This window comes from Amblyomma americanum, chromosome 10 (assembly GCF_052857255.1).
Source record: "Amblyomma americanum isolate KBUSLIRL-KWMA chromosome 10, ASM5285725v1, whole genome shotgun sequence".
NCBI lineage: Eukaryota > Metazoa > Arthropoda > Arachnida > Ixodida > Ixodidae > Amblyomma > Amblyomma americanum.
This window is the reverse complement of record NC_135506.1, coordinates 56,652,573-56,713,520: the sequence shown is the minus strand read 5'-3', so window position 1 is coordinate 56,713,520 and position 60,948 is coordinate 56,652,573. Positions and strand designations below refer to the sequence as shown.

The following is a 60,948-nucleotide window of genomic DNA, read 5'->3' as shown; positions in this document are numbered from 1 at the left end:
CTTGTGGGTAAGTCGTTCCGGAAGCTCAGGTTGCCTTACTCTTTCTTCAAGAAACGGGCGTTTGTTGAAGCTTTGTACAAAAATGGCTATATCGATGTAGTACAGATCGATTTGCTCACGAAGCCGTGCCGCTTCATTCGCAGCACCGGCTTTAAGAACGAATGGAGACTCGAAAGACTTGCTTCCTAACACCCGCAGAGGGACACCATTTTCGAGAGAGAGCGAGTTCCTAGTTTTCACACCTGTGTCGCCGAAACAGCCACTGCTGAAATCATCCAGCGCCAGAGGTCGCTGACAGCCGCGTTGCTTCTGAGCTCTGCCGTGATGCACGACAAGCCTGTTGGATCAGACTTCGTCCGTATTAGCTTACCAACAAATCTCACCTTCTCGGTTTTATTGGTGCACTCCATGTCTCGTTTGGTCACCGTGAGGGTTGACAGGTCATGGAACATGCGTACCTGCAAAAAAACGGTGGATTATTTCAGCAGTGGCTGTTACGGCGACACAGGGGTAAACACTACGTACTCGCTCTCCCTCCAAAATGGCGCCCCGCAGCAGGAGATAGAAAGCAAGTCTTTCGAGTCACCATTATTTGCTAAATCCGGTTTCGCGAATGAAGCACTGCGGCTGCTGCACCTCTTCGATGGAGCCTCTTTTTTTTTTCAAACGTTCAACAAACACCCGTTTCTTGAAGAAAGTGAAAGGCAACCTGAGCTGCCCGAGCGTCGTCAGTCTACGCACAATGTGAAGAAAGGGCTGCACAGAAATATTTATTTATTTATTTATTTATTTATTCAAAATACCCCCAAAGGCCCTCATTTGAGGGTATTACATGGGGGGGGGGGGGAGTAAGTACAAAGCATTGTTATAAGGTTAAAGATATTGCACTAAAATAAAACAGAAATCACAAAATATTAATCATAAATAGGCATACACAGAAAGGGTCGCAACAATGCACATAACAGCAAAATTTGAGCATAAATAACAGCACCGCTAGAAAAAGAAAAAGACAACACGGGAAAAGGTGCGCTGAAGTACAAAAAAAATATAAAATAAAAAGAAGACAAGGCGGAAGAAAAGAACGCTCAAAAAATACCTTTTTTAGTTGTTGAAACATGAGTGCATAAGATGTTGGAATTTATTAAGATCAGATTCAGTCGCAATTTCTGATGGCAAAGCGTTCCATTCGGTTATTGTGCGTGGTAAAAAAGAATAGGCATAATGGAATGACTGGCAGTTAATGCGTTTAACTTTGTAAGGATGATCGCGACGTGGAAAGATAACTGGCGGTGGCTGAAAGAATTCATCATGAAGGGAAGGATGGTGATAAAGCTTGTGGAAAAGTGACAGACGGGAAATTTTTCGGCGCAGTGCTAAGTTATCTAACTCGGCTTTAGTCTTCAATGAGGTGACGCTGGTGTAACATGAATAATCAGAAAAGATGAATCGCGCAGCACGGTTTTGCAGGGCTTCGATGTTACTGATGATATAATTCTGATGAGGATCCCAAATGGCAGACGCGTATTCGAGTTTCGGACGGATTAATGTGGTGTACGCTAGTTTTTTTACATGTGTCGCGGCCTCTTTTAAATTATGTTTGAGAAGTCCGAAAGTACGGTTAGCGGAGGCAAGAGTGAGATTAATATGATGATTCCATGATAAGTCGGATTGTAGGTTAATACCAAGATACTTGTAACTTGTGGTGAATTCTACACTATTGTTATCAAGAAAGTAGGCGGTAGGAATACGTGGCTTGTTAGTGAAAGACATGAGCTTAGTTTTGGAAAGATTTAAAAGCATTAACCAATTAGAACACCATGTGCTTATCGCTTCAAGATCAGACTGCAGTGGCTGGCTGTCAGTGTTACAGGTTATACGTCGATAAAGCACACAATCGTCAGCAAATAGTCTGATTCTGGACGTCACGCAATTGGGTAAGTCATTAATATAGATAAGGAAAAGTAAAGGTCCCAGTACACTGCCTTGTGGAACTCCAGACGTAACATTAGCGTAACATGAGTTAGAGTTGTTAACTGATGTGAACTGAATTCTAGATGAGAGAAAATCTGCTATCCATGCAATAATATTAGGGTGAATGTTCAGTTGGGAAAGTTTAAGCAACAACCTTTGGTGTGGAACGCGATCAAATGCTTTAGAAAAATCTAAAAATATTGCGTCAACTTGGAAACCAGCGTCAATCAGTGCATGAATATCGTTAATAAAACCGGCAAGTTGGGTGTCGCATGAGTAGCCCTTGCGAAAACCGTGCTGATGATCGAAGATAATGTTATGATCTTCAAGGTAGTTGATGACCTGAGTATGTATAATATGCTCGAGTAATTTACAAACTGTACTTGTTAAGGAGATGGGACGATAGTTAAGCGGCGAAGCACGATCACCTGATTTGAAAATGGGTATTATCTTAGCTATGCGCCAGTCGTTAGGAATGGTGCCAGTTGATAGCGACTGGGAAAATAATGCGGTTAACATGGAACAAATGCTATGTGATGTATTCCTTAAAATTTTATTATTGAAGCCCATATGATCAGCGCTAGAAGATGTTTTGAGATTGTTTAGTAGAGGTAAAACACCAGGCTCACTGATGACTATCTCGTCCATAGTTAGTTCCACTAGTGCGCTTAATGTAGGCAAGGATGTAATGTCTTCATCTGTGAACACAGTTACAAACACATCGTTAAGAAGTTGAGCGCACTCTGAATCAGGGATGGGAACACCAACAGAATCTGTAAGAGTGATGTCAGGTCGAATTACTGGGTTTACCACACGCCAAAAACGGCGAATATTATTTTTCAGCATGGAAGACAAGTCATGAGAAAAAAAGTTGCGCCGAGTAGATTTTAATAGTGCCTTATAATCCTTTTCACATGCTCTGTATTTGTCATGTGAACTCACAAGATCATTCAGTTTTGCCTGTCTGTATAGTTTTTTCTTATTGTTATTCAGCCGCCGAAGACGGTTGGTAAACCAAGGAGAACTGCTATCACAGGTAATGGTTAACATGGGAATGAACTGGTCGATGAGATCATTGAGGGCAGTTTTAAAAAGGATCCAGTTCTGCTCTATAAAGCGAGAGCAGAAATCATGCAAAAATTTATCAGAGAACATTAATAATTCTGCATTAATTGCATCAACATTTGCTTTGCCGTAACATATTATGTTCTTTTTAGTAGTTATCTTTTTACTAGTGCGAAATTTAATGTACCCAGTGATAACATCGTGGTCAGAGATGCGTTCCTCATGAGTTATGCCTGAAAATATATCAGGTTTGTTTGTGAGAACTAAGTCAAGTACATTGGAAGAGGCTTTAGTTGATCGTGTTGGTTGGTTAATGAGTTGTGTTAGTGAAAAATCAAGGCAAGTGCTGAGAAAAGAATGTGCTTCTGCATCTGTGTCCACTACGGAAAGTGTTGACCAATTAATTCTTGGAAAATTGGAATCTCCAAATATAATAACAGCGGAATTGGGAAAACGCGCATACATTTCACTGAGCACCCGATGATATTCATCTGAAAACGCACCAGACATGTCGGGAGGACGGTAGAAAACGCCGATGATGACACGAAATGCACCATCATTCAAAGAAACCCAAACACATTCAAGGAAAGAATCGATAACGATAGGTGTGGCAATGAAATCCTCCTTTATCGCGATGAGAACACCGCCCCCCCTTCGCAATTGTCTATCGCAGCGAAAAAATTTTGAAATTGCATGCACTGGTAAAGATGTTGACATCATGAATAGTGTCGTTCAGCCACGTCTCAGTTAGTACCACTAAAGAAGCTTGACATGAATCGATGAAAGATGATAGTGCAATACCGTTAGCTACAACACTTCTAATGTTGGTGTACAAAAACAGCCATTCGTTATCATTACCACAATGTAATTTGGCAGGTGAGGTGGTCGATGAACGCAGGTCGATGAACACTACGAGTCACTTGGTGTCTTGATCCTGAGCACAACACACTTGACCGGTTTGAGATGTAGAAAGAGCAGGAAACGAACGCCAGCTGTTGCACTATCCCGAAGTACTCGGGTACATCAGACCAGGAAAAAAGATATTACGTCAACGATCGCGTTAAATCAGGAATCGAAACCGTAAGCTCAAAGGTAACCGGGAAAACACGACCAAGTGCATTTCAGGCTGCCTCACATGAAAGGCGGGAGAACGTTTATCAGCTAGGGGTGTACCACGTAAACGTTTCGCTTCCTGGTGTACTTCGCAATACTGGACCGTTTCAAAATATTCCCTTTTCATTCTTTACAGGAGTTCACAGTGCCTCACCTTAGACAAGGAACGACTGCCGAATTTCATCATACGCACTTGTGGTGTGCTTAACCAGCCGCCCTTAGTCCGGAATAATTATCCCCACGTGACCTAATCGGCGATGCCATGGACTTTCAGTCGGAATACTACCACCAATGGACAAAAGGTGAGGAGGAGGAATGTGGCTCTCGCCGTTTCAGCCCAGAGAGTGGGTCGCAGGCATACAAAGGTTCACTGAACCACACCTTCATGCCAGGGACGCGATTCAGAGATATTACAAACCGCCTCCACGTTCAGCTTAAGTTAAGGACAACGCTGCGAGCCATGGAAAGGAAAATGATAGGTGTAACGTTAAGAGACCATAAGCGGGCAGAGTGGGTGAGGGAACAAACGCGGGTTAATGACATCCTAATCGAAATCAAAAGGAAGAAATGGGTCTGGGCAGGGCATGAAATGCGAAGGCAAGATAACCGCTGGTCCCTAAGGGTAACGGAGTGGATTCCAAGGGAACGCAAGCAGTATCAGGGGGGGACAGAATGCTAGGTGGATGGATAGGATTAAGAAATTTTCATGCATAGGGTGGGCGCAGCAGACAAAATGCAGGGTGACAAAAGACATGGGAGAGGCGTTTGCCTTCCAGCGGGTGTAGTCAGGCTGAGGATTATCGTAATGATGACAAATTGCCAATAATTACGCAAACCTGAGCGACGCACGCAATGCAGTACTCGTCAATAGCTACAGCACAAAGAGATATTGAACCAGTGAGGCGAAGAAAAAAAAATTTCCGAAGGGTCTAAGCCTCCTCTCTAAACTCTTCTAAACCCAGTTATACAATACGAAAGCGGGCGCTATCCGCGGGGTGGGCAGATATCGCTTGCGGACCTCGTTTTAAGGTCCCCTGCGTGACGGACACTTCGCGGGGCGCTTTCCTCTCTCGTCTATGCTGACTGCTGCTGTTTTCGTTGTTTTTGTTGTTACTGAAGGAAGAAAGAAAAGGGAAGTGCACGGGCCGGCCCGCTGGTTCAAGCTAAGCCACAATCGCTGCCACTTGCAGACAGTATGAGAGTTAAGAGATGTGAGAATATTCAAAGACACGATGCGCGTCGCAACAACCACGTCATTCGAAGTGACGACGACGGTATAAAAACTTCGTTTACGTTCTTAACAAAGGTGAGGTCTTGGGACGTATCTGACGTGACACTGTTGCCTGTTCTTGTTGGAGTATGGGGGTCAGTCACTATGGTGAAACCCTCCCGCAGAGCGTCCAGCCGGAGTTTTCTGCCTTTGGCTAGGTCTTTCTTGCATCCACATGCTGTGCGCTAAGCGTTAGTCTCCCATCACTATGAATGCATGTCCCTTTGCGATTTTTAGTGTTCAGGAGAAGGCGTCCGAAAGGGACTTTCATCTGAGTGGGCCTGCTATACATATTGAGTATAAGTAGGCTATGCTTGTGTTTCTTTGTTGGAATGAGTTCGACCAGGACGTGGTCTATGTAGTCGATCTCTGTCGTGCTCGATGACTGCTATGCTTCTAGCCAGCGTAGTTACTACGATTGGTTTGTCTGTGCGGTGCCTAACGTGCGAGGCGTAGCCTGATAATTTAGCTTCACCTCCTGTTTATTGCAGTTCGCTAATGTCCGGATTGTCTTTGCCTAGAAGGAGCTACTACTGGGCCGATTTTTTGCGACGGAGCCCGCAGCAATTTCACTGCCAAGCCGTATGTCTGTTGCTGCTGGCCATGGTTCTTTGTTTGTATGTCCTCGGTGACTGGGGTCGGTAGCTGTAATACTGTGCTGAGATTAAGGAATCTGCTTTCCATATCCATCATTTGCCAGTTATGTGTGCTTATGAATTACGTTCTGTCTCTGAATTTTGTTTGTGTTTCTCTTAACCGTTTCTATGAGGTTGTTCACTTTGCCCTTTAGTTCTACTGTGGCCTCCACCTTGTCTACTCTGGCTTCTGGGACACATCTTCGCCTATCCTTCTTTTCATAGGGAGTGAGCGTGATTCTTCTACGTTAATCTCCACTCAGTTGTCTACCAAAGGGTTGGGTTTAACTATATGGGTCACTTTGTTAACAAAAGATCTGTTCTTTTCTTTCTTGAGCGCGGCGCTTTCTTGCTAGAGGTCATAGACTCTCTTGCTATGTTGCTCGACCATTTTCTTTAGTTGGCAACGTCCTCAGACTCCTTATTTTTCTAAGGGGAGACCTTATCTACCCAGTTCACCTGTTAAGGCTTGTCTTGCTTCCGCCCAGAAGATGACGACCTTCCCCTGGAGCTCGAGCGGATTCTGGAGCTCGAGCGACCTCTGAAGCCCGAGCGGGTTCTGGAGCTGGAGAGTAACCGCGAGCTGAGCCAGCTGCTGGAGCCGGCCCTTCTTAGGGGCTGGAAGGAGCCAGATCTTCCCTATCGCTGGTCGTTCCTGGTTCTCGATGTGCTCTGGCTCCCGGCCGAAGACTGTTTCTGCCGTGCTTCTTCTTGTCGAAGCTTGATATCCCACTGTCTCTTCTAAAGTATGTACGGAGTTCAGTAGGCTTCCCGGCATGTCTTGTTACCCAGCTCGTGTTCTCTGCCACAGAGCATGCACTTTGTTGTGCAGGTGTGGCCGTCTGGCGGCCTGTCCATGCCGCAGCTGCGGCACCTGACGTCGGTCGGGTCCGGGGAAATGTCTGATCTGTGTCAGAGCCTTCCGCATGCTTCGCAAACTTCGTATTTCTTCTTGTAGAGCAGACATCTCTTGATGTATCGCGGGCACGGCGGACCGCGAGCGACCATGTGGCCTAACAGACCATTCTTCTGCCTTGTACAGGTCCTTGCTTTTGGTCTCGTCGGAACAACAAAGCAAATCAACCAAGTTGACGGGCAGATCGACCTTCCAAACCTGCCAGATGCAGTTGCTGATCCCCGATCTGCGGCTGCGTCAAGGTTATCAAGGGACCGAAGCTCTCTTCTTCCTTTGGCGATATCTTTACTGTTCCGTGATGCACCGACAGCGCCACCATCACGACACGTGACCTCATCGCTTTGGAATATAAAAGAGCAACTTCAAGCCTTCGACTTCAGTGGGCACGGCGGACCGCGAGCGACCATGTGGCCTAACAGACCATTCTTCTGCCTTGTACAGGTTAGTGCTTACTACAGCTCTGTTAAAAGCGACAACCGTTGTCTTTTGGTCTTGCCGTGCCCACAGCAAGCTGTATTAATGGTGTATGACGTGTACTGCGTATGCTTGCTCCTCTTGAGCGGAGATATCGAGTTGAATCCCGGATCTGACACGGAAGGTTCCAGCACAAATGAACTGCTTGAAAAACTGCTTTTGGGACAGAATAAATTAATTGAGGATGTTGCAGCACTTCGTATACAACAAACTAGCATGGAAACACGTCTGACGGACTGGGAGACTCGATTTACAGAAATGGAGAAACAAGCCGCGCGCGTGGAAGCACTTGAAAGCACGGTTAAAGCCTTAGAAGCGAAAATTACGGATTTGGAGGATAAAAGTAGACGCTCGAATTTACTGGTTTTTGGGGTATCAGAGGAACCAGAAGAGACAGAGGCTGTACTGCGTCGTAAAATTCTAACTGATATATTTTCTACCAAGTTACAAATCACGTGCAAGTCTGTAGCCCGAATACATCGGATCGGCAAGAGCGATAAAACGCGGCCAGTAATTTTATATTTTCAAGATTACGAAGAAAAGAAAAGTGTCATGCAAAATGCTTTCAAACTCAAAGGTTCTAATACTTCTGTTCAAAACGATTACTCACGAAACACGCTCAGGAAGCGTAAACATTTGTGGGACAGTACTTCAGAGGAAAGGGAGCACAAAAAAAAAGTTCAACTAATCAACGAGAAACTTCGAGTCGACAACGACCTTTACATTTGGGATGACGCTAAAAACTGTAGGAAAAAAATTGGTAAATATAACAGTGCTAAACAAGACTGACTTCTCCGGACTGATACGAAAGATATGCGCATATTAAATATAAATGCACGCAGCATTGTTAACAAAAGTGATCAGTTAGAGGCTATTATCTTAGGTTACAACCCGCACATCGTTGTTTTGACCGAAACTTGGCTACACAGTGGCATAGATGATGAAGACGCCTTTCCACCATCTTACAGTGTTTTCCGTCGTGACAGATCAACGAGGGGAGGCGGGGTGGGTGTGCTGGTAAAGCAAAACTTGTCAGCAACTCTCTTGTGTCAGGCTGATAGCATTGAAACTATTAGCCTAAAGATTTCTTACTACGAACATTCATTCTTGCTATTTGCCGTTTATCGAGCGCCTGGCTCACCACCTCAATTCCTGTGTGATTTGCGTGAGCATGTCAGTTCATTCGTACATAAAAAAATTTTTTTAGTGGGGGACTTTAATCTTCCAGGAGTTAACTGGGAACATTGTTCTTCTAGTGGCGAATTTAGCACTCATGTTAATTATATGCGTGAAATAATCTTATGCCACAATTTGCACCAAGTTGTCAACTTACCAACGCGAGTGCATGGTTCTTCATCATCAATGCTTGATCTTGTCTTCGTGAGCAAAACAATCGAGAATTTTTCAGTATCAATTGAACATGGAATGTCTGATCATAGGATGGTGTACTATTCGTGTCATTTAAAAAAATGTACCGCTAAGAAGGCAAAAACTGTACAAGTGAAGGACTTAGATTACCTCGATTTACACCTAAGCAACTTTCACGGAAGCAATGTAGTAGAACTTTGGGACAAGTTCAAAAAAATCTGCACTTATTGCATCGAAAATTTCGTTCCAACGAAAACAAAGAAAACAGGAAATGAAAACCCTTGGATAACGCGTGAAGTCATTCACTTGAAAAGAAAAATAAAACGCTTAAGACGACGGAATGCCTCACCAACTACAGTACAGAACTTACAAGCTACGCTGAGCTCGTCAATTGGGCATGCCTAACGGCATTATTTCAATAACACTTTGCCGCACTTTATTCGTACGGCTCAAGAAAAATTCTGGAAATTTCTGAGCAAAAAGAACAAGGCAGTGGATCAAATAATTAAAGATGGCATTCCCGTTGTCGAAAAGCAAAGTATCGCCGAACACTTTAATGCATTCTTCCACAGTGTGTTTATTAACTCAGAAGAGCTTGCACTTCCCTTTTCACCTTTATCAAATGTATCTCCTGAATTTGTATCCGCTCAAGGTGTGCTTTCTATGATCCTTAATCTAAAAACAAAATCTACCCCAGGACCGGATAACATACCGAATGTTTTTCTGCGCCGATACGCAGAAATGCTGTCACACTTTCTGGTAATAATTTTCGGTGCGTCACTGTCCACTGCAGCCCTTCCCCCTGACTGGCGAACGGCACGTGTAGTACCAGTGCCTAAGAAGGGAGACCCCACAATGATTACTAACTACCGACCAATTTCGTTAACATCATCTTGTTGTAAGATGCTTGAACACGTCATAGCCAACTTCATCAGAGATTTTCTGGAGGATAACAATATACTTTCACCTGCGCAGCATGGTTTTCGTAAAGGATTTTCTACGGTGACACAATTAACAACGGTAATCCATTCCCTTGCTAGAATTTTAGACAAATCCGGCCAGGTGGACGTTATTTTTTTAGACTTCAGGAAAGCCTTTGACCTTGTTTCACACTCTAAGCTTATTGAAAAACTTAAAATGATTAACCTTCCTCCTTTCATTATTAACTGGGTTGCTGCGTATGTCACTGATCGTAGACAGTTTGTTAATATTGATACTTACTACTCCCATGAACTTCCAGTTACTTCCGGCGTCCCTCAGGGCAGCGTGCTAGGACCATTGTTGTTTTTAATATATATTAATGACATTGTGAGCGTTATTACTGAACCCGTCCAAATACGATTGTTTGCAGACGACTGCGTGCTGTTCAGGGAAGTGTCAAGCGAGGATGACCAGATAACTCTTAATACTAATCTACAAAATATTCTTTCCTGGTGTCATTGTTGGGATATGCAATTGAACGCTGACAAAACAGTGTATATGAAAATAACCAAGAAACTTAATAACCTTTCTTTTCCCTATGCCCTCGGGACAGAACCACTAACCGAAGTCAGCGAGTATAAATATCTTGGCGTCACACTAACAAACAGCCTAAACTGGAACACTCACATAACTAACGTATGTGACACAGCTTTTCGGAAACTTTGCCTTCTCCGTAATAAATTGAAGCATGTCCCCGCCGAAACTAAACTTTTAGCTTATACATCATTAATAAGACCAAAACTTGAATATGCATGCGTAGTGTGGGACCCTTATACCAAAACTAACATTGACGCTCTCGAAAGAATACAGCGTAAGGCAGTCAGGTTTATTTTTTCGAAGTACCGTACAACTGATTCCCCGACAGCACTAATGAAACAACATGGAATACCGACACTGGAACTGAGAAGAAAAATTCAGCGCTTAAAATTTATGTTCCTTCTTAAAAAATAACCTTCTTGCTCTGACTCCTGATCCGTACATAACACTACTTACGGCACGCCGAACACGACATCGACACGATGACTCTCTAACGCCATACAGCACCAGAACTAATGTTTTTAAATATTCTTTTTTTCCTCGCACGATAACAGATTGGAACAACTTACCTCTGCCTCTTCTAACCAGCGTTGATTCAATTGAAACCTTGAATTGCTCTTGAATATTTTTCTTGTCTGCTTTTTGGTTGCCCAAACTGATCGTGTTTTTGCCTTGCTGCAAGTTTGACATTTCATTTTTGCATATTTCATTCATTGGCTTACTTCTGTTTGTTTCTGTTTGACTTCCCCAAATGAAGAGCTCGGTTTGCATTTCGTTTAGTCCTTGTTTTGCTCATGTTCTATTGCCCATAGAACAAGTGTTTTGAAATTATTATTTGCTATCTTCGTTCTATACGCTGATGCCAAGTGTATGCCCCTCCTGCTTGGGCCGTAAAGGCCTGCAGTATTGAATAAATAAAATAAATAAATAAATAGTAGGTGTGGAACTGTACCTTGTCGTCCTGGAAGAGAATTAGCACCATTATCGCTGTATTTCCTAATCTTCTGACCCCTATGATCTCAGGGTTCTTTTACCAGTCCAGATGATCTAGGGTCATAGGTTCCGCATGATCGATCCATGTATCACTCCTTTGCTACATTCTTCCTGGGCCGCCAGACACGCAGTAGCTCCGTTGTCCTTAAGGAGCAGCGGTTATTTTTCCTTCGCATTGCATGCCCTCCAGAAAGCCATTTCTTCCCCTCGCATATTCGTCGCATTTCATACGAATTTCGGACGTTCCAGATACAAATCTGATTGATTGGCCCAGATACAATACTAATTTATTAATTGATATAGAAAGTGGTGATAAGAATTATCAGGAGTTTCAGCAGAATAAACCGCAAGTGCCTTTGTTTTAAGTGTGACCTCATTTCTATGGATCGGGAATGCTGCGGACCCTTGAACTGCGCGATCACTGCGCGTCCGGAGCCCTCCACTGCGGCCTCCTTCATAACGCGAGTCGCTTCGGAACGTAAGCCACATAAAACAAAACTAAACTTATGTGCTTCGAAACGATGTTACCAGCGTACGGTATAAATGTAAAAGGTGATCATAAAATAGCGTTAGCACGTTGTGATGGGCATATATTCAGCCTAGAGCTTCATAGAGTGTGCAGGCGTCAGACCCCGTCGTAGATGTCGTAGTTGATTTATGGAAAATGCGGAGGCAATAGTTCGCCACTTCGGAGTTCTATAACAATTGCATTTGCAAACCCGCCCGCAAAAACTGCATCAACGACTGTGCGCGCACTACTACACAATTACCAATGTCCACGCTTGAAAATTCTACTTACAGTTTCATTACTCGTCGATGTGTATTTTCTGAGTGTTTCCATATACTTTGAGTTGTTTAGCAATAATTTGATTTACTGCAATGTGCCAAATGATATAGAATTTTTGTAGCATTGCATGAAAACGTTGCCGAACGCGGAAGTAAGAAAATAACCGATAAATTTGCGTAACGTACACTTTTTATCAACTTTGATTGCAGATGCTGTATCCAGTCCCGAGTACATTCATCCGAATTCTGTTACGCAATCGCCGTCAACCTCTAGGCTCGGATGTGTGATCCCTAGAAATTTAGAGCACCAGTGGTTTTCGCTGGTTACGAATGAAGAAGCTTCTGTTCCGTATGAGCACCTTGACCTAACAGGAGAGCCGTTGAGATGCAACCTCTGTCCGTACACTTCTGCCCAACATGCCGATGTTCTGGGACACATGGAATCGCGCGCGGCAGGAGTGCAATTTAACTGCTCCTCGCGCCCAAACGTGTTTGCGGCGTCCTACAACCTTAAAATGCATGTAACCTCCCACACGAGGGAAAAACCATACAAATGCAACCTGTGCAGTTTTGCAGCTGTTTCATCTCGCGATCTACTTCGCCACACACGAACGCACACGGGGGGAAACCCTACAAGTGCGAAAACTGCCCTTTTGCATCGGCCGCAAGTAACGGTCTAGTTGTGCACAAGCGTACGCACGCAGGCGAGAAACCCTACAAGTGCAACAAGTGCCTTTATGCAGGGGCTTCAAGTAGCAAGCTTGTTCAGCACAAGCGTACGCACACAGCCGAAAAACCTCACAAATGTGAAGTTTGTTCTTATTCGGCGACTCAGAAAGTGCACTTACAGCGTCACATGCTTAAGCATACAAGTGTTGAGGGCATTCACTGTACTCCATGTTCATTCGTGTGTTCAAGCACTCATGTTCTCAAACAGCACATCTCCGGGCACTGGAAGTGAATTCTTCATAAATACGCGCACCCGCCGCGGTGGCTGAGTGGTTAGGGCGCTCGACTACTGATCCGGAGTTCCCGGGTTCGAACCCGACCGCGGCGGCTGCGTTTTTATGGAGGAAAAACGCTAAGGCGCCCGTGTGCTGTGCGATGTCAGTGCACGTTAAAGATCCCCAGGTGGTCGAAATTATTCCGGATCACTCCACTACGGCACCTCTTTATTCCGTTCTTCTTTCACTCCCTCTCTTATCCCTTCCCTTACGGCGCGGTTCAGGTGTCCAACGATATATGAGACAGATACTGCGCCATTTCCTTTCCCCAAAAAACCAATTATTATTATTATTATTATTAAATACGCGCGTGCGATGATGCGCATTTGGGAAGATTAAAAAAAAAGATAAATAAAGAGGCAACGTACATGGAAACAAGGCGCATCGAGTCAGTTTGCGTTGGTGCGTAGATAGATAAGCGAAAAAGCTGAGGTGATAAATACCTTATAGGACTATAGGCACCAAATTTTTGCTTGCTTGTTTTCTTTCTCCGAACAATGCGTTAGACAGATGCGGATTGAATTTCTTCTTGTCACTGTTTCGATTTCATCAGCCGAACGCACGGAGGAAGGAAATAATTCAGGAGAGGTCGTTACGTCACATTTTTTGAAGCCGGACGTGAAGGCTCCCCCTTCTCCCTCACCTCCCCGCCCCCTTGGTAGTAGTAGCTCTATGACCCACCCTATACATGGCCGCCGTCTCAGTGCGCTTGCGCAGCAAGCAGCAGACGACGCCACTGCATCCAACTATAGTGCCTAGAAGGTATCTCAGAAACCTCCTAGGCACTGTAACTTAACGTTACTACTATTGGCTGCGCCGACGGCCATCGGCCCAGTGGTCCTGGCGAAATCACTTCCAGCACTTTTTGGCGTGCAGCTCGGATAGCAAGGGCCTCACCTGAGCTTTCCATCGTCCATGACCGAACGATATGTAATGTCTCAACATGAGACCCTACTGGAATCAAATAAACAGAAAACCGTGACGTGTAGGTGAACTTCAAGTCACGTGAGGCACAAAAAAAAAACTGCAACATATTTGCTGGTACGTTGTTTCTCTTGGAGCAGTCTGGTATAACTGTAGAGAGTAAAAACTACGCATCATCGTTTGTATTGGCGTTTTTCTGTGATTTACGCGACCCTAATGTTCAACGAAACGCCACAGTCATCGTTTGTTGACGAAACCCAAACCAAAACAGTATTTCAGAAGAAATTCAATTATCATTATTTAGCGGCCGTGGATGAATACCACGCGCTGATGCTTGCATACTAGGGACTAAGACATCATTTTAAAGAAGAAAACACGCAGTAAAGTTACGTGTTTCTGCTCCTATTTTGTACTTACAGCGAGGTGAACAAAAAAAAGCTGTGTGTTGACCGTATAGTGAACTAGATCCAGTTAACCGTAGTTGACTGTGTTGACAGCGGATATCGGTCAGCGTTCTAGCAAACCAGTCAACTATGCTTGCCGCATTTTTTTTTTTTTTTGCCAGCTGTGGAAGAGGGGTAACAGGGGTGTGGAAGCGGGCACTGTTGCACGCTTCAAACATACACGTCTTGTTTTGCTGCGTTTTCCCTCTAGTGCTCATTGTAACTGCCATGTTTAATGGCGGCGCCCATTGTACTCGCGTATAGTTCCATGAATAGTTCAGCCTGTGACCTACTGAAACTTTGGAGCCCGAATGTCGCCACCGTAATCTCTACGTGACCTCCATGCGTCCTGCCTGCTGATTAAAGTAGGGACATGTATGGATGTGCAGTGGTGCCGTCGCATTCTTGTGAGCAGTGTTAGTTTCACCCGGTGTTGAGGAGTTCATCACATCACCGGTCGCCTGACTGTTTCCATGCGCTTTGTGCTCTACAGCGTCTCGCGCTGCAAAGTCAGATATATATTCTTGGTGGGTTGACGAGCTCGGCGCTGTTAGCAGTGCAGGTGCTTGTAAGGTAAGTATAGGAAAGTTACCGAAGCGCCTTGCAACAAAGATCGCTCGTCCCGAGTTGTGGGCAGCACGCAAGCAACGTTCTCGGTGTGGTGACAAGTGCGCCGACGGTTCTTACTTTCATTGAGGAACAATTGGTGGGCGTTCTGTGTCGGCCTGTGCCGTCTGCGGCATTCGGCTTGGCTATGTGTCCACAGCCTGAAATGACATTTGGGTGCACCTAACCGCATAGGCAGGCTTTCGTTAGGCGTATCCGTTGCCTCACCATTGTCGGAAAGCGTCATGAAGAATGCGGAGACGTTGAGCAACGTTTGATACCTCTAAAATTTGGTAGAGTTGGTGACACCACACATTAATAAAGACTTGTGCTAGCAATTGGAATTCGGCAATTAACGTGCTGCGTGTCTTCAAGCAGAGTAAATTTTGTTAATTAAAAATGGTGGAATATGGAAAAGTGCCGCTTGTTGTACTCTTTCGTTTGCTTCTTTTATTGGCATCAGCTCATTTACTAAGGCATGAACTTTTTGTGGTCCTGCAGATAGCCATTCTGTAACAAAAGGGTACAGTGAAAATAACACATTTCAAGTAATTGCACATGCTAAAACACAAATTCGAGACTACTGCAAGACAACTGTGACTTGTTTTCCGAAAGCCTCCATTATCACTTAAAGGGAGAAGCTGCTGGTAGTAAAAGGCCCTCTGAATTAAATTACTCAATGATTTTATGTGATCGGACAAAACAGCATTGATGTTTTTCTGTGTAGTTCAAGTATATTTCATGTGCCTGACTTTTAATTAACTTCGCCTATGTTTGTCAGCTTATTGTGCAATATCTTTTGTATGATTGATCATTCCAGTCCTCATCAGTTTCAACCTTGCCCAGCATGTAGTGTCAACAGGGCTCCTATCACAACCTCACGTGATATGCCTAAAATTAAGTTTGTCGAGTTGCAGAGCAAGCAACATGGCCCTGTAAAGAACATTGCCAAAATGGCAGTAGTGCTTTTGTATCTGGCCCACACTAGTACACGTTTGAGTGGAGTGTTCGACTGAGTGAAAAACCAAACATTGGAACTGTTTTGGATGTTATCCACTGCAGTCATTGTGCAGTCTTTGTTGGTCACCATCTTCGGGGGGTATACAATTTCGCAGGCTATTGTGAAAGCAACAGTACACTGGGGTTGTCATGACTGCTTTGAGATCACAAGTGCCTGAAGCAGAAAAGCCCAGCAGTTCAGGTATAGTCAACACGAATGTGGCTTAGAGGTTTGTTGCTGTAGAAACTTTCAGTACATTTTCTATATTTCATTATTTGGACAGGAAAGAATCAATCGCTATTATCCTTATAATCATAATCATCCCGACTACGCCCGCTGCGGGTCGAAAGCCTCTCCCATGTACAGGGTCGTCCACTCTTAGAATATCGCTCCGTGCTGACGGCGCTCCGCGTGTGCCAAAGAAACTAATGCTACAGTGCATCTGCTACAGTGCACTGTGTTGTGGTGAAGTGGGCTTCAATTTTTCACTTCGTCCGCATAACGCCGACCACAGAAACATTCCAGACTAAACAAAAGACCGCTGAGAAGCCTATCAGCCGCTTTTATCCCATTGCAGTAACAGTAGCAAAGGTTTGACTTATGTGGCATGCATTTTCTCCCCAGAGTCCTTATTTGTAGGTTTTAACTTAACCAGGCAAGCAGAACATATTGGTACTGTTTCTGCAGCGGGATAAATGCAGCTGATAGACTTCTCACCAGCATTTTGTTTAGCCAGAAACATTTCTGTGATCGGCGTTATGCGGACGCAGTGCAAAATTAAAGCCCGCTTCACCGCAATACAGAGCGCACTGTAGGAGACAATGCGCGAAGCCCCGCCTGCGATTCTCACTGCTCTTGCGCATTAGTTTCTACGGCACCCGCCAGAGGCGTCTCGCAGAGCGCCAGCAGCACAGAGCGACATTCTAACTAAGAGTGGACGACCCTGTGCCTCCAATTAACCGTGTGGCCACCTTAAATTAACCCCGCAGACTTCTAAATCTCATTTGCTCGCCTGACTCTTCGCCGCCCCGTGCTATGCTTGCCTTCGCATTGCATGACCTGCCGAAGAGCATTCATTTTTCCTTGATTTCGACTAGGATGTCATGAACCCATTTTTGTTCCTTGACCCACTCAGTCATCTTCCTGTCTCTTAAAGGAGTATAGACACCTAATTTTGGTGGCATGTTTTCTTCTCTACAATGTTGTGGAGGACATTATTATGCATGAATCACCATGTGGTATTCACCTACAACCACTGAATAGTTTACAATAGAAATTTTTTTTCGTGCTGTTTCGGTTTCGTTTTGAACAGCCAAACGATGGCTGTGACATCAAAGTGAAGTGTGGTTATATTCACGTGAGGCATGAAAAAACTGCAATATAATTGCTGCTTCATTGTTTTAATTCACTACAGTCCTGAAGCCAGCCTTTCCTCAAGAGCCAGAATGATAACGAATGTGAAAGCACTGATTATGTTGCAGTTTTTCATGCTTCACATTGCCTATAACCTCTCTTTGACGTCACAGTCATCGTTCAGCTGTTGAAACCGAAACCAAAAAGCATGAGTAAGAAATTCGATTTTAAATTATTTAGAGGTCGCTGGAGAATACCGTGTGGTAATTCATGTATAACAATGCCTTATGCCTTATTACAAAGAAGAAAACATGCACCCAAAAGTGAGGTGTCTATAACTCCTTTAATTTTCCACCATCATTGTACTTTCCATAGCTCACTGCGTTGTCACTTAAGATGAACCCTTTTGGTTAGCCTCCACATTTCTGCCCCCCAAGGGGGGAATAGGTAAGATACAGCTGTTATGTACTTTCCTCTTGAGGGATACTGGTAACGTGCCATTCATGATCTGAGAGTGCCTGCTAAATGCACTCCACCCCATTCTTATTCTCCTATCACTGTCGTGGTCGATGCAGTGGTTACTACCTGCCCTGAGAAGATGTATTCCCTGACAACAAACAAACAATTTATATAGAACAGTTTCAAGCAGAGGTTTGTGAAAGGGACTGGATAAGTGTGGTTGGAATGTGCGTGCATTTCCAGATTGAATGCTATGAAGGTTTCTCCTGCGCTATTTGCAACAGGGATGGTCAGGGTTGTGTTAGATGTAGTGCATGTGATGGTTAGCGAGAAGGTCTGTGTTTCCCAGCTGTGTGTAATGGGAAATATGATTAGATTCACAAAAACATTCCAAAATAGCAGACCTCTGCTTACTTTGTGTTGACTGCTATGTTTAGAGAGCTCTTAATGTGTTTTTTTCAGAAGTGTTTACCGTAAGGGTGGAGTTCTCAAAGATTATCATATTACTTAATTGCATCATTTTGCATGCAGCTACCCTGTTTGGAAATGCTCTGAAGCATTTGCAACTGTCTAATTGCGTTTTGACTTTCCTGCTAGAGTGTGGTGTAGCTGATACACCAGGAGATGCAAGCCCGAGCTGTTGCATTACAAATGAGAAATAAATTTTGAAACCTAGAGGGTCTGTTTTATTGTTGCATAGTGTGACGTGTTAAGGAGCTTGCTGAGAGGTTCGGACTGGGCAGTGTTAAACGGTCTGTTTTTGTAGGAGCAGAACTAAGAAAGTGGTGTTCTGTGATGTAGGAGCTGTCGAGGAGCTGTATAATAAATATATCATCATCAACCTTACTACACCCACTGCAGGACAAAGGCCTCTCCCATGTCTCTCCAATTAACCCTGTCCTTTGCCAGCTGCATCCACCCTTTACATCAAGTGCTTTGCTTTTGTGGTATGGTTGCTTGTGTCAGTTGAAATTTTCTTGTAGTAGTACCACTTAGCATTTGTAATATACTTTCTGAATGCATGACAGGTAGCTGACAGGTGTTGATGACTGCTGCTTATTAATATCACTAGCTGCTTCATCAACCCATCCACAAACGTGCGATGGTACACATGTTTAATTAGTTCACCTGTTCTCATAGTTTGAAACACGCAGTTTGCTTGCTAAAGACTGGGTGATAATCCTTGAGGTTTTAAACTGCAGAGAGTTATACAGTCATCGACATTCATTTTGAGAATTTTTTTCAAGCAGTCTTGCCGTAAATCAATAAGTTATCCTTGCTGTACCTCTCAAGTTACCTTGCTTCTTTCTCATATTGTTTGCTTTTGAGTTTGTATACATCATACCACATTACATGTCTGCTCTCTACCTTTATTTACATGCTTTGTTTTGCCACATGCAGAATTACAGAATTCCGTTTAGAGAGACCCTAAAACAGAGACCACATGAAAGCATTTGTGTGGTCTGTCACCCTCTTTAATATTGTTTATAAAGTTCTGGAAAGAAAGATTTCAGAAAGGCAAAATATTACTGTGATCTTTGGTACTACTTGAGACAAGCTCTTGTGCACAGTGAATATTGTGATATTTAGACAGTGCATTTATGTGCAGTTCTCATCGAAATCCAAGCAGTGTTAGTTGCGACCAGTTTTCTCGACACTTGATTCACACTGGGAGAACACACATTATGAGTGGCTTGCAGCAGTGACTTGACTGTCCTTGTTGTCCTCTTTGGGATGAAACATCACATCGTCAGATAATGTGTTTCTTTTAAAGAGCGTTTGCCTCCTGCTCAGTGCTTTAATCATTTTTGCTGGCACAGCTTACCTGTCTGTGAACTTGCTTCCCATGCTAGACCACAGTTAATGACAGGTACACCTCTCATCGACGCATTACATTTGGTCCAAAAATTGCACATAGTCGCTTGTTAATAACGTCATCTAGTATGACTTGTACTGTTTCTTTTTGTCGTTTTTTTTCTAACGCTTGCCAGATTTGCAGATATGTGTTTGGGGTAGTGGTCCTCGCACTGTGAAGCTCAGCACTCATGGTGGTACCTTAGAAAACACTAATCCGGGTGCAAGTTAAGGTGTATTTTTAGAAACAGCAGCACTATTCCTATCTACATGCTTGTCCATGTGTTCTGCACTTTCTGCAAATATGGCACACCAACTTGCTAAACTTTCCGTTTTACTAAATTTATAGAAGATGGGAAAAGGCTTTGCTCTGTTCCTGGCATCGAAAACACCTAGCTTCTAGACATTATGTGCAGGCCTGTAGTTTTGAACTTGCCAATGCCTGCATGTTGATTTGGTGTCAGTGGCTACATCTCAGAAGTAACATGCAGTTTGTTGTTAGTGCTGCCAGGAACCATTGCCAGATTTTGCTGAAGCTTTCAACATGCCATGGTGCAATTGCTTGTGGTTTAGTAGTAACTATTACATATCCAGCTGCGGCAACTGAGTGTATCCTGTAAACTGAAAGTTAATGCACCTGTGGTGCACATTGTTGGAAAACTGGAATTGTACTGTTGCAAAAAAATAACAATGTTAGACTCTTAGACTCTCTGTTCTTTGTGTGAAATCACTGGTAAAAAATTGCTGCTAGTTTGGCCTAGATTTTTATTTTCTGGCCTTCTTTCTCCGCATTGTGGTGCCATACAGTACTTTATCTCATGGTTTATGTACAAGAAGTAGAAAATAGAAATCACTTACATTGTCTGATTCTCTACCTAGCTTGGATTTGTGCGTGACGCATCCATTTTGACATTGGTAATAGCAAAAGAGCTCTAATTGGTGTTTCCGTGTTATTATTTAGAGGCACGCAAACAAGCTCTGACAGTGGACTGTTACAGATCACTTTACTGTTCCTTTCATAGATTCTTGGTTCTGACTGCTGATTGCATGGTTCTTTGGCTTCGATGATTAGAAGTCGTTTTTGAAGGTGTTACTTTGTAGGCTGCATGAAATTTCCAAGAGCACTTTGTCAGTGCGGCCAGTTTTTGTAAATCCCTTGGGACACCTTTTCAGGTTGTCTCTGTTCCTATCTTTTCAGATGGGGCAACTCATAGGCTTTGACTTTAAGATGCAGCAATGGCAGTCCGGGCCCACCAAGCTCAAGCAAGACTTGTTTACATCTTTGTACACAGCTTTTCGGTGATGAAGATTAGGTTTCTGCTTTGGTGGATTATAGTTTTTTGTCTGGCCTGTGTTTGAGGAATGTTTTAACATGTTGTGGGAAAGTGATGAAATTTTTGACGTTGAATTTTGAAGATGCAATTATTCACAACTTGGATGTTTATTGTACTACAGCCTGCCAACTGATGTTATATGAAGTTGTGCTGTAGACCATGTTGCTAAGTATATTTTTTGAATATTGCTTTTAGTATAACCTGCCTTATTATTTTTATCTCAGCTGTTTCTTTTGTGCACTAGTTTTGTTTCTTTTGCTCAGGTGAATAATATTGTGGTGCCTTTTGGTAACTGGCTAAAGCATATGGTTCATGATTAACAGGTCTTTATTGTATGTTTTTTTTTCATTCCTTTTTTTTACAAACTAGTGAGAAAAACATCAAGTAGGGGTCACATTCAGTTTTGCGTGATGTGACCAAACTACTGAAAAGGCTTTTTCTTTTTGTTGTGAAAGGATTTTGTTAAGTTTATCGCAAAAAGGCAAAAGTGAAATTCATAAAACAGTCTTTTGTTTGGCCATTTGGTGCAGAGTATTAGTCACTGGAGATAAACCAAATGTCTTAACTCTGTCTGTTCATTTGCCACACAGCCGCTAAGGATAAAAGCAAAACAAAGGAACTGTTTCTGCCGTGCCTAATTTAGGACTTGGCGCAATAGCTAGCAAACAACTTTATAAATGGAGATAAGACTAATTCCCCGGCTTCTGAGCAGCCTAAAATTATTCTTCCATGGAAATGTAATAGTGTCACAGCACAAAGTTATCACTGCAGCCCGCTGACCGCAACTGGTTGGTTTTAATGTGCTGTAACCCTTTTCAATTTATCCTTAGTGGTCCATAGCAGTCCACATAGTTTAGTTCGTCTTGGTTCATGGTGTCCTGATGGACTACACATCACCCAAAAATGAGTCTGTTGCACAGCGGCAGTGTTATGAATATTGCACTGCTTTTTTGTAAACCACGTGTAGCCCTTGTGTAATGGACCTTGTTTGTGCTTTCCACTTAGGCATAGGATGTGGTGTGGACATGCTTTGCGACACTGATATTGCTGTAGCCACTCATTGGCTTTGTTGTAGGGGAGTAAGATGTATGGCATTAAATGCGTAGGCTTCAGGTGTCCAATAATTGATCCTCTAGGCAGACTCTTCACTCCAGTTGGGCTAAGGCTTTTGAAGCTAGCTAGATTCTTGCCAAAGATACTGATTGCTTTCAGTGTTTATTAGTACTTTTATGCTTAAAAACAAGAATATGTTCGTTTACTGATATATTTAAACCATGATGATCCATATGATCTAGCTGTGTATTATCTGTCAAAAATGGCAGAAAGTGGTATCTGCATTAATTATTGCAGTTGGTGAAATTGTTTTCAGTACTGACAGTAGTATTGGCACTTTTCTGCGCAGCTCTTTTTTTTCTGCAGCTACCTTTTCAAGATAGCTTTCATATTTAGCAGAAATTTTTCAGCCTTTTGTGATCTTGGTAAAGTGGCGATTTTTTTTATTCCTGAAGGGCTGGAGCTGTGTCCCGTACCAGCCTACCTGCCACCTGCTGGCCTGGAAGGGGAGGACATCCTCTCTTCGGCAGCTTTCATCGGCACGATGAGCTTGAATACTTCAGAAACTGGTAAGTAGTTTTAAGAGGATTGTTCCTCAAGTTGGTCAGTCAGCACACTGAATTAAGTGAGAGCGCAGCAAAGTGACTTTGGTAGGAGCACCTTCCTGGTAGGTGGGAGAGGATGGAAGAACACGAAAACAGGCACTTCATTTCACAGCTGCCTAGACAATAAATTTCAGCAGCAGTTCAGTTGCTGTGAAGGCTTGCCAGTTTCCAGTAACAGAATCATCTTTTACAGCATGAATTTTTAGATGTAGAGCTGTTTTGTAGTACAGGCTGTCAGAAAAGCAGGTTATGCATGTTCTCATAAGGCAGCAGTTTTTTATATTCTATGCGCACAAAGTAATATGGCTTTGGCTTTTTTAACAAAAGTAGTGGTTGTAGGTAACATTCAGTGTTCAAGTTCTGTATGAGTGAGCCTTTGAAAAAAAAAAAAAAACTTTGTCTCACTCTCACAGCCTTGGAGATATGCTTGAACAAGTTGGTGCTGCTTTATCATTACAGTGTACTCCTTTGAGACAGAGAGGTAATCAGTGTAAATTCAAGAAGCTCTTATCAGCCTGTTTATCTTTGCGTTTTTGCATTATAGCATGAGCAGTACACTCAGTGTTGTAAATGTTGACTACAGGGTGGCTGAGTGGGTTTCCCCTGTCTCCCACCATCTAGTTTCATAGGAGTTGGGGGAGGGATGGCATATTTGTTGTACAGCTGCTGTTGTCACTGCTTTGCCTTGCAAAGGAGAAAAAAAGATTACGGGTACTTTTGTGAACAACACCTGAGCGAGAATATTACTGTTGGAATGAGGGCACTGATTACTCTGAACCTTAAAGGGAAGGTCAAATGGTTTTTTGAGAATTTGAGGTTATTCAAGAATTCGAACCTATGAAGCTTCTAGGTAAAGGATGCAGATTAGTTTTGCGTTACCATTTAAATTGGTGATGTAATCAAAGATCGAAATGGCGACGATGTTCAGGCTTCTCCTCACCACGTTAGAGGAAACTCGTGGTGACGTCATTGTTACCGAAATTTCAAATGCCCGCTGCCTTCATCTACACGCTGCTGTGTATAATCCGATGCCGTCAAACAATGGTTCGTGAGTTTCACTTTTGACGGCATTCGTTTTCTTTGAAAGAACCACTTCTTCGCTGGAAACTTAGCACCGCAGTACGTGGCGTCATCATTGCAGCCTCTGCCTGTTTCTGTGTACTGCAGAGAAGCCAGAACGCCGATGCTGCTTTAGTCAATGATTTTGTCACCATTTCAAATGCTATCGCAAAAAGATTTCGCATGCTTTACCTGCAAGTTTCACACTTTCGGCTCGTGTAAAATCATCGAATTCTAAAACCTCTTCAGTTGCACTTTAGCATGTTCGGGCTTATATGAGGCTATTGTTCCGAAATCCATTTATACTTTTGTTGGTTCTGAAGTGAATTGCTGGTTGATGCCAAACTTGTTTGTCGGTTATCTAGACATTTACTTCTGTAGTTACCATGTCTACTAGAATGAAAACAAAGCTGTTCCTCTTTAACGTTGTTTGAACCCTTGTTGAACACTTCATCGCGCACATTGCATACACTATGAACCTGCCTACGCTTCATCGCGGAACATTGCTGTCAGTTGGTCTGTGAAGAAGTAGGTTATTGGGCTTACGTGCTGACGCAAGCTAAAATTGGACACATGTGGAGCATGCCACATTTAGGAGATCATATAGGAAATACTTTGAGAGTATTTATTGGCAGATACATTGGCTTTCCTTGGCTGCCCGTTGTGTCATTTTCCTGCCAAGGCTTATGTGACCCACTCACCTGTGTATTTGAGGCAGCAGTTGTTTCGTATCTTTGTATATCCTTTTCACATTTGCTGTTTTCACAATCGCTCCTATCATCTCCACGGGTTGGGGTGGTTTTAATTGTTTTTTGGTTTATGTCACCATGCAGCCTCACAGTTGTGTAGTTATCGCTGCTTTTTGGCCTGCTTGCAATTGGTAGCTTCTTCGTATAGATGCAGGCTTGACTTGCACAGCATATTTGCCTCAATGGGCTGTCGCATACATTATCCGAGGTAGTAACATTGCAACACTTTCATCCCATGCCGGGGCATTTCTCTATCTTTTGGACTTTTATTTTTAGTTTTAGCATGGTGAGAACTGCAACACAAATGTACGTGCCAGCAAAAAGTTCTGTGGGCTCACTCACGCAGTGCCGTCGCTTCCCTGTGCTTCGTGCTGCCGTGCGGCGACTTTTTGCCGTTTTCTTCAGTTTCTTACTCTAAACTGCAATTTTACTGTCTTTCCTTTATTGGCGACCCACGCCGCCCTCTTTCTACGTTCATAGCCAGCTTTACTTTTCTTTTTTTCCTTGCGCGCTGCGTGCTTTGCTTGACGGACCCAAAGACTGTCAAAAGTTGGCTTCTCCCCACAGCTTCGTCGCTTTGTGGCGAAGCTATCTCAAAGACCTCCGTTTTATTGCCTCTGGTATGCATTTGCCTCCGAATGTCGGCCTCGCGCGCGCCGCGTTGCCATCATTCCGCGGGAAGTACGTAGGGCCGGACGCTCTTTACTATAGCCGTTTCTTTGAAAAAAAAATTTATTATAATCGAAAAAAATATGTAGTTGTCTATGGAAGGCGAAATGGGACTGCAGTTTCACTTTACTATATCAGAGACCTTACTATATCCCAGTTTACTATAGTGAGGATCTACTATACTTGAAATCACAGCTGGCTCATACAGTGGCTTTAGTGCATCCACAAATTCAATTTCATCTCTCCACCCTTAAGAGTCCAAGCAATCAGCAGTTGTGTCGGAGGAGGCAAGCTCACGTGTGATGTTTTCTTTGAGCTCAAGCAATCGTGAAAGAGGTGCTGACAGTTCCAACTTGTCTGAGTGTTCGGAACAGCGTGAAGCACGTCCCTGTTCAACTGCTTCTGCCGGTCCTCAAGTTTATTTTGGGCTCCAGGACTGTGCTTGTAGCGTCCGACAATTCTCCTTGCTTTCTTGCATGGCCTGTTCATTGTTGGTTTGCATGACCTTGTGTCACTAGTGGCCAACTGAAGCATATGAGTAAAGCAGGCCTGCTGCAACCACGGCAACATTCCACAGCAGCTCAAATATTGCGGCTGGTATCTGGTACAGTGTACTTTACACAGCCATTGGGTACTATCTTCCACTCAACACATAGCTGCTCGAATAAAGTGGCAGTGTTATTAGACTAGTGTGCTTCAAGCATAAGGTCAAGCATGTCATCTCGAGCTGTGGAGTGATTAAGTGGCAGGCTAACCTTGAAAAGCTCTCGTCACCTCAGCTCAGCTGTCACCTTTGCTTTCGTGTCATTGTACAGAAGCAGTACAGTCAAACCCCGCTACAACGAATGCCACAACAGCGAAATTTCTACCACAATGAAGTATTTCCGATTGCTTGTCAGCATGCCATACAAGGCAGTGGAATTATTTTCCCCCACAACGAACAATTTTCGGGGCGAGGTTCCGCTTCAAAAAAATTTTTACAAGCAAGCGGCCGAGCAAGCGACCAAACATGGCTGCCGAAGACAGTTTGCACTTTCAGTAGTGCAGCTGACATTCCATGGATAATCGGAATTAATGTGCAGTCATGTGCGCATAAACATGGGATGCGGCGCACGACTGGCCGCGATGGTTTTGCCAATGGCCCGGACGCCGCGCTTGCGAACCGCGGTCGTTGGTGCAAGGCAGCTTTCAACGTTTTCGCTCGCTTCGTTGACGAAGGCATAACGGAAATGAGTTCTACAGCGTTCATTTCAGTGTGAAGCAATCATGTGAATAGAAATCAATGAAAATGCTAAACGTTATATGATAACCAGTGGCTAGTCCAAAAGCACTTTTTCCAAGGCTTCTTTGCGGAGCACGTTAGGCGTTAGGCCTAGCGACACCGAGCAAGCGGTGTGGAACAATTCCCTGTCGCCCGGTGCACCGGTGGGTGGCACGTCATTGCAAGAAGCCTTACGCCGGCAAGGCCACTTGAGTCTCGCTTTTGCCCCGTAGGTGAACATCGTGATGTTTTTTTTTTCCCCTGTCTGGTGCACTCAGGCACTGACCGAATACAGCCACTGCAAGTATCGGTGGTGCTTGGCAGATGTCTCAACGGAACGTCATTCCACTGCTATGCTCATACCGCGCGTCACAAAATGTAAAACATCTTATTTATTTATTTATTTTCAATCCTCTCAACGACCAGTGGCATTAAAAAGAGGAGAGGCATGCAAAATCAGCAGTAGTTTCCTTGGAACTTTTCAACGTCAGTGTTTGTAGCGATGGAGGCAGGGAGGTGGTTCCAGTCATTTTCAGTTCAAGAAATATATGAATTCAAGCAGAGTGGTTCTGCAGTGCGGGATTCATACCTTAAACTGTGATCAGTGCGTGAGGATATATAACATGGAGGAAGCAGTAACTGATCTTTGAGAATAGAGTTAGTATAATAAATCCGGTGAAAAAGTTAAGTGAAAATATTTATGGCGCAGAGGAAGAGCTAGAAGGCTGGAAGACAAAAGGTTGACTTTATTGCAGATGTGCTCGTTGTTCGTGAGTAATTTGAAACAATAAAGCGGGTGGCGCGGTTCTGAACGGACTCTAAAGTGTTAATTAGAGATATTTGATTAGGATCCCAAGTATGCCATGCGTATTCTAGTTTTTGTCCTATTAACATCCTGTACAAATAAAGCTTAACGGAAACTGTTTGCAGCTGTGAAATGGCAGTGTAAAAAACCAAGTGTGCGGTTAGCCTGGTTAGATACGTAGTTCACGTGCATATTGCAGGAGAGATCGTGAGTTATATGAACACCAAGATATTTGTACAATGAAACAGGCGATAACGCAGTGTTATTAAGAAGAAAGTGAGTGGTGTTATGAGTTAGGCTAGTAATACGCATGTGTTTGCACTTGTAGTAGTGTTCAGCTTCATAAGCCAGTCACTGCACCATGAAGAAATTGTATCCAGGTCCGTCTGCAAAATGTCTCATCACAGGGATTAGTAATTATGCGATATAGCACACTATCTGCAAAATGTTTAATGTGGGAAGAAACAATGTTAGGAAGATTATTTATATAGATTAGAAACAAGAGTGGACCCAACACAGAACCTTGAGGTACTCCATAAGTTACGGAAATAATAGGCGAGTCATAACCATTAACTGAGACATATTGGCTTCGGTTTGAAAGAAAACATTTAATCCAGCCTAATACTTGATCGTCAATATTAATAGCATTGAGTTTAATTAATAGCAAGTCATGCAAAACAGTGTCAAATGCCTTGGCAAAATGAAAAAATATAGTCCACAACAAAATCAACATCCAGGGCTCAAAATAAATAATTAGTAACAGAGAGGAGTTGCGTTTTGCACAGACAAAATCGTCAAAAACCATGTTGACAAGAATTGGAAAAAGTTGTTAGATTCAAGGAATGCAACAAGGTAAGAGTAAATAATGTGCTCATGAAGTTTGCAGGATACGCTAGTTAATGGAATGGGCCTGTAATTAAGTACTGAAACACTTTTATCTTATTTATGTAACGGAGCCACCTTCCCCACTTTCCAGTCATTTGGCATGGAACAACTCTGCAATGACTGCATTAAGATCTCACTAAGAATCAAAGATGGACATGTAGCTGTGCTTTTCAGGAACTTTGTTGATATTCCATCGACACTTGTTGAAGCTGAAATTTTCTGCCTTTCATTTAAACATGATATACCAACGGAATCAGTTGTTATTGGGTCCATGGGTTGAAGAACAGGCTGCTTAAAACTAAAATCCAGGCAAAGGCTGATGAAGAGAGCGCACTTAGATGAGCCATCATATGTAGGAGGGGAGTCACTAGTTAATTGCTCGAAAATTAAAATTGCCAAGAAGAGTGGACTTGAACGGAACGAGATAACTCATTTAATACATCATGTAGATCAGAATTGAATGTCATGAACGAAGTGGGTGTGCGATAACAGATGCAAAAAATAAAATCACGATACCCAAGAGTGATACGTGTACACGCAATTTCTAATGGTGAAGCAATATCTAAAACACAGGATCTCAGACCATCACGTATGGCAATCAGTACCCCGCCACCAGTATGCAGAATATGGTCACAGCGAAAAAATTTGAAACCACGTTCACATTCAAAGATTTCATGACCTGCAATATCGCTCGAGAGCCATGTTTCGGTTAAAATAACAACGTTGGCTGAACACGCGGCAGTAAGTGAAGACAAATCGTCACGTTTGTTACAGACACTGTGCACATTGGAAAAAAGAAAGGAAACTGGCTTTGCGACCGGGCGTGTAACTACTAGCAGTGCATGATTCACTCGTGGTATTATCCATGGAATCTAAAAGACCAGGTTGGTGTCTGTTAGCACTAGAGTGGTTGTCGGCAAAATCTATTTCACAAACACTATCGGCTGTCGAACAGTAGACGTAGCATTTTTGGTCCATGTACATTCGGTTTGCTCGCAATTAATAGTACTTCTCTCTTGAAGCCTTCCCGAACTCGGCCAGCTTTTTGCGAGACTGGCGTGTGGTGCAAGAAAAGTCTTCACTAATCGCTATCATGGAACCTTTGTACTTCGAGCATTGCAATAAAATTTTGTCTCTTAATATGAGGGAACCGAATTTCGCAATGATAGGTCGACATTCCTCCAGTACATACGAGCCCAGTCTGTGAGCCCGATAGATACCCTTGTCAAGAAACGATAGGGCTAATGTGTCATAACGAATTTTGCGGGCGTGTTCTTCAGACTCAGGCCAGGTTTCTGAGCTGCTGTCCGGGACACCGTGGAAGATAAGGTTGCCTCGACGAGACCGACCCTCGAAATCGTTGCAGCAGATTTGGCATGAACGGCATCTGTGAGTGTGAGGGAATGTTCACCTTCCAATGACTGCACATGAGACTCAACAGCCGTGAGCCTGGCAGTGAGATCACACACTTTTTGCTCTAGCTCAAGTTGGTTTGCCTTAAGCTGGGTTAAGGTATCCATCAGATCAGCGTGACAGGCATCTGATTTAGCTTACAATGCTGCAGTAGCAGCAAGCACATCAGCATTTTGGTTAGCTTCACCTGGATTCGGGCCAGGGTTTGTCTCAATGTCGCCTACTAACATCAAGTTTCACAGCATGCACCCATTCACAGATTGTTGAAGCTAACAGAAGTGGGCAAGGGAAGAGCAGCGTACAGAAGTTGCTTGTACATTTAGCATATAAGGAAGTACCGTTACCAACGTGTACAGCAAGGAAGAAGAAAGGAATTTCAGGCATCCGCATTGCAGCTGCTCTTCTCTGCCCACTGAAGAAGTTGTTGAAACCGCTGGCTTTCATATCCTCGGTGGGTGGAGCGGACATTCCTTGGACGCATAGTGGTGCTGACAGCAGGAACATGTTGGCGAAATTCATGACATCACCCGTCCAGTTCGCAGCCACAAACCACGGTGACGTTGCATTGCGAAGAATCGGAGCAACTGCATTTCTGGAACATCGTCTAAAGGTTCGATTTCGATGTGCATGTGACCGTCACCCAACGCGCAGTAGTGTGGGCGCTCTCACGCGTAGTCTACGCTAAAATGAGTCCAGGCAGCGCCGTCTATAAGTACAGGTCCTCGCACGACAAAAGTAAGGGCGCTTTTAAAATGCATTCGGAAAAAAATGTTAGTGTTGATAGCAAATGTAGCGGAAGCAATTATTACGTGATTTTGAGATTTTCGGAGTGCCAGGAGAATCGCCACAATGCCGATTTCAAAATGGCTGAAGACCAGGACTGACAAATTTTTGTAAAATAAATGTTGTCCGTGAACTATCTGGTCCAATCTGTCAATGTAGTGGCCCGATTTCACAACGTTGAAGCTTCTGCTTCAGCGAAATTTTTTGCAGGTCCCGTGAATTTCGTTGAAGCGGGATTCGACTGTGTAAGCTCACACACTAGTTTTGAACGAGATGGCAGAGTTTAGTCCAGCACGTCTTTCAATAATGCTCTGAAGATTTGATGTTGCGACGTTGCTATGTGGCTGCAGATTCATAGCAATCATCTCTGCGACTTTTAGACAAAGCATGTTTTTAGACAAAGCATGTTTTCTTTCTTTTCAGGTAGGAGCCGCTATTTGTGAACTGAATCACGTATCGTTGATGAGTCTTTGAAAACACTTTCACGGCTCATATTTTGTGGTCTACAATTAGCGATGGATGCTGCTTACAATGGTTTTGAAGCATCATAGCGATTCCAGTCGGCATTTACACAACATGTTCGCATAACTTAAGCTGTGCCATTGATGGTGAGAGCCTTTAGTAGTGCTCTCAAAGAAGAGAGAGAAAGACGGAAAGGCAGGGAGGTTAACTAGGCAGCGCCCAGTATGCTACCCTACATGTGGGAAGGGGAATGGAGGGAGAGAACAAAGGGATATGGTCACTTTTCCACGTGTCCGTAGGCGGTTACTTGCAGGGTACACAGGGCACACACTGATTGTTCACAATCTTGCACTCAGTCCTGAGTCCTTCAAGAACTTAAAAAGTGCCTTCAAGGCTGTCCTTTGCGATGAAGGCTTACTCCAAGGACCCAGAATCTTGGCTTCAGTAAGGGGCCGATGATCTAAACAGCGGAGTGTTGCAGCCAGAAGTGCACGCTCACGCTGAAACCAAGGGCAGTTACAAGGAAGGTGTTCTATAGTTTCGTCGCACCCACAGATCTCACACGCAGGAGCGTCTGCCATTGTGATTAAGTGGGATTAGGCATTTGTGAACGCCACTCCCAGCCACAGGCGACACAACAGGGTAGCATCGCAGCGGGAGAGGCCGGACGGAGGACTGAGTCGGAGTAAGGGGTCTAGGCGGTGCAGACGGCATGTGGAGTTGCTAGTACAGGACCATGGCGCTAAAAGCTGTCTTCAGCCAAGCATTCGCAGATGTCTTGCTGCGTCAGCTCTTGTCAACGGTATCTGGACAATGTTGGCACTGCCGTGAGCCGCTCGAGCTGCAGCGTCAGCTGCGTCGTTTCCAACAATGCCAGAGTGTCCCGGTATCCACTGGAAGGTGATATCATGACCCTCTTCCTGCGCCTGGTGTTGGAGATGTCTTAATTCAGCTACGAGTTGATCGTGATCGCCATGGCGTAAAGCAGAATTAAGACACTGTAAGGCTGCTTTTGAGTCACAGAACACAGCCCATTTGTGGGGTGTTTGTGCACCGCTGTACTGCACAGCCGCACGAAGACTCTTCCCTGCAGTGAGGATGTCGTCGGCAGCCGACATCCTCAGTGCACGTGTTCAACTTGGATGGCTGGCAGTTGAAACTGCTACAGAATTGGCATCACATGCACGATAGGCATAGCTTTTAAATGATGTCAGCAACTTGTGTTTTGGATTCAGTAGTTCGATTCAGTAGTTCAGAATTTGTATGGCTCTCTTTCATGGTCTATAACCTGATTTTACTCGCAGTTTCCTTTTTTTCTGCACATGTTGCGATTACATGTGCTGTGGAGTGTGACCATTCCTCACATTTATAAGGTGAAGATGAAAGCAAAGATGATTCTTTTAGAGCTGCCGAGAGTTACTGCATGCTATGGAGATTTTATATTCGCATGAAGGCAAGGCAAAAAGAGTTAAAGCATATGGATGCTTTGTGAAGTACATACTTTCGGAATACTATCACATACCACTTTGATAGATGGAGTTATCGACTTCGTTTTCTTTGGCATTTTTGATCGATCCTCAGATAATTTCATGTTTCTCTTCTCCAGCCTTGTGTTTTTCACATAGTTTGTTCGAAGATTGAGCAATTTACTCTCTGGCTTGCCGGACAGTTTTTAGACATTTCTCCCATCTCTCATATGTGGGAGATGCGAGGTTCGATCCACAGTTTTGCTAGGTACCTGAACACTGTTACAGGCGTTCCCATGGTCTGGTGCACAGCTTGGCTTCTTGCGGGCGAAATGCTCGAGAAAAAGAGGCATTGACCGCATGATTCTACTTCATGCATGCCAAACACATTAGCCACGGTGCTTTTTGGCCAAGCAGCCCTAGCGCCACTGAAATCAAAACATGGTCATTACTTCACTGTTCTCTTTTCTTTCATGCAGCTGGCCCGGTGCCTGCGAAGAGGAGGCCTCAGCCCTGCTCAGGCTCGCCGGTGCTACGCCACCAGTGTAGCTTCTGTCCGTACGCATCGCGGCACCGCGCTAGCCTGGTGCTGCACGAGCGGGTGCACACTGGAGAGCGCCCTTTCCGGTGCCAGCTGTGCAGCCGCGGCTTTGCTCACCGGTCACACGTGGTGCGTCACCTGCGTACGCACACGGGTGAGCGGCCTTTCCGGTGCCCGCTCTGCCCTGCTGCCTTCTCGCAGCGCAGCAACGTCAAGGTTCACTTGCGCTCGCACGCTACACGCCGTCCGGTCGGTGCCGGCAACACTGTTGCCACAATGCAAGCGCCAGCAGATGCGAGCAGCGGCAGTGCGGCCCTCCAGATGTGAAGAATGACTGGTGGTGAATTCCAGTGGAAGGTTTGGACCACTCGCACGGCCAGCTTTTCTCCTCTGTTTTTGGAGCTAGCTTTTTACAGTGGCAGATAGGGAGTGGTTGTCAAGCGAAGGCTGATTTGCAGAGCACACTGCTCTGCCAAAGTCGACTCGGCATATTTCATTTAACAGCACCCTATCAAGTGTCCTGCATACCTATTTCCCATGTAGGTGAGTCTTTGCCTCCTGCTCTAACAACTGTCACTGCAGCCGTAGGCACATTTCGCATCTGTGTGTACTTTTGTCATCAAGTAAAGTGCGCATAGGTCAACTGAAACACAAATAGCAAAACAAGACTGTCTCAGTTGAGGGATAGATAGAAAGCACAACTGGCAGTCTTTGGAAGTGTTAATGGACCTCACCTGTATTTCCACTGCAGCGGATAATACTGTAATACTAATTTTGTGTTCGTATTTCATTTCACACTGATGGTACAAGCCCACCTGCTGCTTTTGTTTGCCATGCAATAAGCCCAATGCTGGGGCTTCATTGGGATGACGTGTGCGGATGTCGGAGCACAATCATGGCAGGTGCTTTCAACGCAAGCCACACATGAGTGCGTCAAGCTTGCCTTCACTCCGGACTGAGTGTCTGGGTTCCAAACTTAGATTTGAGTGAGTGTTGTCCACCGGGTTGAGCCACTTGGTCATAGTGGGGACTCATAGTATTGGATCTGCCATTCATATTCACTGTGTAAGGGAAGTTTATTGCATTGATCCAGGAGAGTTTGTTATTCTTGTCCCCTTCAGGTACTGCATCTGCAGATGCCGCATCTGCATATTTGGGCGTGACCTAAACGATATCAGATTCCTTGTATTCAAAGTGAAGTGTCATCAGATGTGTTTGAAATAATGTGTACTTAGACCCATAAAATCATATGTAGAAGCAGTCAAGCAATGCAGAAAATTGCTTTTGAAACAGAGAACTTCATGTTTTACACTAGCTACGGTATCGCTCCAGGGAATGAGTGTTTTCATTTGCTTGTTTTGCAGAAAGCATGAGTGCTCTTTTAATTGCCTAAAATATGCTGATTCGTTTACACAACTTCATATGACAGGAATCTGTCAAAAGTATACGCTTTACACTCGGCTGAATGCAGCACTTTTTTCTCGCGATCTTAGTGCGGTGTGTCCCTTACACAAAACTTACTTTTCAGTTCACTTTTAATCTATTTTCCTGGGAAACTGCTTTATTGTACCATACCGTCCGATGCTATGTCTGGCTCCTAATTGCAAATGCCTTGAAGTGTCTACTCCATCGCTGTCGCTCTCACCGCTACTCGCGGCTGGCTCCTTGCCACCCTCGTAAAAGAAGTGTATTTTGGTTCCATGCATTCAATTAGAAATTTTTGTAGCTTCAAAATTTTTAACAACGACCGAAGACGTCGCTTGCCATGAATTCCAAATTCATAACGCCATGACGAGCTGCAGTAATGCTCTTGGCTCTTGTCAGGTGGTGTCATTTCATGATTTGCCGTTGCCATCCGCTCCGAGTACAGCTGTCTGAATTATGCTTTAAACGGCACTCATCTGCACAGCGGTGCATACTGGAAGATGTTGATAATTATAGGAGAAAGCAGATTTCATCATTTGGCAGCTCTCCCAGGGGAACATGCTGCACAAAAAAATTTATGCACACCTTAAACGTGCTTGATGTTTGTGGATTTATTTTTTCCAGATTCTTAGCTCTGAAGTTGGGGAAATAAGCCCATACATGAGTCGAGTGTCAAGAGTATACAGTAATTGACACAGAAAGCAGGTTTGATTCACATCATGCATATATGAGTACACAGCAGAAATTGCATTCATATGTTCATCAGAGAAGATGGGAATTTTTTCTGTAGATTCTTGGTATGCTCCTTTCAATAATTTGAAATTTCTGCATTCACATTAGATATCAATTATCACCCTAAAGGGTTATTTAGCCTGTCAGAGTGGTTATGGTGTTCAGCTACTGATCCCAAGGCTGTGGGGTCGAATCTGCATACCCCAGGTAGTCTAAATTAATCCGGAGCCCTCCGCTACAGCATCCCTCGTAGCCCATGTGTTATTTTAGAACGCTAATGCCTACATTCCATTCGATTCTTGAATGGATTATTCACATTTTGGGAACAGCCAAAAGTCAACTTGAGCTTGCTACCACTGTCTTGAGCAGTGCACAGTTGCTGACGCAGTTCCGAGGTCTTGGTTTGCCAGGGCCTGCTCTTGATGGCAGTGTGGCCAGAAAAGGATTGCGTGGGAAGAACAGAAGTCTTTTCACTTTCAATAATGAATCGACAGTAGTGTGGCAAGATTTTTCCTGACCACTTTGTGTTGGTTTGAAGTATGCAGACTTCAGTGTGCTGTACAGCTGCTGCCTTTTTACTCCAATGATAATGTGCAATCTGCTGAGAAAAAACCGGTGATATTGTGCCTCTCAGCTAAGCCGATTCTTCACTGTCGGGTCTGCTTCGCATAACCAACCTCTATTCCTTGCTGCTAAAGCCAACTTTTTTCATTGAGGGCAGCAATAACTCTGTAAAGTATTTAAGCGTTTTGCTTTGTTTGCAAATAGTACCCTTATGTGGTTTGGGCAGTTTTATAGCTAATGCCCAGTTACTGCAACTGCACGCAGTGTATCCACCTTCATTTTTATCTGGCTACAGGCAACCTATCTCAGAACAAGTGTGTATAGGCTTGCTTGCAAGTCAAAAAATTTAAAAGGAACAAGCAAGCCATTTTTGTTAGCATGGAATAGCAGTGCTGTCGCCCAATGGCTTGCATTTCTTGTTTGTTACCCTCAGGGTTTACAGTAGCTGGTGTATTGGGGCATGCGGAAGGCTCCTAATTTCCCACGATTCCTCGAAAAATCGCAGATTTAAGCATTTTTCGTGGAATTGTGTGTTAGCAGCCACTTTCTCTTTTTTGATGCTCTTAGTGTCACAGACATCAGTAGGAACAACAGTATGAGACAGAAAATGACAGTTTTACTTTATTTGTACGAGTTTAATGTGAGCTGGAAGGACTCGAGAGAATTTTAAAATATAGATATTATTATGACCGTAGTGCAACCTCAGACTGTTCAGGCCAATCGTAGCCAAGCACCCCCCCCCCCCCCCCTTCCTCCAAAATTCAAGCTTAAATACAGAAGCAGCGGGCGCAGTGGAATTATGATGCATTGCTTCAGATGCACGCTCTACAATAGAGTGATGCCAAGCCTCCGATACTTTAATGCATACAGTCTCCCATGCTGGAGCAGCTGCCTTTATTCGGTGTTTCGAGCTATGCAGTCCTGAGACCGTTTGCCCTTCCTTTTTTCTCACTCCACTCAACTCTTTCAGTGCGTTTTTCTTTCTAAGTCACGCGCTCCGCATTTTTTCTCCATATCCACACGTACCTGCTCCTTTGTGCTTGCTGGCACGCACTGTGCCCCCGAGGTCATTAAAAAGATGGCTTCTCCTGGAGGCTTTCAAGCCTGTTGGTGAAGGTCACTTTGTCTACCTTGAAAAGCCCTAAAGAGTCAAAGAATGCACACTGTATTCACGTCTTGCGAAGGTAGCGCGAGGTGCATTCTAAAGCATTACTTGTTGTCTCCCGCGCAGTTGCATGGATTCTTTTTCAGTTCGCGAAATTTGAAATTTTTCATAGCAGAAAGTTAGGGTCCTTAGGCATGTGTTGCATTGTTGCTGCATATGTTTAGGTTGCACAGCTGTTTATTTGCTGCTTTTTGTTTAATCTAAACAAAGCAGTGGTTACATAATTAGGAATTTCAAGCTTTGCACGTTTTTAATAGCTTTAAAAATGTGCTAAAGGTTCTGCTAAAGTGCCTGAAAAGCTTTCATGAATCTGGCGGGCTTGTGCTAGCATGTCGTAATGTGGTTTGCAGGTGGCTGGCGCATATGAACAACAGTTTTTATGTTGCAAAACTGTATATTTACAGAAATAACAATGTCCATGAAACTCTAGGAAAGTCTAATGAATGAAAGGAATATAATTTTGGATGCTGCTGCCTCTGACTATAAGCGCATCAGCTGGGATTGCCTGTGTCAGTTACATGAGGTGACTGCTCTGAAGAACCCTCGGTAATGGGCACTTGTGAAGAATCTACGAGCTTATATTTTGGTCGGTGTCACAAGAACCGGCTCACATTGATGACCGTGTTTCTCAACTTTTGTGACATTTCCCACCTAATTCTGGAAATCTGCCTCTTGTGAATGCTTCAGCAAACACATTTAGTGATAATTGGGCATGTCATAAGCTTGCTGAATACTGATGTGCAAAGGATGACTATTCATCTAGCAGCTCTCCTGTCTCCATCGAAGACAAACAGAAACAATGGCATTGCCTTATTTGGGATCAATTGTTTTTCTGGGAAGTGGTTCAGACTTGCTGATTAAGCATGTTGCATTTCTCCCAAGCTTGTATATCTGTCTGAGCTTTCATAACCTGCACTTACAGCTTCTTGTTCAAACATGCCTCCACTGTATGTTACGGGAAGCTAAGCAGCTGCTTTTTCAGAGGTTTTCAAATGAAGCACCATGGGATCCCCCTCTTATTTTTTTTTTGCAAATAAAGTTTTTCAATAATGTGCTGTATGATCAGATTCCCCCACCCTTCTCCCCAATTGTCCGTTGCCAAGTTACTCTGAAACCTGCCCCTCTAAGAGCCATATATCAAATACTCCTCTTTGCATTTTACGGCAGCTACCGTAAAAACCGGACTATAGGTCGGACCGGAATATAGGTCGACCCCCTAACTAACCAATTCTAAAAATGAAAAAGATCTTTTTTCAATGGGAAAAGTACCGAAAGACATCCTTACTTTGAAACAAATGCGACTCGAGATGTTGGACAATGGTGACAGTATTTAATTTCATTTAAATGCTGCTTGTATCTACACCCGGCAAATTTTTTAACAATATCGCGCACCAATCGGCCCGCGTGTTTGTATCTGGCACAAGCAAGTACGGCGCCGTAGAGCAAAGCCCTGCTCTTCATGAATCGCCGCAACCAGGATGGCGAGCCTTTGAATTGCGCCCTCGTGAGTCTAGAGGCACACGCGATCTCTGCCGCTTTCACGCGGATGCATTCGGCAGTCACAGGCAGCGATCTTGCTCGCAGAGCAACGTTTCCTTCCTATTCTCGATACACTACGGTCTGCCCACGAAATGTTTTCTTCTGGTTGCTGCAAGTTGTAATACGCTGCTTCTGCCTCCGCCAGTACTGAATGCTCTTTATGGATACTCCAAATTCGCGCTGTACCGACAGGTTCCCGTGAGCTTCCTCGTACTCAATCGTGTTTTTCTTGAAGGCGACGGTAAATTGCCGTTAGCTTCCGCTTTGCATCTACTAAAACGCAAAATGGCACCACTGCTGCTGATGGCGATGGAGGCTGTTGACTTCAGCCACCCATTGTTGCAAGACTTCCGTATTTTTTCCGCCAATGACCGGTATATAAGACGGGGGTCGACTTTTCACCATGGTTTTTTGAAAAAAAGTTCGACCTATACTCCGGTTTTTACGGTACTAAACACAACCATGTTTTTTTATCTCGGAGCTCTTCTCTCTTCTTTTGAACTGCTGATGATGTGTCAATTAAGTTTCAGTTGCAGAAGAGCATACTATTTTCTCGCTGTTGCATCGCGTGCATTTGTGACCTGAACAGTAAGCATAAGCAATATTTCCGCAGTTTGTTGCAGTCTTGGAGGCTATATTGCTGCCATGCATTTACGAAAGATCAGCATACATCCATAGTTTCACCTTGTATGCCCTCTCTTAACAGTTAAGTACGCTATCGGCCAAGTGGCTTCTGCTTGTCTCTCATGCTGTGCTTAGGCAGTGCTGTCTGAACACATGTACTATTAAGCAGCCATGTCCACTAACAGTAATGAAATGGGGTCTCAGTTTTTGTTTTAAGGTCATCACTGGAGATCGCCAAAAAGCTGCCATGATTGATGTGTTCTGATAAGTAGTTTTCAATATTTTATTGCTGCAGAAATAATATTAAGGTCAAAAATTAAAGCTGGTTATTGATTGAATCAAAGTGAGCAAAATGACTGCTACTTATGTTGGCAGTAACCACTTTCTGCTGCTGGATTTGACAGCTTGAAATTTGAGCTCCTGAGATCGGCTTTGCAAGTGTAAATTAAGTGAACTGTCAATTCTTGCTCTAAGTGCTATTAACAGGTGGTTCGAGCTGCTTTTCTTGTGAAGAAAGCTATGCCACCATTAATTCCCTTTTCTTTAAGCTGTACCTCAGTATTTCATGGCTGATATTGATATTGTAATGCATAAATGCCTGATATTTAAACACCCTGTTTACCACACCTGAACTGTGGCACAGACATTGCTTGGACAGCATGGTGGTTTGCACTCTTCCGTGTTCTCAAGCAGTAGGCGTTATGGTAAAGCCGTAGCATAATTCATTTTGTACTGCTTGGAATTTGTTAAATATTTTTCATAACTGCTCCTCTTGCTAATAAAAAAAAAATGGCTGACAAAGCATTACTACAATTTTCAGCTGAACCTTGTGTGGCTCTCAGAAAACCTGCCTCATGTTCTTGTTCATCACAGCGAGAGACATTGTGCAGTGCTGGGTGATACCGAAATGCTCCCCTTCCTAGTGTGATCATGGTTTTGTGTCATCATTTTGTAGAGGTCAGAGTTTAGACTCTGAGCCTGTGAAAGCTGGGCACAATGCGGGAGTTGTGGGAAGGGCTGTTTTTCACTTTGCTACAGTGTATATTGATGTAGGTTTTGGAAGGAATGTGCAGTATTGAGAGAGTGGAAAGAGTATTCTGCACAATAGTTACATTATGAGCAGCTGCTTACGCTGTACAAATGGCAGAACCTGAAAAAACATGTGAGTGGAAAAATAAGATGTTTCTTTTTATTTCACAGTCTTTTATCTAACAGGAAGTTATACTTTATTATTTTCAAATGCAGTCGCTGGGACTATTAATAATGCAGATAAGAATTGGGACATGAGCCAAGATTTTTCACTAACTAGATCCTTGCTAGGAGTGCAAATAAAATGGCTACACTAATTTTGGAGAATCAAACTGTCCACATTAGCTGCACATTCTAGTTTCCCTCCCAAGCGAGTCATGTATAACGCTTGCCATTTAATGTGCAGGTGTGTCAATTCAGCTTGCGAGTGTGAAGAAAAATAAAAAATGACTGCTTGATGGGTTCTTGTCTTGCTGCTCTTCGGTCATCTTGTGGTCACCATAATGCTGAACTACTACATACTTTGTACTTGCAACAATGAACCAGCAAACATTTCCTGAAGAGGTGTGCAACATTGTCCGGTATGTGTTTCCACCAGGTACTGGTCATGTAAGGGAAGCTACGGAATTATTTGTTCCGCTGTCAATCTGTTCTTCTTCAAAGTGTTGTCACAACTTAAGCATGCTACACTTTTAGTAGATTGTCTTGTATGTGCTGTTTGCAAACTATTTAATTGTCATGCAGCTCATGGTCATATATTGTTACAAGCAGTCACATATTTGCTGTTGGTTTAGGGGGGTTGGTAAGACAATACAGATTCTGCTGTTCTGTCCATTGCCATCCAGATTGTATTCAGGTATATTCAATGTAAAAGTATAATTCATAGTACAATGTTTGTGAGTACATAGAGTACTGTTTATCGTGATTATCAGCTTGATGGCGCAATGAAAGTGTCAGCGAAACTTTGCACTGGGGTGCAGCTGCTACCTACATATATTCCGTATTTGGCACCAGGGATGACTAGAGCAACAGGTGTTTTCAGTGGGATGACAATGGTGTAATAAGAGTTCTCCATGCAGTGAAACATTTTGCGTGCGGAGAGTTCACTTCATTTTATTTTATTATTGACAAGTAGACCTGAATTCTAATGGCGCGGTGCTCACATCGCCGTTGCAAAATTACAGTTCGGAAATGAGAGAACAGCCTAAAACACTAAATGCGTTGGCCACATCGATCGTGAAGTTGGCCGGCATGGCTGCAGACAAGGTACATCGCTATAATACTGAACATTGCTTTTGATGGCACAGGTATAGCTTCATAATTATGAATCAAAGCTGCCAAATGAAAAGTGCAGTCAATGTGGTGAGGAACTTTAAATAAACTGCAATATAGTAGATGGCACACAACAACATATCGGCAGATTCAGTCGACGCTAAACTCAAAACAACTCGCAAAGCTCATGTCCATTCGAACTGCAGAATGCAACGCTGTTTCACAAAGCTTGTGGTGAACTTAGAGGATATATAAAATCTGTATGAATTGATGGTGCCTAGCACATGAAATGAAACTGAAGCACGCAATCTAAGCGTAACGCACCAAATGTTTGCATGAGAATTAGCGATGACACGTAAACAGCACTAATGTTGCAAAGCGGGGCGAAGTAATCGGGAACGATGCTTGTGACTAGGCTTCTACAGTGCTCTCAACCTGGCTCTTAGAGAGTATAGAACTTTCTCCATCTGGGGGGTACATGAAAAGGCACCAACAATCGAAGTGTGGCGATGAACATTAGTCCTTTTTTTTTTCCTCTGTGATAATTATAGCGCATGCCACAGAAGAACTGGCATTGCTGCTAGTGTTTAAGTAGTGGCAGAGCAAAGAAAAAGGTCTATTGGATATATTTTTAGAAGGAATGCTTAAAGTGTGCTGTCTTCTTGTGTGAGAAACATGTTGCGTGCAGAAATATGTACTAGACAATGCTTGTGCTAAAAATGAACCCATGTCACTGCTGAAACCATCCGTTTTCAGTGAAAGGGCAATGCTCTTGCAATCGCATTTCTGCATGTCACTCTGTAAAATAGTCCTTATCTCTTGCTCCCTTCTGCTTTTGGGCATAGAAATTGCCAACTATGCCATTTTGTAGAACAAAGTAGTGTAGAGATGACTAGACACGATCAGTTTTGCATATTTTCTCGCGGAGATTTATCCCTGCCATTCTCTTATCAGCAATAGCACATAACTATGTGGTATAAACGCCTCTTCGCTATCCACCAGGATTCAAGATATAAAATGGCAAAGCTTCTGCACAACTATGACCTGCTGAATTATATGGGAGCAACTCTGACTTAACTTCAGTGCTCATAAAAATGCTGTTTAATTGGACTCTAATTAGTATGTGGCACAATATGTGCCAGTTTCACACCGTTTGTGTTAATGTAGAAGGCAGTAGTGGCATTGCAGCACCTGTCCTCGTTTGCTTTCCCTCGAATGAAGAAAAGCCCCGATGTATCTGGAAATGCATACAAAGAAGCCATTTACATTGATTTTACAGCGCCAACGCTATGTATTGTGTGGAAAAGGCAAATAAGGATGCCTCTTGGAAGCTGCCATATACCCTAACCACTTTTTTTCACCATTTAAGCAGAGATTCTACCTGTGAGGGAGAACGAGAGGCCGTGCAAACCGGATTCTCAATCACCTCGAACTTGTAGGTCGGCATGCAGCACAACTATTCAAAAATGCTATTTTTGGTGAAATGCTACGCTCTCTTCATAGAATAAAGGCAAATTGTCATTGTTGTTGACATAAATTTCGAGTCACTTTAAACTTATCAGTATGCATCCAGTTTTTAGTATACACTTATTGCTAAATTTTTTCTCACTAAATGAAAAATCTTATCATACACTTTAGCATGTGATTATTTCATGAGCTGGCATAGTGGCACAGTCCCCTGACATAGAAGTAAGTCATTACTTCTCTATGCCTATGCCTGGGGCACATACATTTTTGTCATGCTATTAAGAAGACCACTCCATGGAAATGCCACCATTTCTAAGTTTCAGCCAACTGTGTTGCATGCGCCTAGCAGAAGTGCTTGTGCTGTTGAAAACTGAGGTGCACCAGAGCACTGACCTCCCTGATGTCTGTGTATACCTGATTTAGGTACCAAAGCATTGACTACATGTACCTTGTGAACATTCTTGAATAAGAGCAGCACCTTAAGTGTACGTGTGTCCGCCTGGCGACAAGCTTCGTTTCTGTGTTTGTCCTATGCAAGCGGCTGTACATCTCATGTGCAACCCAAAGCACGAATGCAGAGGGGGGGCTGCCTGAGCCGCCGTGTATCACAGTGCACTTTCCGTCGCGAGCGCCCCCATGCGGAAGGAGGGTGCCCTTAGTCAGTCATGGCCGGGTTGGTGTAAGTGAAGCCCTTGAACTGCTCCTGGTCCATGGAGGCCAGTATCTGTGGGTCGATGGGCGTGAGGACAGGCTTCTCCATCGTGAAGTCGCTGTCGAAGTTGCTCACATCAGCCGTACTCTTCTGCGGATTGGGGAAAGGGGTTTCGGGAGTAGGATAGGCAAGCACTAAGTGAAACGGCTTGTATTTGTTAGCACATCACATACCGTTAGATGAAGTTTAGACTGAACTCATTCAGAAGGATTGTCAGCGAAAATGAATGAGAAAATGCACGCCGGTTCTCTTCGATAACACGCGCAGTACTGAAGGAAAAAACTGAACAGAGAAAGAAGGCTTTCGTCTCTGCCCCAGAAGAAATCGAGTGATGTTTCCAAACATTTTTACTGCGGGCGCTTTTGCTTGGTGCACGGTGCGAGCGTAAAAGCACTGCGGGTTTTTTACATTGTGCGTGAGTTGGTGATGCAAATGTAGCGTGGTATTAATATGTACAAAGACTCCCGACAACGAGAGGGAGGGAGGGGAGGGAGCATTCTGTGCGTTACGCAAGGCATGCCCTCTGTAGCGAAGAAGCTCCTTTTCTTCTCTAGATTCACTGAATCCCATTTGCACCATACTCGCTATCACTAATGCTGCATAGCCCCTACTGAATCCGGGGAACAAATTGTTAAGTGAGAGAGAGACGCAAAAGAGCGTGGAAGAGTGGAATGACATTTGGAAGAAATCGGAGCCTGGGATAGAAAACAAAACAAATGTCTGGACAAAGAGAGAGCGTGAAATCTTGTTAAATGCAGGCACAGAACAGGGCGGGCGAGAGGCGAACAATGCGCGCTGCAATTCCCGTGCCTGCCTGAGTGTAGTGCGTTGGGCTAGGAGGGAAAGGTGCTGGTCGGTCCACCAAGCGGGTACCAGTTCCCAAGGTCGACTGCCGGTCCTTTGGAGTACGAACAAATATGAAGGAGATAAATATTAAAAAAGAATCGCAATGAAAGAGAACAACGACAAGTTGAGGTTCGCCGCGGGAAGATGCGGAGTCAAAAATAGACGTCACGCCCGGCTGCTGCTGCTGCTGCATGCAATCTCGAGGACCCCTGTTGTCGGGGGCGTGGAGGTGGAAAGAAAGGAAGGGTGCAGGCCGGATCGTTGCGTTCGGGGAATGCGCGGGAAAAGGAAGGGGGTGTGCAAGCAGGAAGGCGCAGTCGTGAGATGGCAGCGGGCGCGTGGCTTGCGCCCCTGTCTGTCGTAATCCGCGGAAACTCCGGTTTTAACGAGAAGCAGCAAGAGCTCGCGGCCTGCTTTGGGTCCCCGCGCGCCCCCCATGCTGACAGGTCCGTTAGTGAAGAAAACCGAACCGCAACCGTGGTCCAGCCCGGCCCAGGGTACCTACATTGAGTAACTCGCGTGTATATTCTACACGATGTACGCCATGCACTTGGCAGGAGCAGTGCGTTCACTACATGCCGTTCGTGCAGGCTAGGCTGTCTTTTTATTTACTCCGCGTTTTTACTCCTTTTCTTACTCCACGCGCGCTTTTTCTTTTGCCCCTCTAATGAAGGATGGCTGAGGAATTCGTGTTTTGTCATGTTACGCAAACGCCGCTGTTAAAGAGTTGGCACATATTGGCGTCTGTCTGGCGAGGCTGTGTCGCGCTGGACGTGCGTGTTTTGCTTGTTTCGTCTGTGCGGAGGGGACTTAGCGGAATGCGGCGCTTTGTTCTTCGTTAGATTGTGCTTCCTTGCAGGCAGGAAGCAGCTTTAAGTGTTGTTCTTGCTGCCATCGCCGCCAGTCAGTGAGCGGTTACCCAGGGGCACCGCGCTCGAAAGTGTCAGAGGTGCGGGCAAGGTAGCGGGACGCTTGAAAGTGCGAGTTGGTCGTGAACAATAACAAAAAAGTACAAGAAAAAAAGGAACTCGCGATGTAAACGCAACTTGAGCGCATTTGTCGTGCCACTGTTTCGTGACTTGTTTCGTGTTCTCTTTGTTTTTCCTTTCTCTGAGTGGTCGCCACGAGGCTAAGGGAGCGGAAATGGTGTGACGCGCTTCGGTGTTAAGAGCAGATAAGCAATTTTTAGTACCGCCGTACGGTAAACATAGTAGACGTTTTTAGCATACCAGAGACGTTACTAGCGGAGACGTATACCGGTTTATCGGACCCCTTTTGCGCATGCGCAGTTGCATTGTTGGGGTCAGGGGGAGCACGAGGGGTCCGGTGAACCGGTATACGTCTCCGCTATAGTACGTCTCCGGCATGTTAAAAACGTATCTCTTACCGTACGGCAAATGTGGCTACGGAAGCCTGGCAGTGGTAGTAACGGCAACGCGTTAACCGTATTTGCTGTACGGCTATCCGCGCTACGCTAACAATTGACGTTTTTAGCATACCGGAGGCGTACTACCGGATACGTATACCGGTTTACCGGACCCCTCTTGCGCATGCGCAGCGGCATTGTTGGGGTGAGGGCGAGCCATTGCGCGTGTGCAAGAGGGGTCCGGTAGTACGCCTCCGGTATGCTAAAAGCGTCTAATGTCTTTGTAGTAGTAAGTGTTCAATGTAAAACAAAAACGAAGGCAAAAGATTTTTGCTAACCCCGGCATCTGCTATCACTATGGCGGCTGCACCTGAGCTGGGGCAACGGAAATAAAGGATAGTAGGCAGTTTGAAGAAGTGAAATGAAAGAGGTGAGGGGGCAGTAAAAAAAAGTAGATGGAGAGGTGATAAATGCAGTATTTAGATAACAATACATTTGTCCAAGTTGCGCGCGTGCTGGGTCAGTAAAGAAAAACGCGCACAACACGTTGCACACAACAGCTGGGGTGGCGGAGTCTTAAGGAACACGCGTTCAAATTTGGGATAGTTTATATTGGAAATTACAGTAGTTGGAAATAGGGTCTAGTTTTGCGCTGCGTGCGCGAGTGCGAGAACGGTAGGGGAAGATGGAGTTTGCCGCTCCAACAGATCAAGAACAAGAGAGGTCTAAAATAGGTGGTGCCAGTGAGGCAGCCTTTAGAGTCGGATCAAATGCGATGTAGCCTAAAGGTATGGGAGCTTCGAATAAAAAAATGAATTGAACAAAATTCAAATAATCAGACAAAAATGCTGAGTCTGCTGACACGGGCCAATGCCCTAGCTCCTTCAAAATGCACGTTCTCGCCATACATCCAACCATCCGAAACCGCTCAATCTCGTCTGGGACAAAGGACGCTGGGCGAAGTTTATCGACATGGCGCCCGTGTTGAGCAGGCTAACGATCAAAGAAGAAAGGGAACTCCTGCCAGGCCAGCTCGGCTGACAGGAACCTCGAGAGGAGTCAATAAAGATAGCATCCAGAAGGCCAAACACAAAGCAGGAGGTAATGATGACAGCGTCTCTCTCGTCAGTTAATAATAGAGAAAGAGGGAGGGGTAGGTGTACGGCACTCACCAGCTTCGGCTTAAACGGCGGCTCGATCTCCTTCCTCTCCAGCTTGTCCCATTGGATGGTACGGAAGAAAGGCTGGTCGCATACATCACCCGCGGGGCACCCCGGCATGCCCAGCCGTGTCTCTGCGTTCTTGTCAAGCAGCTGCGTGTAAAAGGAGCGTGAAGCAGTCAACGATAGAATTATCATGACCGTCTTGGATAATGTCGGCAGGTACCATTGTGATCATCAGCCTTACTCCGCACTGCAGGGATAAGGTTCATCCCATTGATCTTCACTTAACCCTGTCCGACGCTAGCAGCGGCCAGCTTACCCCTTAAAACTTCTTAATCTAATCCGCCCACATGACTCTCTGCTGTCCCCCGCTACGCTTGCCTTATCTCGGAAGCCACTCCGTTGTCCTTTCTGAACATAGGTTATCTTCCTTTCTCTTTACAGGCATTGTCCATGAACATTTCATATTTCACCTCGGATATCGTTAACTCACGTTCGTTCCCACATAGGAATAAACAAGGGTACGTGCCACCAAGATTCCTCTTAATGTCTTATCGAAGTTTTATTCTTTATTCGTACGTTTCCGAATACATTCTTTGTTGGAATTATCACCGTCACAACGAGCCACCTAACCAAGCATTACAGGTCGAGAAATGCCAAGAGAAGGAGGAATTTAACGCACGGTACAGGCAGGGACGGCGCCAAGAAATTCGCGATGCATGAGGTGGCGTGGCGAAGCAAGAGGCATTAAATGCTGGGCGGGCATGATGTCTCTGTGCATTGCTTTTAATAGAAATCTAATAAAGGAGCATAATGCGGTGGGCCTCCATTGAAGCGGGCCCAGTGCGGGCTGCACTGCCATGGAACATCATCCTCATCAGGGTGCCAATTCGAAGCGCTCTGCAGATTTCAGAGCCCGTTCCTGTGTTCAGCGGCGTAGTCTGCTTCACACGCCACCTGACAGGTGGCATGTTGGCAGGTGGTAGGGCGAAACGCCACCTGCCACGGCTATAGTGGAGGAATGGACAACCGGAAGGTTGCTGACACGGGAAGATCCCGGAGGGTGGTTTGCAGCGTAACACGCCACCTGTAGTCGTGGCAGGTATTAGCTGGCACGGCTGAAGAGCCGTTGCAGTTGGTTGCAGCCCGACTAATTTTGGGCCCGGCTCTATGTCGGGATAGAGCAGATTTCATACATATGGTATGGACTCCACAAATTCAGGATGTAGATGAAACTAGTTGTTTGCAGTATGCCGCTGGATTTAAAAACAACAAAGAAAGCAGTTTCAATGTACTTGCAGCCGGCAATAGCGTCCTAAACTATGAATGGACCAACGGAGACTTTCATTTCGAGAGTGTCTCGACGTAGAAGCAAGTTTCCGGGCCCAACTGTTCGCTCTGACAGCTAGAGCGATAGCTGGTAATTGCGCGAGCCCCCGGATTCGCGACGTCGGCGTAGGCGTCCGCACAGCGAGGGGATTAGGAGAGCAGGAGCTGAGGTGGAGGTATGCTAGCGTAAACACGCCTCGAGCGCATATGTCACACGAGCCGACCGGCGCCCACGAGTGTCGGAGCACCACGACGCGTTTTACAGATTTGATTCGCCTGGCGAGCTTTATAACTGCTCATTCAGTTTCGGCAGAAAAACTGGGCGTCGTTTGCAGGACGAATTGGCTCAGCGTGGTCAGTACAGCTCAGCCGGAATGGATGCGGCGGCACTGTGCTGGCTAGCGGTGGCGCTGCTACCAGAGCGGCTGTGCACATGTATGCGATTAGCGTGCACTTACTTCCCTACCTGGTGTTGCTTTCGCCACATTGACGTCACGGCCGAATGAAATCGAAAGTTAAACGGATGGCTACAGAATCCGGCCCCAGGCCTCTCTTCTTAATTCATGACGGAATAGCTTTATCTGGTTGTGATAACTGCAGATGTACTTATGCAAATCCATGTGCAAAGCAGCGAAACAGCCAACATGTTCCCATTAGGACAGAAACGTTACCTTTCTATTTTGTTCAAACGTTATTAGTATGTTTATTTTCGAACGTTGCAAAGTAATAAAAATTCTGCAACCTTAATTAAACATCTAACAAAATATGCAACATTCCTTAAAGTGGCAAGGTTACCGTGCATGACCACCTATATCTGTCAATTGCCGAGTACACAGCTTCAATTAATTTTCAAGGTGTAATGAGGGCGACACCTGAGCGCTGCAATGCAGCACAGTACGTTGTATATGTAACTTGTGCATTTGCCTTTTAGCGGAGAACATCGCTGTGTCCCATGTGTGATTGCGATGAGTGGGTAATATGCAAAATTCTCTGATTAAATTTTTGGGCTGTGTGTGCACTCTAAAGGAGGCATCATCTCAGATATGCAACTGCAAAGTGCTGCTAGTTGAAAAGCACCATTACTTCACAAGCAGTATAAAATTATTGAGGCACACTACTTGAGATATAATGGATAATGTTGTTTTATGCTTATGATTTGAACATTATAAATATCTAGAATGTTTAAAGTTGTTTTATAGCTATGGCATGAAAGTTCAAATAACTTTTAAGCATAGCATTACCATAACGTTTTGTCTCAACGTTAAGCTAAATTACGATGCATCATGTAATGTTATCTTTCAAATGTTTAACATTAGTATAACGTTCCAATGCCACAATTAAACAATGCCAGCACCTTACGCAACAATTTTATCACATTATTCTGAATGTCTGTGCTGCTATAGGTTGTTGTCCACAGTAAACCCTTGCACCCCTAGGACACAAGCCCAACACTGCAATCCGAAATGTTCTGTGTTTTTAATTTTTTTAGCCATTGTGTGGTTAATTTTAATTAGGTGAAAACAAACAAGCGGACTAGATGATATGCGAATGAGACAGAGATTTCAATCATGGGAAGAAACCAATCGGCATAATGGCTGCGAAAGCGCATTTTTAGGCCCGCAAATTCACCTGAACAAATGAAATGTATTTCCGAGTGGCAGCAGCGTTATACGAAGTTGTTATTGCTTTATACGCTTCTAGGGTGGCCCGTATGTAAAAAAAAAAATAGAAAAAAACATGCGTCGGCCGGGAATCGAACCCGGGCCACCCGCGTGGCAGGCGAGTACTCTACCACTGAACCACCGACGCGTAACGAGACTGCGTGACATTTAGAGTCGACAGAAGCCACTTCAATTGGCTTGCAGACGTTCAGCTTGATATTTTTTTTGTTGCAATCCTTCACTGCATTTCATTCTGATACGTACATAGAAAATTACAATCGCCCAATCCCAGGGCTGACTCTAAATACACACGTTACTGAGCGGTCGTAAAATGGTGTAATCTTTTCAAGATGCTCCATTCAACGGGGAATTAGTGTACGTCCATCATGATTGTTAAAACAGAACCAAGTGAATGTTACTTCCACGACTTCATTTCCAACCTTCCTGCGAACATTATTTGCGTAACACGAACGGCGCTTCATGATTGTGTTTACCTAAACACTGTCATGCTCAGGCGCTCTCATTCTAATATACATATGTGCTACACTTCGATACTTGTATTAGATTTCTTTCTTAGCACACACTAGAAAGAAGCGGAGGAAGGAAAAAGGCAGGCATAAGGTCTTCAGCCAGGCCTAGGGCAGATTTAAAGGAAGATCTCGCAGAAGGCGGTTGTGAGGGGCGGGCCGATTATTACAAGGAAGGAAAGTGCCTCGCTTATAAAGGGCGGGGTGTTGAGTGAGGTTTTTGAGTGCAAAATTTCTCGTTAAAGGCGTAATGCAGCATTAAGGAGGTGTGTGGAAGTACACACGCCAGAACAATTATTGCAGCGGATATAAAAGGCGATCTGAGTCTCGTAAACACAATAATACAAGCAAATATACTCGTTCACGTACATGCGCGTAGCTAAATAAATGCACATGACGTACGCACGAATGCATTTGCACAGCTTATCTAAATACGGCGAAAGTAGCAGTTGTCATCATTTGCATTCGAAGAGAGATAATTCTCAGTGTTTCTATTCATGCCTTGAAGTTTGTTACCAACTTTTTCTACGAACGTATCGAGCGTACCTCGAACAAATTCCAAACACGAAGTTTTCACTAACTTCTGTGCACTGCGATGCATGTCACAGCATCGCGTCATCTATTTTCTCTACCACCTGAAAGTTCCAGCTTCGGCCAACAACCCGCTGTTGCCAAAGCCATGGCCGCAGCACGTGCTTGTGGTGTAGTGGTTATCACATCCGCCTAACACGCGGAAGGTCCCAGGTTCGATCCCTGGCAGGCACAACTTTTGCTTTTTTTTAATGCACATTTTCAGATCATTTATTGAACAAATTCATAATGCACCCCGTTTTTTCTTCACTTTTTTAACGTAGTCCTTTACAGCAGTATGCAATAGTTCAATGTATATCTCGTGGCCTATTAAAATGCTGCGGTGAACATTCTAAGAGATCATTGAGAGGTCACGGTCTGCTGCTATTCTTCACTGTGCTTTTTAATTTTGTGTGCACATGTGTACGTAATTGCATGAGTAGATTTATGTGAGTGGGGCTAATTTCGATTTACCTGGAGTTTTTTTCGTTCACCTCCATTATAATCTGTGCCTCATGGCCTTTGTTTTCTTCGTTGCTTGGTGCTTATTCACTGCATGCACTCGTATAACCTGTATAATATGTCATACATTAATACCCCTGTCACACGGACACAGTAAAGGTACTTTGAACTAATGCTCCATTACTCTAAGGACGAACGCGCGCTGCCACACGGAGGCGCCAAAGGACACCTAGCTCAAAGGAGCTTCGAAACAAGGCAGCTCGAGTTCGTCCTTTGAGGCTTCAAGGGAGTACTCTCTCTCCCAGCTTGTTAACAGCATAAATAAATAGAGAAAAGAAACGTTCAATTTTAATTTTATAAATTCACTTCATAAGATTAGTGGTGTTTTAAAATATAAAATCATTTGTTTTGTGGCAGTCTCACCACGCCATACTCTCGTTCCAGATATACGAGCGTCACGGTAGCCACGGCTCAGCGTGGCCAGCACTGTGATGTTATGCTCTGTACTTGGAAAATCATGTCATTATTGCAGTTAAAATTGCGTTGCTTTAACATAATACGGTTATAAAACTAATTTACTAAAAAAAATGTGACATTTCTGTATTTACATGTACAGTGAGGTTTGCAATTTCAATAACGCTTTTCGCCGATGAGGGCTCTAAAAACTTCTTGCGAAGGTCGTTCCGCGACCGTGTAGCACGGACGAACTCCCTTGAAGTAGTGCTCCTTTGGGAGCGTAAAGGAGCATTAGTTCAAAGTGCCTTTAGCGTGCCCGTGTGACCGGGGTATTAGATAAAAAAAATGCTCGGTTCTAAGGCAGGTAATGAATAATAAATAGATACAGGGTGACTTTTTTAACATTTGCAATTTTTAGTTTAGAACTAAGAGAGATACCGTGATACGCCGGTGATTTTTGTGCGAGTGGATTGCACAGCAATGCGGACATTATGTACACGACAGAGCTAAATAGGTTTGGTTTGGTTTATGGGGGTTTGACGTCCCAAAGCAACTCAGGCTATGAGGGACGCCGTAGTGGAGGGCTCCGGAGATTTCGACCACGTGGGGTTCTTTAACGTGCACTGACATCGCACAGTACACGGGCCTCTAGAATTTCGCCTCCATCGAAATTCAACCACCGCGGACAGAGCTAAATAATCAGACGATTAATTCTAACTAAAATTACCTATTCAAATTTTAATTTATGATTTTGGCGGGATTGAAATTGAAGGCTGTCAACATCGCTGGTGAGCCCAATTTTTAAAGTTTCTCAACCGGCAGGGTGGTTGAAATATCGAGCGTCAGAAATACTAGTTTGAAAGCTCGTTGAGTTGGCTTTCCCGCATTAATTATTTATAAAATGACGCCGCTCGCACTTTCTGTATCAAATACAGACGCTGTTTGAGTATTTGATGAAGTAGAAGGAGTTAACTTGATTTCCGCGAGAATAGCGTTCTAAATACGCAGTCTGGGAAAGCCAGGTCAACAAGCTTTCAAATGCATATTTTTGACGGTTCGATATTTCGAACTACACTGCTGATTAGAAAGTATAAAAACTGGGCTAACTTTCTATGTTGACGGCCTCTAATTTCGCAATATAATTTTTACCCTGATATGAAAAATAAAAAGCTGATTAGTCAATTTTAGTTCATTTCTCGTTGAATTTACGAATTCTATCAGGTACAGTAATGTACTTAACATAGTGTTTCAATAATAATAATAATTGGTTTTTGGGGAAAGGAAATGGCGCAGTATCTGTCTCATATATCTTTGGACACCTGAACCGCGCCGTAAGGGAAGCGATAAAGGAGGGAGTGAAAGAAGAAAGGAAGAATAGGTGCCGTAGTGGAGGGCTCCGGAATAATTTCGACCACCTGGGGATCTTTAACGTGCACTGACATCGCACAGCACACGGGCGCCTTAGCGTTTTTCCTCCATAAAAACGCAGCCGCCGCGGTCGGGTTCGAACCCGGGAACTCCGGATCAGTAGTCGAGCGCCCTAACCACTGAGCCAACGTTTACAAATTTTTGCTTTAAAAAGTGCGCGAGATAGGTCGATGCGGTTTGAGCAGGTGTCATTACGTCCGCCTGGCTGCACAATACACCTCCACAAACCGCACGGAAGTATCTCCCGCAGTGCTTAAAGTAAAAACATGTGAACGTTAAACAAAATCACGGTATATGCAGTAAGTGCAGCAACGACGAGGACGACAATGTTGATAAAAGAAACAGCAATGTGGTCCAGAAACAACACGATGTTTCAAAGCTCCACTCTTCCTGCTGGGTTCAGGTAAAATCTGGCCAGGAAATCATTAGAAAATAATCTGGGGGAAAACTTGGGAGGGAGCTAGGGATAAACTTTGACAATATGCTTCGCAGAAAGAAACAGACAAGACATTTTGCTGAGGCAAAAAGTAGCAACGAAGGATAGGCTTGGGGAATGTTACGGAGAAACAAAGCCTAAAACACACAGACAGCTATCATGCCTTTTTCCCTTTGTGTCAAAGTCACGCACGCGAACGCGTGAAATATCCGGATGGAACTTTCCCCGTTATCCGATTATAGCGTGGCGGACCGCGTTCACCTCATTGGAGACAGGAGAGCCTGGCAGCGGAAAAGCGTGTCAAACCAATCGTACCAGCAGCGCTGTTTGTGCCGATTACAGAAACTAGCCTTGCGGAAAACGGGTGCTCTGCTCTTCCCTGCGTACGGGCGAAACGCTTCTCCGATGTTTCCGAGAAGTGCTGCAATATATTAAAAAGAACACTTTGGTCAGATATGATGCTCTAATGAGGAGTGAGATGGTATGTGCTGAAGCGCCAGCTCAAGATGCTATAGTCATCGAGATGGTGAGTATCACCGTGGTGCATATGTTCACTCCATTGCAATAGTTATTTGCAGCACTACCAATGCTGCGATGAGTGTTAAGGCAACGTTCTGACGCTGCAGAATATAGCGCCTGTATAAAATGGGCATATGGGATAGCGTACGCTAAACAAATAGCGTGCTTCGTACAGTGCACGTGCCCAAGGCTATTTCAAATCGAACCTACCATATGCTCGCGTTACTAACGCTATTTCTCGAGTTTAGCGTGGGCGGCTCTTGCGTACGCTGCAAAGTATGGCTTCCAAATCGCGGGGCCCTTCAGTGCAAGGCGCCTCGCTTCAGACTGGATTCGTCGCCGTTGCTGGCATTTTCAGTAGATTCACTGGCTACAAATGGCGCACCGAGCTTTCGCTTCGTTTCATCTCGCCTATAACAAAACGCACGAGCGATAAATGTGCATAATTTTTTACTTAGAGTGGCGCTTCTGAGCCTGAACAAGAGCGTCGGTTTGTTGATAAAAGTGGTTCCCGTTCCAACAACCAGATGGCGCCGCTAGGCTGAGTTTTAATAGTTTATTTTTCTGTTTTCTTTTCTTGTTTTCTTACTCGGGATAGGACACAAATGTTGTGCCCACCCGCTACAAAGCGTTTTGCCGCACTATCATTATCATCATGATTTAAAAAATGCCGAGCATGGTGGCAACTGCCTCCACCCGGCTTCAAAAGGGATGCTCTAACTTCCATTTATCCATCGCTATCGTTTCGCCTTCCTTTTCCAGCCGTTCGCGTACGCTGAACCTGAGCTAAATGTCCGAACGTGACAAATGGCGTGACATCCTGCACTTTTTTTTTTTTGCGTTTAGCGTGCCTAAGTGTGAAGGCGCTTATGATACGTAGGCAGCGTTGATTTACGATCTTTTCTAACCATATCTATGTACGCCGCCAGCAGACGACGAGGAGAGGATGAACACGTTTAACCCGCTCTCCTGACTGACTGAGGAGGTCTCTACATTTCATAGTGCTGAACGGAACATATGAGATGGCATATAGAGCTAGGGTGATAGAAGGCATTAAGCCTCACCCGCGCAACCCGAGTATTACGTGCTAGTCGCCAAGGCATGCAGAACAGTATGGTGCCCGTGAAATACGATCGTTTGCACTGCTGGCACGCAAGTGATAAGTGGATTCAGCCGAAGCGAGAAAAAAAAAGGGGGGGGGGGGGGATGACTAAGAGCTGGAATCAGGTCTGCGGTCAAAAGTGAATATAATGTTGTGAACCTTTGTGAATGACACCTGTACTGTGAGAAGCAGCTGACCGACACATGCGGTACATATACGCGACAGCGTAAGGGCGCCGTGCAGCAGAGAAGCCGGTGTCGGCGTTGCCGGCGGCATAAAGGAAAAGTCCAAACGTGGCTGTTACGTTCGTACGACTTTGTTAAAACCAGGCTCTGTATGTTTGCCACGTTGCATTTTACATAACTGCGATTGTGAATGTGAAAGGAGAAACAGTTTCCTTGTCTGCGTGGGCAAGAGGAACAGCTGTAAAGACCGCTATTATTCATATGTTGCGGTGGTGGTCGTAGTGGTTTATGTAAAAAAAGAAAAAAAAAGTGAAGGAAAAGAATGTTTCCGGCCGCGGCAGTTGCTATCTAGTATCTTAAGCACTTCAGCTGCAGCCGGCGGATAATAATAATAATAATAATAATAATAATAATAATAATAATAATAATAATAATAATAATAATAATAATAATAATAATACTTGGTTTTTTGGGGAACGTAAATGGCTCAGTATCTGTCTCATATATCGCTGGACACCTGAACCGCGCCGTAAGGGAAGGGTAAAGGAGGGAGTGAAAGAAGAAAGGAAGAGAGAGGTGCCGTAGTGGAGGGCTCCGGAATAATTTCGACCACCTGGGGATCTTTAACGTGCACTGACATCGCACAGCACACGGGCGCCTTAGCGTTTTTCCTCCATAAAAACGCAGCCGCCGCGGTCGGGTTCGAACCCGGGAACTCCTGATCAGTAGTCGAGCGCCCTAACCACTCAGGCACCGCGGCGGGTTCAGCCGGCGGAGGTGAAAGAGAAAAAGAGAGGATAGCCAAGAGAAATATAGAGGGGAGCTAGCAAGAAAGGACGCGAAGATTCACTACAGCGAAGGAATAGAAAGATACGGCTACGGCCGATGACCGGCTGTTGTCGAAGCCTCCAGTGCAGCACGTGCTTGTGGTGTAGTGGTTATCACATCCACCACGCGGAAGGTCCCAGGTTCGATCCCTGGCAGGCACAGTATTTTTTTTTTCGGTGTGGTGTGTTTGGGGGGTGGGGCGATTTTACGTGGCGTGCTGTACAGATTCATCCCCCCTACCCCCTTTTTTCACCCTCCTTTTATTAGACCAGTCGTTTTGAGTAGTACGCAACACTTGAACCGTATATCACGTGGCTTATTAGGATACTGTGGTAAGCATTCGCACAGATAATTAGAGGTCACGGTCTGTTGCTATTATGCTTCACTGTGCTTTTTTAATTTTGTGGACAGATGTGTACGTAACTACATGAGCAGACCTGTCGTCAGTGCTATTTTGTCTGCGTTGTAGCGTTGCGCATGTAAAAATTCATTAGTATTTTCTTTGTCTTACTCTTGCTTTATGCTTATTTAGTGCATGCCCTCTTTTAGTTGGATAATTTGTAACACTTAAACATACATAAGTACACGCTTCTGATGCAAGGAACGAATAGTAAGAACATATATGCACGACTACATCAACGGAGAGGACGGAAATAGTCATTGAAGCATCAACAATGGTGTCCAGAAATGGCCCGCTGTTGCAAAGCTGCGCTGTTCCTCTGGCGTTCAGGCAAAACCCGGCCACGAATTAAAGCGCATCAATGAATAACACGGGCGAAAACGGGGGCGTTAAGTTTGTTAATACGCTTCCCATAAAGAAACAGATAACCTTTTTTTTTTTTTCGCTGAGGCAAAAAATACCAACGTGGTATGGGTTTGGGCACTGTTGCGGCGAAACGTGCTAAAGGACACAAAGAGCCCGAATTCTTGCCTGTTGCCTTTTTTATGCAGGATACGCACGCGAACGCGTGAAATCTGCGGCTGGAACTTTCCCCGTTATCCGCTTAGCCTGGCGCGCCGCGTTCACCGAGTTGGAAACAGGCCAGCCTGGCCACGGAAAAGCGTGTCACACCAACCGAACCAGCAGCGCCATTTGTATCGAATACAAGAACTGGCTTTGCGGAACAAACCGTGGTACGGGCTTAAAGTAGTTAAACCGAGACGACGCGCGATAGCAGGTGTTCATTGTTCAATTGGAGGGGACACCTAAGCTGCGCCTTAAGAGTATGGCGCGAAAGTTTATAGTGGGTTAATGCCCATATGTGCAGAATTGGTCGTTATCCGCTTAACATTCATAGACCGCGGCTGCTCCTCATCACACAGCAGATGAATTTTCTGCATGGTTTTACCAATCGAACAGGGTTCGTACCCGACCGCGGCGGCTGCGTTTTTATGGAGGCAAAACGCTTAGGCGCCCGTGTGCTGTGCGATGTCAGTGCACGCTAAAAGATCCTCAGGTGGTCGAAATTATTCCGGAGCTCTCCACTACGGCACCTCTTTCTTCATTTCTTCTTTCACTCCCTCCTTTATCCCTTCCCTTACGGCGCGGTTCAGGTGTCCGCCGATATATGAGACAGATACTACGCCATTTCCATTCTCCAAAAACCAATTATTATTATTATTTTTAATGCCAATCGAAATATTTGTGAAAGAATTTTAGCGGTGCCAATCAGTGAGGATTGGTGTGCATAATGTGCTGTACTTCTTACGAGTGACTTGTTGCCAGCTGGTACTTTTATTGTGAAGTCAACGCGCCATCTTGTCCCTCATGAATTTGTTGTCGTCGGACACTAACAGCATTTAGTGGACGCGTGTACACTATACACATTGCTGTCGTTATCTAGCTTTATCAAGTAATTCTTGCGGTGTGCATGCATACGCTCGATGGGGACGCTGTTTAGAAAGGCCCAGCGTGCGACAGTGGGCACTAAGGCCGATCAATGTATGTACGTGCTTTTGTAATGAGAGAAGGAATCCGTGCACTATGAAAGGAAACATAAAAGTGCCTGGCGCTGCTAGCCATGCGCGTACCTTTGGCAACCGCCGTCGCAGGCGTGTGTCGTCTGGTCGGTAATGCAGGGCGGCAGTACACGCAGTAGCGTTCAATCGAAGCGTACTGTGTTTTGCGAACCGTGGTGCCTGATATTTTAGGGAGTCCCTTGTGCTTATGACCAGCTTGTGACCGACACGCAGTGTCAGGCTTTCCCAAGTAGCCTTTCATATTCCCCACAGCTGACGCCTGCTGACGCGTGCACAAAATTCGCGCTAACACTAACGTGGTATGGTAGTTGGCTGTTATATATAAATTTATAAGCATCGTTATTTGATACATAATGTTGATACTTCAGATAGCGGTTACAAAGGACACAGTGTTGGGTTCATGCATTATGCGAAGAGTCGCCTGCGATTAAACTGTGACTTTCGGCTACTGATCCGGAGTACCCTGGTTCGAACCCGACCGCGGCGGTCGCGTTTTGATGGAGGCGAAACACAAAGGCACCCGTGTGCTGTGCGATGTCAGCGCACGTTAAACAACACCAGGTGGTCGAAATTTCCGGAGCCTTTCGCTACGGCGTCCCTCATAGCCTGAGTCGCTTTGGGACATTAAACCCCATAAACCATACCATACCTTCCCTTACGGCGCGGTTCACGTGTCCGCCGAGATGCGAGACAGATACTGCGCCATTTCCTTTCCCCAAAAACCACTTTTCATTTTTTTTTCATTTTTCCGTCCACTCCAGTACACAGGCCTCCGCATATCATTCCAATTTACTCTGCCCTATGCCAGCTGCGGCTATCTTATCGCCCCAAACCTCGGGATCTCATCCGCCCGCCTGACTTTCTGCCGCCTCTGCTACACTTGCCTTCTCTTGGAATCCACTCCGTTACCCTAACGGCCCATGGTTGTATTGCCTTCGCATTGCGTGCCCTGGCCGTGCCCATTTCTTGTGATTTACACTAGGATATCACGAACTCGCGTTTGTTCCCTGACCCATTTCACGACCCACACACCAGAACAAAGATTACACCATACTTAAAAAGCGTTCTGAGTCTCATACAGACGCAAATAATTACACACGTAATTAAACACGTGCGCTTTCACATTGTAGGCTAACCAAATAGTCTGTATTAAATTAAACAGGTTAGTTAGCTAAACGAATAGAGAACTGCTCTTGAATACAGCGACGATCGCGTTGTTGCTATCTGTTGTATTAGAAGATAAAGAATTCGCAAAGTACGTGTTGTCTTCATCAGTCTAACAACCGCACAGCGTGGCCTGCATGTCACAACTCCCGTTCATTTACTTCCGTTGCCACGTGGAACGAGCGAGGGAGCCATTCGTACGTTCCTTTTGCGCGAAAAGCACTCCTCGCTTATCGCATATCACCAGCTAACCGGGCGCGGAGAAAGATAGGGCTACAGCTGATGACCCACTATTGCAGCAACAGTCCGTACAGCCCGTGCTTGTGGTGTAGTGGTTATCACATCCGCCTAACACGCGGAAGGTCCCAGGTTCGATCCCTGGCAGGCACAGTATTTTTTTTTTGCACGATTTCAAGCTATGTATTGCACAAATTAATATCATGTGCATTTTTCTTCCTTTTCCTTTTCATTAGACCAGCCCCTATAAAGTAGTACGCAACGTTCCTACCGTATATTCCTTTGGCTTATTAGAATGCCGTGGTAAACATTCCCGCAGACCACTGAGAGTTCACTGTATGTTGTTATTAGATCATTGTTTTTGGCTTTAGCATGTCAGCGGACCTAACGGAAGTTATGTTAGCGTGCCGCAGTCAACTTGCCTCCAAAGAGAGTTTTATTTCAGCGTTCCGAAAACACCAAACGCGATCTGCTTTAAATGGTCACCCTGCTACTTGTTTGCGAGAATATTAAATATCAGAATATCTTACAACCATGTATCACTGTAACGTTTATTTCCACCATCAAAATCCTCATTCAGTGCCACGACGATTAAAATTGTTTGAAATAAGAAACGTAAACAAAGTGGCGCGCCAACTCATTATGGAGAGGCTAAGTAAAAACCACTCGCAAAAGAATATTTTTATTAGATGATATGTAATGCTCGAAATATTTTTTTTTTGAAATATTTTTGAAAATTTATAATAATGTTCCGTGCTAAATTACCAAGATACATAAAAGACCGTGACATAGCTGGAAACTCATTCCTGTTACATTCCGAGCAGTTACGTTCCGTGCTGCTGCAGACGGCTACAGCGCAGCTAGAGGCCCCATTAGGCCTAGGGCTGCCTCAATTAGGGTGGCTACCTGAATCGAGAGTGTGAGCAGCGGCGCTACCGAGAGAGGGCGCTCGCTGGTGTGACGTCACGCTAGGAGGATAAATGGGGCTACAGCTCGGCTCCTCGCAGTGGTCGGCGCGTTGCCTTGCGCTATGTCGGATGATGTATAGCCATAAGTTTAACAAAGGGCAACCATGTCCACATTATCAGCCGAACCAAGGCGCAGCCAAGGGTATTGCTTTCGCAATCTTCCAGGCTTAACCAAGCTAAGCCTTCAGCCAATTTTTTATATTTGTGTACACATGTGCGCATCATTACATGAGTAGACCTGTGTGGGCGGTTTTTATTTTGGTTTTCCTAGTGTTTTTCTCGTTCACCCGGAAACTAGATTAACAGAATTAACCCTGAGCTCTCCACTGCACTCTGCGCCTTGTGGCCGGCAACG

General features: G+C 44.6%; 2 protein-coding genes and 3 non-coding genes across 10 annotated transcripts in view; 3 read left to right on the top strand and 2 right to left on the bottom strand.

Annotated features, from left to right (window-relative positions):
- The first annotated feature begins 14,682 nt into the window (after positions 1-14,682).
- LOC144107009 (uncharacterized) lies at positions 14,683-37,888 on the top strand. The gene is made up of 3 exons (XM_077639986.1): positions 14,683-14,887; positions 22,595-22,708; positions 32,776-37,888. Exons 1-3 carry the CDS (start codon positions 14,854-14,856, stop codon positions 33,162-33,164), a joined length of 537 nt encoding a protein of 178 aa, XP_077496112.1. The 5' UTR covers positions 14,683-14,853; the 3' UTR covers positions 33,165-37,888.
- Positions 37,889-40,815: 2,927 nt separating this feature from the next.
- LOC144107008 (putative protein kinase C delta type homolog) overlaps positions 40,816-60,948 on the bottom strand; it is a 387,210-nt gene continuing 367,077 nt past the window's right edge. For 2 of the 6 annotated variants that reach the window (XM_077639982.1, XM_077639980.1), the window contains 2 exons: positions 46,751-46,891; positions 40,816-43,456 (listed from right to left, as the gene is read on the bottom strand). In XM_077639982.1, the coding sequence (XP_077496108.1) occupies positions 43,310-43,456; positions 46,751-46,891 (288 nt within the window). In that variant the 3' untranslated portion in view covers positions 40,816-43,309. The remainder of the gene's footprint in view (positions 43,457-46,750; positions 46,892-60,948) is intronic. The other 4 variants (XM_077639983.1, XM_077639984.1, XM_077639981.1 and 1 more) reach the window with 3 other exon arrangements.
- TRNAG-GCC (transfer RNA glycine (anticodon GCC)) lies at positions 49,809-49,879 on the bottom strand. Its single transcript has one exon. It is a non-coding gene; the product is annotated as a tRNA-Gly (tRNA).
- TRNAV-AAC (transfer RNA valine (anticodon AAC)) lies at positions 50,951-51,023 on the top strand. The gene has a single exon. It is a non-coding gene; the product is annotated as a tRNA-Val (tRNA).
- On the top strand, positions 59,706-59,778 carry TRNAV-AAC (transfer RNA valine (anticodon AAC)). Its single transcript has one exon. It is a non-coding gene; the product is annotated as a tRNA-Val (tRNA).

Coding starts and splice junctions, on each gene's coding strand:
- LOC144107009 (XM_077639986.1), top strand. CDS start 14,854: ATGTATGGATGTGCAGTGGTGCCGTCGCATTCTT. Junction 14,888..22,594: donor AGTGGTGCCGTCGCATTCTT/GTGAGCAGTGTT, acceptor TTATTCCTGAAG/GGCTGGAGCTGTGTCCCGTA. Junction 22,709..32,775: donor CTTGAATACTTCAGAAACTG/GTAAGTAGTTTT, acceptor TCTTTCATGCAG/CTGGCCCGGTGCCTGCGAAG.